A 61,517-nucleotide genomic window follows, 5' to 3' on the forward strand; every position below is an offset into this window, starting at 1 on the left:
AAGGAAAATTCAATCGATAAATAGACCTGGCATGCTGGGTCGGGTCGGGTTGGGCCGAGCCTGTTCATGGACATGGGCCGATCGAGCTAAACTTATTTAATGGGCTCGGCCCGATGGGGTAATAGAGGGTCGGGCCTCGAGCCTCTGAATAGACTTCATGCCGGGCCTGGAATTTCTAGATTTTGTCGAAGGTCAGGCTCCTGCCTCCTACAGACCTAACCCGTGTTTTATGTTGTTGTTTTGAATTTTTAGCAGTTTTAGACTAAAAACTAAAGAGAGTAGGCATTCGGCCCATGGGCCATTTAGGCCGGCTCTTACTGGATCGGGCTTGAAATAAAATTTCTTGACCGTGGCAGGCCCATGACCCACGTAGCGGATAACGGGGCAGACCTTGATATGGCTTGGGCCTAAACGAGCCCAAACCGTGCCTGCCCGGCGCCCCGGCCCACGCCCACCTCTGTCGCTTAATTACTATCAGTCTATCACATAGCCAACTTATTTACGATAATGCTTTCTAGAGGTGGTATAAATTACTGGAATCAGGTCACTTCAATGATCATATTCGAATGATGACCTAACATTCAATTTGCAACAAATTGAACAGGTCATATGCAAGTCTGTTTCTGTCTAGAAATTTTCAAAGATGATTGTAGATTTGAGAGTCTTAAAATTCCAAGAAGGTCTCAAAGTGTTGAGGAAGAGGTTTCCGATAGTCCTAAAAAATGCACTGAAAAATTGGCCCAAGGGTATTTCCGGGAAAGCCCCCCGACGCTCAAGTCAGTTGAGATTGAGGTAGAGAGAAAATGAGTAAATGTAGAGAGAAATTCTCTAGTTTCTGTAGGTGAGAATTGAATACCTTTGACTGATTAGACAGTCCTTATTTATAGAGGATGGGAGCTCCAATAAATGACGGCATTTTAGTCAGCTCCAGCTGGTGAAGGATTGTGTTCCCTAGAGGGAGGGATATTTTAGTAATTTCACCGTAGATGGGTTGGTCCATGAAATGGGTCCAAAAAATTAAATTAGCCCCACTCCAAGTAATCGGAGTGAAAATTGTCATTTTCAGTGCGATTGATTGGCTGACAAAGTCTTTGCACTTTTGCCGATGTTGAGCGGACTCACGGAGTCTCATGCCGAATCGTAGTGGAGTAAATCTTCTGGCGCTAGGATGTCCCACTAATTTCGGAGGAGGTCTCATACCCGCTCCTGCAGCTTGGTTGTCTAGCCAGCACACTCGAGTATGCCAGACCGCAAGCCACAGCCCGCACCCGCATGAAGCTTTGAGTACCCGCAGTTGCCAACCTGCACTCGCAGGGTTTAGCGTGCAACAAGAGTAGCGTTGGGCCGAGTCATTAAGTCCAAGTCGCGGGCTTCGCGTTATGCTTGGCGTTTGATGTTTAATTTTCCTTATCCTATTCGGTTTTCTAATTGTTACCCTAGTACAAATATGTTGTAGCGATTCATTGTTATTTTTGTTGCCAACCATAGATGGTAGAGAGAGAAAAAGTCAAGATGTGAGGTATTTGAGTAAACACGTTATGGGATGATTAGGTTAGATAATTGGGGAGATCTTGGAATCCTTGTATTTCATCGTATCATACACATCATTGCAAAGTTCTAGTGCATTGATTCGTGGTTTTTCTCCCGGTTCTCGTTTAACACGTTAAATCTTCTTGTGTGATCCTTATTGTTGTTTCTTGTTTTATTTCCGCATTATTATTGCTTGTAAATACATAATTGAGTATGCTACCTATCTTAACAAAATTGTTGAAATCCGATCAAGTAATTTCAAGTATGATCCAAATCTAGAGTGAGTAATAATCCAAGTTAGGTTATCAGTTATGAATCATTTTTACAAGGTGATCAATGATTCCTTTCAATCCAATTGCCTTCATGCAAGCACGTAATAATGCCATAAAACAGGAGATCCTAAAGGTATGAAGTCACCCACAAAAAATTGTCCGCACATTTTATATACACACACATAGAAAAAAAAAAAAGTTGGAGTAAAAGCAAAGTCTAATATATTATTGTAAATAAGAGAAAAATAAAGGCAATTATGCCTTAAAGATGAAGATGCAATTGTAAGCTGGGAGCGACATATTGGATTGAGAATCTAAGGATAGTGATTAATTTGTCATTTCACGCTTCCGTCCACCCATTACATACATGACATATACACATAATTGTATTAATTATTAGAGCATATAATAATGTTTTAGATGGCCTAATGGGAGCATTAAGAATCCAAAAGTACTGATGCTGCGAAAAATAGTTTTAAAACATGAACGATATACTGTAAAATGTACGAGTCAACTCAGAATCGATCCATCCAGTTGGCGTTCGCTGAAATATTGTAATGGTATGCAAGAGTATTGATTGATTAATATAGCTTGATTAAAGACAAATTATGTATTTTTCAAAAGTTTTATTTAATAATACTCTGCAATGAAGCATCTATATATGAAGTATGAACTTTGAAGTGTAATTTGATTCGATGATATCATGTACTTCTATATAGTATAATTCATGTAGGAATCAATTCGACCAATTAGCGCAAGTTGACTTAAAGCGCCAATAACAAAATTATGTATAAGAAAATTAGTACAATTTCTTGCTGCTAACGTACATCGACAATATTATCTTACATAACGCATATATGCTAACCCCCTAATATATACTTAAATATGATGCCTTAAAAGGAAAAGAAAATACGCAATTTGAAGAGTAAATTTTTTGCAAAAATACATAATTTCGCTTGTTTTTGAAAATAGTGCATATGCAAGTTCTAGAATAAAACTTTATCTTTATCGATCTTTAAGAAAAATGAAATACATTTTTACAGGAAAAACGATATATAGTAATTGTACAAATACATTGTTTTAATAATTGTTTTATACCCAAAACACTACATCTCTTTTGCTAGTCATTCGGATTTTTCAACTTATTTTCAGCCTTTTGATGTCTATCTGTTTAGGACATTTGGTTTACGGAGGGAAGATAAAGGGTTTAAGAAACAGAAACAAGGGAAATAGAAAGCAAAACCCTTTGATTTAAAAATGTTGTTTTGGTAGAGAATCTATCTTCCTCTCTTAACTGTATGATATTCTCCCTTTCTCTCCGAAGTACTCTCTGCATCACCACACCTCCGCCGCCCCTAACCACCTTCTTCTTCTTTGTTTTCCTTCATTTCCTGAGCACAATGCAATAAAATTCTTTTTTTACTTCTCTCAAGTGTTTGATTTAAGATTCTAAATTCACATTTGTAAATAATATGGGGTATCGACTTGGGCAACAACTAGTTGTAACTTGATACTTAAAGAAAAATTTTGAATATGTAATTATTCTTTTTAGCGTCCACAAATGCAACAACCTACAGAAATAATTTTTCTCTCAGTCCTCTATTATGGGAAGAGTCAAATCAGATGTGTTGTCTGCTTTCAATTTTTAGAAAAGATCAAGTATAGAATGACATAGTATAACAGTACATATAAAAAAGAAATTTCTTTTGTATAGGAGGTAAACATAGAGATCGACCTTCTATAATTAACGACATACTTAAATTAATAAAAGTAAGATGCTCATATTTATTGCTCTTGAAAGAAACATGCATGGTTTTTAATCTGGAAAATTTGATAATAGAGGTCTTAACTTTGGATGATAATTTTTATAAAGACTGAATTATTGATTAACCTGTATATGTCCCAATTTTAGCGGGTCTTAAATTTTAGCGGGTCTTAGTGACTTGAATTTTGCTTAATAGGTCATAATTTGTAAAACTTGAATCACGCCAAAAGGGTTGATTGATGGAGGGAAGTAGGAACTAGGTGAGATTTTTTTAAAAAAAATGTCAGTTTTAAGTCATTAAGACCCCGCTAAAAATTAAAAGCTCCTAAAGTTGAGGCCTACACCTACATAGGTTCATCAATAATTAAATGCTTTAAAAATTATCGTCCAAAATTCAGACTCTATTATCAATTTTTTTTTTTTTTTGGCAACAAGACGTAGCAGATGATTAATTATAAAAAGATCTATAACATTGAGTATTCTCTTCCCTTCTTAAAAAAAAAATATGTTGAAAATTACACATCTAACCTGCACACAACAATTTAAGCAATTACAAGTTTGGTCCCCTACCCCAAAAGTAGCTTGATGGTCCAAAAATCTCAAATTGAATAGTTCCCTAAGATCGATCTCACAGTGACGAACTGATATTTGCGTTCTATTTGTTTTGGTCTATTTCTGAAGATAATTCTCCGTTCTAAATTATTTATAAAATGGATCGTATATTTTCTTTTCAGAACATTGGACCAATTAGGAGTGTTAATGAGCCTGGCTTGTTCGCGAACATTCGGAACTAGTTCGGTCATAGCTTGGCTCATGGTGGCTCAGACTCTGTTCGAGACTTTAACGAGCCGGGCTAGGAAAAGCTCGGCTCAAAAGCTCGTGAACATGCTCTATTATACTTTTATATAGAAAAATAAAATTATATATTTATATATATATAAATATTAACCTAGATATCGCACAATAATAAGTTAATAGTTTCATTATCTTAAAGAAAACTTATAAATCTCAAATATTAAAAAATAAAAAACAAAGAAAACATATAAAAACAAGAGCTATTAAAGAGTCAAACTTGTTAGTGAACCGTTCGACCTCGACTCGTTTAAATTTGGTCAAAGTTCGGCTCGAACAAAGCTCGACTCGTTGAACTCAAACTCGGCTCGAGGTTGAATAAACTTAAACGAACACAAATCGAATAAATTACAGTTCGGACTCGGCTTGATCGATAAGCAGCATGGGGCGAACCGTGCTTCTAGCTAGCGGGATTTATGTTACCGCACAATTATAAGAAAACCAGAGAGATAATAAAAAGGCATGCAGTAATTTACATTAGTCTTCATTCCCGTGATTTATTATAGACACAGAAAATAAACGAAGAGATTTTGCTGCCTCTATGCAATATCTTTCTGTCTCTATTATTCGTAAAATTTGTGAATGCGTGTGAATGTGCTTTCAAATGGAAGTCATCAACATCATTAACTTTTAGTATGAGTGGAGGACATGGGCAAACTATACGTAACATTACCCCACACATATATAACTTTTTTCCACAAAAGGGAGAGAGAAAGGACAATTGTTAGAGTTTGCCAAACAAATATTTAAAATACTTATAGATAAAACAAAAAAGTAGAATGTTAATGGTTGTAGGCACAATTTAGAGAATAAAATGTTTAAACTTAGTTATTAACTAGTAAATTATGTACGCAACGCGTTTTTGATTTTATTTTAAAACATAAATCCTAACTTTTTTTTTTGGACATAAATAAGGGTAAAATTTTGAACATTAAAAATATATATTTGGACTAAATTACGTATGTAGGTTAATCTTCTACCACTTAACCCTACTTTTGTTATATATTTTTTTACTTATTCTTTTTTTAAGGCTTTTAACTTTAAACTTGATGAATGATAAAAGAATGTTAAGTACTGAATTTATTTTCAGTTAAAGTCTTCCACTATGTTATCTTTAGAGGTTAGCAAGTTTGATTTCTAAACTAACTATTTAGCCGTATGTGTATCACTGTGGCGGTAACACCTTTAGATTATCTTGTCTACTTAGAATGATATTCTTTATAGTAAGGAGGAATTTGGGAGTGTTATAAAGTGGTAATCAGAATTGTAGGTTTTATTCCTAATTTTTTTTTATGAATTATGAACATACTCTTTTCTATTAGATAAGTCATTTCACTTTTCTAATTGATCAAATTTTCCGTTTTGATATAGTACTTTATTGTGTTTGTAAATAGATTTATAAGATATTTGATTGATGTAATATTCTTTTTTACTTTATTTAGCATAATTGTACTAAATCTTATATTTAATGTTTCTTTTTTTGGTAGCTTAATTATAACTTAATTGCCTTCAATATTGAAGTTAATTTTTAATACCATTTGAATTTGACTTTGTTTTTTCTTTTTTTGACAGTAGCTTATTGTCTAATGAGTAGCTAAGTAAATTATAGAGGGATATAGTAATATAGCTCCCCCATTACATAATAGAGATTTTAAAAAATATTGCAAACAAATACTAACTACTTGTTGCACGCATACTTTTCTAAGTAGGGTTGACTTGTAGGCTTCTAAAAATTCAAGAAAAATGTCTATGACCATACTTTATAATTATGACGTTTTCTCTTGCAATAATATTATTTTTTTTGGTTAAATTATGTATGATAGGAATTTCACATGATGGCGATTTTACATAATGGTATAGGTTTTGAGCAAGATCGTCTCATTCAATTTAAGGATCCAATAATAAATTAAATCATGAGACTTTAAAGAGTAAAAAAAATAATTGTGCGTTTTTCAAATCTAGAATCATATTTTCTAGTTTTTGGTAACATGACTCGTTAATTTTTAGAACATTTAGAACGCAAATCATAAAATTTGTGCGTGATTAAGAAAAGCAAGAAAAGATAGTTGTCAAATAACCTTCCCTTTCTGTTAATTATATCAACACCATTATAGGACACTCCCAAAACTCCAAAATTGTAAAATCAATTAAACCATTGAAGTTTCACCTAAAAAACCAATAGCACCAACAAATTCATAATTAAAATATATAATCAACAACACTTCTAACTATTCAGCAGGATGACAGTAAAACATATAATCTAACTAACAAAATAAGCTTCATGCCATATAATTAGTACAAACTAGTAAATGTATACCTAGAAATTGAGGAATAAAATTTTAAGAAAGCATGAATTAATCACTATCAAAAGTTGTTGAATTAATAAATGAACATCGAAATTCGATATTTGAACAATTCACACCCTCAAAAATAATAAGAAAATAGTAATAAAATTAACCAAAATTTTAAATTATCAAAATAAAAAACAGCTAAATAACAAAATTTCTGGAATATAGAAATTATTTTCAAGTACTAGCAGAAGCCAAAAACATATAGCATTAGTCAATATCGTAGAGTTGTTACAGATGTGATTATGAGAGTTGATTGAGTAGATGATTGTTCATGGTTGAATACATTGTTGTTAAAATCCCGATCCGAATCTTACGATTCTACGATTTTACGATCCTGGAGGACCTCACCGATCCCGATCCTACGTAGGATCTTAATTTTGTAGGATCTTTCGATCCTGCTCAACCACAAAAAATCACATGGTGGGATCTTAACACGATTCTACGATCCTACGACTCTACGATCCGATCCTACCCTATAAAAATCATAAAGTAATTTCACATATTATATTTCTCCTATTAGATTTTGATCGCATGTTACTTCAATCTTATTGTATTGAAAAACTATCATCATTTGCTAACTAAGAAAATCATTATTAATATGTGTAAATTTTTAACATGAGGTTCTCACCATATTTTAGTATAATTATCTCTATTTCACCGAATTGTAGGATCTTACGATCCTACGATCCGATCCCACCGATTCGATTCTACCAACCCCTACGATCCAAAGTAGGATCCCGATCCTGATAACATTGGTTGAATAATTGAATTACTTCTTATTTATAATCTGAAAATTAAAGAGAAGGTATATGAAACATCAACTAAACTCACAAACGACATTTTTTCCTATTTAGAAATTATGGATTAGGATTTTTTAATTAGAAAGTTGCATATTGGGCTGGTAAATTAAAAAATGAGATTTTGAATTCTTTTAGGTGAAAAAGTAAAGTTTAATAGCCAATTAAACCTAAGTATAGAGTTGTAATGGAGAAGGATTGAAATTTTTTGGAGAATAGGAAGAGACGGAATTTTAAAAGAAATACCATTTAGTTAGACGCATGAAACAATATGATTTAGTTTTTCTTTTTTATACTTTGGGCAGACAACATATCTATTTGGGCTCTATATTTTGGAGGTCCTGTGCAATTACCCACCCTACACGAAGCCTTAGTCGAGGGTGGTTTTGAGATTGGTGTTCCAATAGAGAACTTTTTTTTAGGGGAAATATTTAGATAACTCAATTTTCTTATATTTTGAAAGTCTCACTATAAAAGAGGATAAACCTTTTTTAAAATTACAGACGTTTTTGTCTCAGGTAGATCTTTCACTAATTTATAAACGTGATAAAATTTTATATTTTATAGTCCATGTTTCACTTTCAAAAAAGCAGATTTTTATAATATCAAATAAGTTATTCTAAATCTATCTGAAATAAAAAGAGTTGAAAACAAAAGACTCCATTATCTCAATTGCACTTCATCACATAGTTTCCACGCAGATACAATATGTTAATATTCCTTTTCCCTTGTGGTTAATCTGTTTGTATATAGTAAGTTTTCCTCTTTTTTTGGCTGCATAAGAGTAGTGGTACTACTATTAGCTAAAAAAAAATTAGAATGGCATTTTGCATGGCTTGATTCTCTATGTTAGGTCATGTGTCCATGGTTTTAGGCCGCCCAATCATGTGTTGTCCCTTTGAAAGTGATTCTTTTGCTTCCTTCTTAAGCCATTTTGGACCAATGAGAGTCCCTCTTTTTCCTCTCTTTGTCATATCCGCTAACGAGAGAATTTGTATATAAAGCTATTCAATACGTGTCTACACCTGTTTAACTAGACTAAAAATGCATGTGTGCTCTCTTTCGGTGTATCCATTTATGGAAATTAATATCTTTTCATATTGGTATCATGAGGATAGAAAGTGCAATTTAAGTAAGCTGATTGTGTAGATATTGGATTTAATTTAATTTTTTACTTGCACTAAATAAGGTACGAAAATAAATTATATACTCCATTTGTTCAAAAATAAATGAAACACTTATTATTTTAGATCGTTTTAAAATAAATAAAACTCTGCTCTAATTAATACTTACTAAACTCTAACTCTATTCATCACATGGGTCCTCTCTCTCTCTCTCTCTTTCTATCTCTCTTTTATTTTAAATCCCCGTGCCAAGGTTGCCTTACATTTCGTTTAATACAAAACGAAAAAAGTATACTTCCTCAATTTTTTTATTCCATTATTTCGATTTTGGCACTATTCACCAACCAATTTGGTAATCTATCTCAAATGGGGTCTTGTTAAGTTTGTCTCAATGCAAGCATTTCACATATAAAATTTTTACTTATACGCAATCACAAATATTGACGTTCGAACAAATGTTTTCGGCAAATGTGAAAAATGAAATCGTGCAATTAAAAATACGGTTTTTCGCCACGTGCACCTGGGTTTTCAGAAAATTCACTAGGTACCATCGCTAGGGGTGTGCACGGTCCAGGACCAGACCGGAACCGACTGGACAGGTGGACCAGAATTTTGCCGGTCTGGTCCTGGACTGGATTGTTTTTTTTTCAAAAAAAATCCTATTTATTTTATTTAATATATTTATAAATTATATACATTAGAAATTAATAATTTTAATAACAATAATCCTAAAAGAATAAATAGTAGGTCTTTAAGTTTCTAACTTTCTACCATTTAATTGTACTTTAACATATAAACTTTTTTTTTAATTCAAATAATAGAAATTTCGGTCCAGTCGGTCCGGACCGGAATTTTTCGGGTTTGCACCGGACCGGACCGGTGGACCAGAAGCCTAATATTAGGCGGGTCGGGGACCGGACCGAAATTTCCAGTCCGGTCTGCTCTGGTCCAAATTCCGATACGGTCCTGTCCAAATTTCGGTCTAGACCGATTTGTGCACACCCCTAACCATCGCACTGTTAAAAATTCACCAGGTAACCCTCGAGTCTCATGGTAATACATCAAAATGCCCTTAATGACTAACGACACTTAACTTCATTAAAAAATAATTTTAATTAACCGCCAACTCTACCCCTAACCCATAACCACCAGTCCACCACCTGAACCCTAACCATCAACCCCGCAGCCCCCACCCCTCCCCACCATCATCAGCTCAGGTGTTCATAAATATCCCATCCGGTCGATTCGATCCGTGATCAGGTCGATCTGACCCGATTTTTTGTTTTCGGATATTTGGGGTCGCGTATCCGGAAATTTTCAATTCGGATACGAATCGAAAATTTTCATTTTCGAATAGTCAAAAATATTCGAACCGTTAGCATTTTCTGGATATATTCGGGTATCTGAAATTACTCGAAATAATGAAATTTTTCGAAATCTCCGAAGATATCTGTTTTCAAGATCGGGTATCTGAAATATACGATGATCAGTTCCGATCTGAAACTCATTTTATGAACTTTTCCTTTGAAACTTCAATTTGTTAGTTTTCGGATATTTGATCCAACATTTCAGATACTCGATTTTTCGGATGTCCTTGTATTTTTCCAGATCCAAGATTTCGGGTCGGGTAATCCGAGATGAACACCCGCACCCCCCGCACGCATCTCCCCTCCCCTTTCAAATTTCCACAACCCACCCCCTTGGATTTCCGCAGCCCACGCACATAGGCAACTTAATGTGAAAAACATTATCACCAATTTTACTCCAACTAGACCACTCATCCTCATATGTATATAGAGGAGTCCCCACTGTCAATGAAATGCAAAGCAAATTTGTGGCCACTTCTTTCACATCAACCCATTGATAAAATTAAAGCAATCGAAAGGGGTTAGGGATGCGTGGGTGGGGGAAGGTTGTAGTAGGGGTTGCAGGGGTAGGGGATGTGTGGGGGGTTACATAGATAAGGGAATGTGGTGGTAGGGGGTTTCGGGGGTGTGGGAGGTGGTGGGGGTTATAGGGGTGGGGGCTGCTGCGGTGGGGGGATGTGTAGGGGGATGTGGGGTGGGGGAGGTGGTGGTTAGGGTGGTCGATTGGTGGTTAGTGGTTAGGGTTAGGATTAGGGTTAGTGTTAAGGGTTAGGGTTAATTAGGGTTTAAAATAAAAAAATAAGGTTAATAACTAACGGAGTTAACAATTGTTAGTCGTTAATTAAGGGCATTTTGATATATTACCATGAAACTCGGGGGTACATGGTGAATTTTCTAAAAACTCGGGGGTATTTGATGAAAACTCGAGGGTATTTTAATATATGGGTTTTCCCCGCTAAATGTCCATGAGTGATTTTTTTCCACCAAATACCCCTATTTTTTATAATTCATACTATATACCCCGAGTATTGGAAAGTACTTCCAAAAATATCCTTATGACTAACAAAAGTCTAATTCCATTAGTCATTTAACCTCTAATTTCGTTGATTCTCCTTAATTGACCCTAATTATCCTTGTTTCTTAATATTATTCCATAACATTTTCCCTTATTCTTTCTTTCCCCCTCCCCCTTTCATTTTAGCACCACCACCCTCTTTGAACCACCAAGCTAAGCATTGAAAATGGTATTTTCACCATATACCCCTGACATTTTTTTTTGCATCGTATACCCTTTCAATTTTCCAAATTCACCATATACCCCTCACTTTTCAAAAAATACATCAACTTACCCTTAATGACTAACGGTGTTAGACTTTCATTAGTCATTAGGTCCTAATCCCCCTCTAATCCTAATTAACTAACCTAATCTATCCCTAATTAATCTTAACTAACCTAACCCTAACCCTAATACCTTAACCCTAACCCCCACCCTTACAGTCCACCTCCCCACCCCCACCCCTGCAATCCCCCCCCCCCCCCCCACCCACCACCACCCTTGCAATACCCCTTCCCCCCTTCCGCCATCCCACACCACGCAGCACCCCTCCCCCTTCTATGGATATCTCGCCGAAGCCCCAATCCTTTCTCTCTCACGCACCTGTTCTCCCATGCTTAGGTTCGTTGATTCTGACTGTTGATCCACCGACAAACGCCGACAGGATGCCCCCTTCGAAAAATAGAGACCGGCGATCCTTCCTCCCACATCCCCATCCCCTTCGAAAAACAGAAACCGGCGAGCGAAACAGAGGAGAGCTTCGAAAAATAGAGGTGCGTTTTTCCGGCGAAACAAAGGAGAGAGAGAATCTGGTGGGGTGTGGTGCGAAAATTAGTGGTGGTGGAGTGCGAAAATTAGTGGTGGTGGGGTGGGGTGCGAAAATCTGGTGGTTTGGGGGTGGGGTGGGGAAGGGGGTTGGCGAGGTTGCGACTAGAGGGGTGGGGGTGGTGGGCTAGTGAGGCTGGGGGTGGGTGGTGGGCTGATGGGCTTTTAGGGTTAGTTAGGTTTTTAGGGTTTGTTATTGTTTTCAGGGTTACTCAGGATTCAGGGTTCAGGTTAGTTGATTAGGATTAGAAGAGGATTATGACCTACTGACTAACGGAAGTCCAACACCGTTAGTCAAAAGGGTAATTTGATGTATTTTTAGAAAAGTGATGGATATATGATGAATTTGGAAAGTTGAAAGGGTATACGGTGCAAAAAAAAATTGTCAGGGGTATATGGTGAAAAAATCGCATTGAAATTATGCCACCTCCTTTTGAGGAGACCCAATTTCTCTTTCCGATTTCACTCTCCTCTGATTTCTAAATTAAGTTCACTTCGTTCTTTTCTGGATTTCATCATAATTCCACAATTCTTATCAATGTTTTAGAACTTTTGCATTTGGTACTTAAATTCCTTTGCTTAAACATACATTCTATCTTGATTATTCTCTAAGCATAAGGCTCAAATTCCCCAATCTTCTTTCCAAAATTTTCCAACACTCGAACATGAAATTGATATTCTTCAGATTTCTAGTTGAACTTCGTAATTTGATGGAGGAGGTAGGCCTTTAAGGTGACGTAGCCAAGACCCTGCTAATTACTATCAAAACCTTCTAACAATATAGTAGGGTAAGTAAAATCGAATCTATAAAGAGATGGTCGTTTCAAATCTAGCTTTCAATGTTTGAAAAAACTAAACAATACCAGAGATAATTTGATTTAAAGTTCTAAACTAATCAAACTAAAAAGATCTAGGGCTATTGTTCACCATATTCATGTATATAATCTATTAAAATATCATTAATAGTTCAATTAATCAGATATATATAAAGCACGAGTTAATCTATGATGGGGTCTTAATGCTCTCAAAGCAACATATGCAGTACAGTCGCTAACATAATCAGATTTGCTAATTATAGGTAAATCTCTGAAGAGTACTATCTCTCGATCTATGACTCGTTATTAACAATAATTAATCAGATAATTGATCAGATTGCAAGATTAACAAAATAAACATAATCAATTAAAAATATCAATGAATAACCAAACCATCAACAACATCGATCAAGATTCATAGCATATAATTAAACATGGATTCCCACCAACATTATAAGATAAAACTACTCAATCATGAAATAAACAATAAAGTATAAATATGCAAAGGAAAGGATAATTAAATAAATCAATAAAACAAACTAACTATAAGATAAGTTTAGATAAAATAAAATAAGATAATATAAGATAAATTTAGATAAGATATAATAAAATAAGTTGAATAAAACATACTATGTTAGGCAACATAATAAACTACAATATAAGTTCAGATAAGATAAAATAAATTCAGATTAGATAAGTTTGATAAAACAAAAAAGATCAAATAAGATAAGATTAGATAATTTCATATAAGTCAATATAAGTTTAATCAAAAGGAGCTTTTTTTAAGGATTTTTCTAACCTATGGCACAAGACATAGGTTAAGATTATCAAAAATCCTATATAAGATATCATGATACAAAAAAGTTCTATTTTAAAATCCAACCAAACTAAAAAAAATCTTACATAATTATCTCAATCTCAAGAATATATCCTTATTTATTATCTCGAACAGGGTTGTTTCTGAGTATTATTGGACCCGAGGCAATATATAAAAAGGGCCCTAACACATAAGAGATTTAGCAAAATATACACGTTTATATGATAAAAACTAATTATTTATCAGCAACTCTTTCTTCAAAAAGTTAAAGAGAACTTTTTCATTTTTATATGATTAACAAATTTAATACTTCCTCCGTCCTAAAAATATTTGAACACTTGTTGGCTCCCGTAATTTAAGGTGATAATTTGTAGTGTGGTTATCAAATGTTATTTTTTATTAAAAATATAGATGTGATAGGAGTTGGTGGGCATCTATGTTTTCAGGAAAAGAAAGAAATCGCATAATAATAATGAGATCATGCCAAAAATAAAAGTGTTCAAATTGAAAACAAACAAAAAATCAAAGTTATTTGACAATTATGGGACGGATCAAGGATGGAGTAGTCTGTGATAAACTGACAAACTAATAACTTGACAAATTAGGTAGGAATATCGAATGTAAAATACACTTTGGCACCCACCGCCTAAAATGAATATCAGAAATTTAATAGGTTGTACATGTACATTACTTTTTACAATTTCATGGTATATAAGATATAATAATAAAACCATACTCTTTTTAAGTTAAACAATGAAATAAATATGGCGGTAGATAAAAAGAGAAATGCCGACCATAAGGGAATTTGAACCAGCGAGGTTTAAACTCTCAACATTCCCACTCAAACAAATACCATCTCTGTCCAAACTAAATACTTGCAATGGTGATGTTGAATTACGTAGTAAAGACGTCTCAAATTTATGCGTGGGCCCTGGGTCAGTGCTCCGCCTACCTCGGCCCGGGAACGTCTCTGTCCCCAAATAAAATCTTGTTTTATTATATATGTTTTTAATTGAAATCTTGTAATTCTTATGCCATATGTTAGAAAAATATAAAATAAATGTAAGTTTGCGTAACATTGATCCATAAATAGAAACTAGGAAACTGTTTTAGAGAAAGGTGAACATGTGAATTTGAAACACTAACTCTTAATCTTGTTGAAGCTTTAACCTAATCTAATCCTGATGGAAAGGTTCACAAATTTGATTATAGTAAAAGTTATTAATACCGACCCTCCCTCACCCTAAACCTTTTTTTAAAATAATCTTATAGTGAATGCAATCACGCATCAAGCAAAGTAAAATTCTCCTAAAAATAAGGCAGTAGAAGTAGAACACTAGGCATTACAGAAACAATTTCAATGATACTAGCGTGGACAACGGATAAATGCCAACAAATATCCTACTATGACTATCTAGCTTGGCTTTCATGCCAAGTACGTAGTGATTACAGATTTGAAGCACGTCGTCGGTCCAAAAAAACACTTAAATATAGTGTTTAATAATATAAAGAATGCCACCGCCAAAGTTCGTCGCCTTACGTGATATCTTTGGTTTGTTCTTTTTTTTATTATTATTATGGTTATGTCAGATTTGCAAGCCCATATGATTTAACACCGTAGATTTGGATTTGTTTATGGAGGTGCAGTGTAGGCAAATTACGGATTACGTAAGAACTTTCACGGCCGTGCAGTGGCCAGTAAAAGTTGATTTACAGCCGATAGGAAGGTCCCAAACTCCCAATTCCCACCCACATTCATATATTTACCGCATGTGATTTGGTAGCTGATTATAAATAATAGTAATAAAAATGAATTTGTATGTAAATTTATAAAGAAAATCATTGTTTATTCTCATGATAATACTAATTTATTCTAAAGTATTTATATTTCTTCTTAATTAATTTTTCATTCTCATCAAATATCGCCTTGTAGGTGGTAATGTTATATGTATGACCAACAAGGGAACCGGATATACCGACCACTCCATGGCACAAAAACTACACTTTTCTATTAGTTTAATTTTGTCCTCTATGATCAACGGGTTAACATGAAAAACCAATGAGATACATTGGGGAGAAGAATTCACAAAGATGATCTTCTACGTGAATCAACAAATATTTTTGTGTTTGTTGTTTGTTAAGAACACTTGAGAGAAAAAGTACAAAAGTTTCTCTCAAGAAAGCAAGTTTATATATATTGTGATAAAAACTAATTTCTCAACCCCACATATGAATGGCAAACGTTGTATTTATATTACCTTCTTAGATTAGAGTAGTTATTACCTGAATATCCTTCTAATTCTCTGATCAATTTACCAAACGTCATTAAAAAGAAAAACGTACACAATAATACAACAGATATATATATATATATATATATATATATATATATATATATATAAACCGTTCACACAAAAATTTACGCTCCAAATCAGGAAGTACGTCTCGACCCGCGAAACAGATCAAAAGCCATGACAACACCTAGGTCATGACCCGTGACCACCTTTCTGCTTCGCTTGATTGTTTCACGTGTTTCACGTCTTCTAATCTTATCATTCTAGACCTCCTCTTTCTAGTATAACACCATATAAACTTAAAAATCCATTTCTATGATGAAAAAAAGGTTTAGAAGTGAGATTGCTTACCCATGGAGAAAAAAACGCACAACCTTGGGGGTTGAGATGACAATCCAGTTCGGATGTGACTCTGGTCCCCTCCGATCCGAAGGAAAAAATCTGAGTCGACTCCGACAAAAAATAATCTGAATTCGACTCTGTTTAAAAAGTTCGGCTCGGAGTCGGAAGAGGGTTGGAGTCGCGTCTTATAAAATAATTTGACTCCGACTTTAAGGCGATTAAACTTTTTTTCATATATATATATATGACTCTAACTTTGAGACAATTGTATTTTCCACTGAAGAAATGGTTGTTAAAAATAATTATAATATTTAAATTATTTGTAATATGTAAGATTTTCATATGATTATTTAAAAAATATATAGTGATGTTAGATTATTTGTATTATAGAAGATTTTTCTGTTAAAAAATGGGGAGAAAAAAAAGTCGGAGTCATATGTTAGAATTTTAAGTCAGAGTCGGGTGTCGGACTCGGATTTAACATCCAACTTTTTATAGGTTGGAGTCAGATATTTTTTACAAAAAGTAGATTGGATTTTTTTATTTTAATAATGCAACCTTTTAGCCATTCGCAAAATGAATAAGACAATAAGTTGACATTTTATTTATTCTTTAATATTGCATCCTTTATACCTAAAGTTCTTGGAATAAGCTAAATGACTGTTTACTTGAACAAGTGGTAATTTATTTTCCTTTTTACACTTTTACTAATCCTAACACTTTTGACCACTCACCTAATTAGGGGTATTCATAAAAAATCGAAACCGAAAAATCGTACCGAAATACCGAATAACCGGTCTAAATAGGTGGTTACCATAACGATAAAAAAATTCAACGGTACGGTTATCGAACTGATAAAATTAAAAGTTAAACGGTACGATTACGGTTATGATTTTTGAGTAAACAATTAACCGAAATACCGAAATATTATTTTTCTCTATTTAGTTGTTGTGAAACATTTTCAAACAATGACATTAAAATTCTAATATTTGTTTCTAAGTTACAACAATTAGGGTAAGTATGTAATTACTTGGAAACTCTAACACGATAATTAGGAAATGAAGTGAATTATTAGTTTTAGTTATATTTTTTAATGGATTTATTATTCACTTTATGCATTTTAGATTAGAGTATATATAATGTTGAAATATATGCACAAAAAATTGAAAATAGTACATTAAGTAAAATATAATAGTATAAATTAAATAACGTTTGATGGTTATCGTACCGGAAAAATGATTAATCACTTAAGCAGCAACCGATCTAAACGGTTACGGTCATGGTTCACAAAAAAGAGTGAACTGAAACTTACGGTTACCAAACCGAAATGTTATTTTGGGACGGTTCATCACCCATGAATACCCCTACACCTAACCACCCAAATCCACTCACCCCATCCCTAATAAACTAATGAAACTCGCCCACCCCATCCCTGAAACCACCAAAAACCACCCACCCCATCCCTGAAATCATTGAAACCACCAAAACCCACCCATCCCATCCCTGAAATCACCGAAAATCACCCTCTTAACCCTTAAGTTTCAAAACCTGCCCACCCCTGAATTGAAATCCACCCCAAAAGTTCGTGTGTTTGGTGTGAATGGTACAGTTGTTTGAGTTTTGTGGGGGTGAATCGTGTGTCGTGGTAGGTGCGGTGGTTTGCGTTTCGTGGGGGTGGTTTGGGTTTTGTGGGTTGTGCGTTTGGGTGATGATGATGGGGTGGTTTCGTGGGGGCGGTTCGTGTTTTGTGGGTGGTTCATGGGAACAAGGAGGTGGGTGAGTTTGGTGAAAAAGTGAGAAGAAGGAGGTGATGGTGGTTTGTAAAAGAGGGAGAAGCTAAGAAGGTGGTGATGGTGGTTTGTAAAAGAGGGAGAAGTTAAGAAGACGGTGATGGTGGGGGTTGTGGAGGAGGGTGGAGGTGAGAAGAGGAGAGAGAATCGTGGCAGGAAAGAGGGTTTTTTTTGTCATTTTGAATTTTAATTTAAAAATCAATAATTATTTAACACGTGTCTCTTTTTACCTGTTGAATTCGAATTTTACCTATTTAGAAAACTTCTTGCCAAAAGTTATATTATTTAAAAATAATTTAATATTTAACTTATTCATTACGAATGGCTAAATGATTTCATTATTAAAAACAAAAAATCCAAATGTTTTCTTTAAAAATTTCCGCCTTACGCAATATAGACATAAGAGTTATGTAACTTATGTATCCTCTCACTTGTTAGTTGTAGCCGAAATTGACATACAATTTTTCTAATTTTGGGAGGTCATTGACGTTGTCGTAATATCGTACATATATGGTACGACGATTACTCGATACACCATACGCGCAATGATTGATTTCTAATATTCAAGTCTATTTTTATCTTTTACAGTTAAAAAAAACATATCATCTAATCTTATAGCACAAACTTCAATAAAAGGAACTGAGTGTTAGCAATAATTATACAGTCGAGAGCATAATATCATCCGTGGTTTGAATTTCAATATCTCTCCGTCTTCAAATACTATATGTTTGTACTTTGGTTGACCTTATGTCCTTATGCAACATATTCATTATTCACATATCCAAATTTGCCGATAAGCAACAAGTAATAATCTTATAGTATTGACATTATCTTCAATATCAGAAATCCCGATGTTGAAACTACTTTATTTCTTGCAATAAAAATCCCTAAATTCTCCTCTTGTTACTAGGAATTTTAACTTACTTTTTAAAAAGATTAAAAAAATATATACTTCCTCAATTTTGTTTTGTTCTTTTTGTTTAGAATTAGGAGAAAATCAAGGATCACCATATATGAAAATAAGATGGTATATATGTAAATTCAATGTATACTTTTTGATTTTCGATAAAGCAGGAGAGGGCAAGATGATACTGGGTTTCATTATTAATATTGCATTGAGGGAAAATAGGCGAGGTATTAAGATGTCAAAGAAATGGAGTATTTATGAAACACTCACTATCTTTGATACTTTTTAATTCAGTCAAATCAACTCATAATGTCTATTATTTTTGTTCAGAATTCATTCACAAAAAAATATTATTAAAAATCACTGACAACCTTTGTTAGTCTTTCACATTAATGAATTAATATATCTAAATTTATCTACTACATAAAGAAACTATCCAAGCATCGCACGGATTTCAAAAGCTAATGTCTTATATTTTGAAAAGGAGGGAGTAGATAATAATTAATAACATACTCAACTCCAAAATGGCAACATATGGGGGGGAGATAATATTTTTTGCTTAATACTCCCACTATTTTTTTAATATTCTCACTTTTCGGTGCGCGTCTCCTAATGCATCTTTGTGAATTTAAATATCTTTGTTATATATTAGTAAAAATTAGAACGATTGCATATTAATAAAGTACTTATTGGGACGAATTAAACAAGATCCCACATGACTATATTTTTTTCTTATAAACTAAGAAAAATTGAGAAGATTTTCTCTATGTATGAATAGTGTCAATATTCCAAGTGAGAAAGATAAAAAATAAAACAGAGTTAGTACTTCATAAGGTGATCACCAAATAAGATGGGGTTACATGAACTTTTTTTTCTTATTATTATTAGGAAAGATAATTGGTACGAATACTAACTCCTGCTAGGCTACTAGCCCGCAGGACACACCAGTTGGGATGAGGATTCGAACCTTGGACAACGCCTTGAAATTCAAGGTGGTACTCCACTGAACTATCATCTATCCCTCGATTACAGGAACTATTATCTTCTTCTTCTATTAATATTTGAAGAGTGTGGAGGATAATAACTATCGCTTTAAGTTTTTTTATATTATATAGTAGTATAAATAATATTATAATACAATATTCTCTCTGATTTGAAGCTCTTCGTCGTCATCCTAGCATTAATGAAAACTAATAAATATAATTTGGGAAATTTAGAATGGCACTCCTCTAGTTTTTATCTTTATCACTTGTAATCTCGACACTATTCACATTTAGACAGAATATTCTCAATTTTCGTCAATTTATAAGAAAAATATAGTCATGTGGGGTCTTGTTTGATTCGCATCAATTAGTAAATTATTAATATTCAATCGTTTTAATTTTTACTGATATATGATGAAAGTTATTTAAGTTCAAAGAAGTGTATCGGGAGAAGTGCACAGAATAATGAGAATGATTAAAAAAAAAACAGAGGGTGTATAAGTTAGTCTTTTTTTTTTTTTGCCTTTTGGGTTGGAGAGAGGATGTAATTTAGGCTCTATGAAATTCGTTTATTTTTACTTAACATTAATTATTTATATATGGCTAAAATGGTTTTCACTCATCAAAACCTATTTCACTTATTGTAATAAGTAAGTTTGGTTGATCGCAAATTCATTTTTACTGACTGAAATCGATGTTAGTTAATTTTATAGTATTTTTTTCTTCTACATTTTACTGATTATAACTAAAATTTATTAATTAACATTGGTTGTTAAAAAATTAGTTACTATGTTGATTGAAACTAATTCTTACGTAGTAAAATCGAAGTTTTACTAGATATGAAAAAAGATCTAAAGTTAAAGTGAATAAGGCCTTAAAGACGACATTATTTTTGCATATTCAACCAGTAAGGCAAGATATATAGAAAGCAGAAAATCATTTATCAAATTAGAAATAAACTAAAAGTAGGATAAAAAATTATAAAATGTATGAAAACAATATAGCCGAAATTTAAAGAAATAAAGAATTACATACTTACTAAGTTGTATAATTGTTTTTTTCTTCAATTTTCAGTCTATTTGCAAACCATAAAAATTGTGATTTTCATATAATGAACTCAAAATAGTTATTGTTTTTGGTGTGAAATAGGGACATCAAGGATTGACGACCTTCGAAGGGATGGCAAGACTTAGCGCCTACTGGAGTTGGTGGTCAAATAGTTGTCGAGTGCCTGCACAAGTAACAAAGATAACTGACCTCGGGAGGTTGTGGGGGAAACCTACTTTGATGCCTAAGTTAGACAAGGTCGACAAAGTGCATGCAAGGTAAAGTGGGTAAGTGAGTACCTTGAGAATAGTGCCAGGGGTGTATTTATAACCCCTGTAGGTCGATTTCTTGTTGTACGATCTCATCTGTACACGTATACGATATATGCGTATCTACGTGCCTATGCTGGCGAGGTCTTCTTGTTCGCAACAACTATGACATGCTTAATAGATTGGTCTACATATCTTTCATGATCGTCGACATCTATTATTGAACATGGCGGCCATCATACCAAGGGGTTACGTTGTCGACAGTCATGCCAAGGTAGTGTTGTCATGCTACGACGGCAATCGACATTTATTACTGAACATGTCGGTCGTTATGCCAAAGTGTTGTCGGTCATCATGCCAAGAGGTTGCCAGTTGTCAGGCCAAGGTGTTGTCGTGATACAACTGCCGTCGACATTGTCTATTGCTGAATATGGCAGCCATCATGCCAAGGGGTTGTACATGCATGTCGTATCAAGGACCTAGTATCGCCATGTCAGGACCTTGGCAACCTATCATGTTTTCACCTTTATAGCTTAGCATGTTGGTATATCGACAAGGCGAACCATGTCGAGTGTTTGTTGGTGACTCCTGTACAATCATACTTATTTTAAACATGCTTATTTTAACAATATAAATAAAATACTTTGCTAGTTTGTATTTGTAATTGCCAAAAAATGCGCGCGATTTCCATTGTTTCATATATAGGCTTATGAAAATTTGAAACCAAACAAACAAACGATAATGACCACATATTAAAAATTTAGAGTGATGCCGAACTCAACGGACCCTAAATTTCTGGCATAGTGCCATATGTGATAAGACACGAGAGAAAAGAGAGGGGGAGTTACGAGTTATAACAATGGACTAAAGGAAGCTACGCAGAAATGTGAATAAGGATAATGTTTCCTATCAGTTCCATTACGGTTTCATTTGTATTAATACGTAAGGACAAATGCACTTAGCTGGAGGTCTTAGCTCTTGTCTATGAATTTTCCTTTTGGCAATATTTTTTCCTTTTCTAGAATTTTTACCCTAAGTTGCCATATTGTAAAACTGTAATCTAACCCAGTGACTTTCACTCCTTTCTCTCAAGGGTTTTATAAAAAAATCTAGCCACATAAGGATATTCTAATTTCTAGAAAGTTCCTTTACACCATATAAATATTTAAAAATTTCTGGCGATATGTGAGTATTTTGAAAATATTCCGATAACTATTTTTGGCTTATTTTTTATGAAATACATTTTATTAATTTTTCCTAATTTCCTTTTATATTTTTAATAAGTATAATTTTTCTTTACTTATTATTTATTCGCCTAATGTTAATGATAGGTATCTCAAATAAATTTACGAGTAATATTATTAACATATAAAAGAAGTATTATCTTGACAAGATACAAAAACAATAGATATTCCTTGACACTAAATAAACGTTTATTTTAAATTTGTTTCTTTTTATATTGTATATTTATAAATATTCTTCCAAAAGCAGTGTCCAAGTGATAGTATAATAAAATTTGCAAAAGATTTGCTGAAAATAAATCTCTCGATCAATACTTTACCTTTTTTACTTTTATTCTCTAATACTACTTAGAAAGTGTGAACATCTAATGTTTTCACGTGATGACGTGAACATTATTTATAAAAAGAACATAAAGAGAAAAATGAGTAGGAAAAGGTATGAATTAATAAAAATTAAAAATAATTAGAATGCAATTGTACGATATAAGTGTCTGAAAATGGAGTTGGCCGAAATATATAATAAGGGTTCATAAGATTAATGAAGCTTTATTAAGTACCTTTAAAATACCCAAATGTTAATTGAGTATCTTTCCAAATACTCATGCGTGGCGCTAGAATTTTTTAAAATACTCATATGGTTAATTGAATTTGGCTGTCATATTACAAGGTGGAAGTAGCCAGATTTATTCATTTTTCATTCAGTTTTTTGTCTTTAATTTTCAATTATCTACATGTGATGAGTGTTATTTGAAATTATTTTTGTTGGCTAGCATCTCCTTTAGAGTGCAATTATGTATAATTGAGTATGTAGTTTCTTTATGATTTGATACAAATTGATTCATTGACGGAGATTTATGCGGTAATGAAGCGGATATTAGCTTTTCCTCTACAATCGGTTGGATTATGTTAAATTAATTTCAATATTAGAAAATTTATCTATTACTAATTCTTCAACGACATGGTCCCACCATGAGACCATCTTACTAATAAATAATAATCTTAAAGGAATCACATTACACTATATTTCAGTTTTCCAGTGACCTCTTATAACCCGGTTTAACTCAAATAGTAAGGTAAAACGTCTTTTTATAGACCAATAATAGATTTCTAGACCCCTCGTGAAAAATATATATAATATAATAGTATAATTAGAGGAAGAAAGAATTGTCAAACATATGAAATAATGATCGTAGTTATGCTCAAAGGACATTTTATCTAATCCAATTTAACTGTATTTGTTAGATTTTGATTACGAATCTAGTTGTTGGGGTGTCTTTTAATTAATGAATTAATTTTAGTTTCAAAAAAATTGGAAGGACTAGTGGCTACCCTTCCACAAAATAGAGAACCCAAGTCTTGATTTGAGCACATACACTCACATGAATTATTCTAATAGAATTATGTATATTCAACTATTTATAATCAATTGTATATTGTACAACAATAAGGTAAAACATTGTACTACAATTAGCTGCAAGACAAATATATGATGGTTGATCAATTGAATCAAAAATAAATATTGTCATTTAATATCCTATGACTTGTCTAAATATGGACATAATTTTGATTGGACATTGTTTAGGTCAACATTGAAAGTCTAAAACTGAGTTCCCTGGAGAAGAACAGAATTGGTTGGCTTTTTCTCTCATACAACATGGAACATTGAAGAAATGCCAAGTGAAATGAGCTGGAGGAACTTGACTCACACAGTAATACTGGAATAAACCCATATCATCAACAACATTTCCCTTGTCTAACAAACATTTTCCTTGTCCATTATACCTAATTATAACTTGTAAGTTGACATAAATCTTGCTCAAGTTTCATGCCATACATGGTGCAATTTATCTTCACTTATCTTTCTTAAATTAAGTTATTTTGAGATGAGGAGAGTAGAGCTGTAGAGCTTAGATAGGAATTGCAAATTGTTTTTGGTTAAGTCAATATTGCTTTTTACAAAAAGTTTGTCTTGTAAGAGACCACCTATTTTTAAAGTAAAAGTAGGTAATGATAAGCCCAATAATAAAAAGAGAATTAGTCTAATAGTAACTAGTTTAATTTCTTTCGGTGACGAGTTTAATTCATTTAGTAACTATGTCTACTTTTATATTAAAATTAGACTGTCTCTTTTAATAATTTTTGTTCTACAAATAATTTTAGTAACCACCAAATATTCACACATTAGTCTCCTAAAAAACATGGTTAGATTTTTATTTAGGGGATATTAATTTTTACGTGTTTTCTCCTAACTCTAAACTTCAAATTGAAATCCTCATGGTATATCATCTTTTAAGTAATACTCTTTTGTATTTTTTTCAATTTGCTTGTTTTGACTATGTGCGTTTATCGGTGCACTTTTTCGGTCTTAGATATCTTATTACATACTAGTAAAAAATTATAACGACTAAATACTAATAAAGTTTTCATCTACACGTATCAAACAAGATTCCACATAATTATATTTTCTCTTATATTATGAGAATAATTTAGAAGATTTTCTATAATTGTAAATAGTATCAAGATTTCCGAGTGATCAAACTAAAAAAATACAGATGAAGTACTTTTTAATAAAAATCAAGGAAGAATAATAGGGTGATCATGACCGACCTAATTGTTCCTTAACATCTCTTAATTAGAGGGGGGGTGGAATTAAAATATCATAAGGGTACCTAGTATATCCTTAGATTATTTATCCCCTCACAAGTCACACCCTTCATACCCTTTTAAAAAACAAAACAAAGAATCTAGTCTAGTAATAATCTCAATTTACCTATTTTGTTTAATATACTATTAATAGAATAAAGAAAAAAGGAATTACTCCTACTATGGAATATATATTATTAAATTACAATTAAGGAGCAATTTAAACTAAACAAAATTGGAAAGAGAAAAAGGTAAAGCTTTGGCCTTATGTGGGTCCCAAATTAAACCTTTATATGCACTACAAATACCTCTTCCCCCCTTCCTAATTCTCACTCACTTCACCTCCACAACAATTAAACCAACCACCACCAAATTCAGACTCAAAAATCAGAGCAAAAACAAAAAAAACAAAAAAAAAAACAGAGTAAGAGAGAGAAAAACAGAGATTTCTTGTTGTTTTTGTTACATCATATTGAAGTAAAAGAAAACTATAAGGTAAAAATTTCACTGCCCTATAATTGAAACCCATGTCCAATTATATGTCTAACCACTTGCATGTTTCTCAGAATGCTTTGTAACTTGATGCTATTTTGTAACTTCTTACAGTACAGTTGGCACTCTTAAATGCTTAACAAAACCCAAAAAAAAAATAGATTTTTTTAAAAAAATATTAATGGGTTTTTCATTTTCATATCTCTAATTAAAGAATCTCTCTTTTTTATTTTTTTGCAGGAAAATTCAGAAAATTTATTTATTTGGGTTATTCTATCTCTCTCTATTTCTCTGCATCTGAAGTAGTTGCAGAAGAGGAAGAGGAGGGAGAAAATGTCAGCAGAGTGGCTTAACAACAACAGCTGCCTTTATAAAATGAATGAAGATGATTTACCCAAAAACCCAGTTCAAAAACAGGGCATAGTTTCAATACTTAGCTCTGATTTTAACTCCTCCAAAAAAATTATAGCACCCCATAATTGTAGTGTTTCTATTAGAAGAACACTTTCAGCTGATATGTCCTCCCCAAAATGGCTTCAAACAAATGGTTTCCCTCATTCCTCTATTAAAAGGGTTCAATCTTCTGAACAATTGTTAGCTTTAGGTGAACAAGATAATAATGTCAATGATCATGATCATGATCATGATGATAAGACTAAAGGGCCTGCATTTGAAGATATTTGGAGTACAATCCAAGCTGATAAGAGGAGTTGGGGAGCAATTCTTTCTCCTCCTAAGAACAATGATGGTTGTTCAGGGTCTGAGTCGGGTCTGGGTCTGGTTCCTGCACCGTACGTTCACCCTTTGGCGAAACGTACGGCGAGCTCTTTGAGTGAAAAGAGCCTTGAGATTTGTACCGAGAGTCTCGGGTCGGAGACTGGGTCAGATGTGTTCTCGTACCCAGCCTCCGAGTCCGAGGACTCGGATAAGGAACTAGAAGTGCAAGAGCAAGGGCAAGGGCAAGAGCAAGAGCAAGAGCAACAACAAGATCAAGTAGAAGTGAAAGATTATAATATGGAAGTGGGTAATTTTAAGTACAACAATTACTATAGGGGTCCCACTAGTAAGAGGTCAATGATGGTCCCTCCTACAAGGCCTTCATTCCCTCCTCCACTTCCTTCATTGGCTCACCGAGATGATGGCTCTAACCTCCACATAAGGTCCCACCGCCAAGACGGCCGCCTTGTCGTCGAAGCGGTCTCCGTACCTTCCCCCAATTGCTTCCGCGCTCAACGCCAAGACGGCCGCCTTCTCCTCACTCTCACTAGTGATGAAGAGCAAGAACAAGAGCATGAGGATGCTATAGATGATGATGATGAGGAGGAGGATGTTGTAAAAGGAGGAGAAATAGAAGGTTTGATCAAGGAACAAGTTAAAGAGAAGTTAGCAATACCAACAAGGGGAGTGATCAATGTGCCAAAATCATGCACATCTCTTACAATGAGCAAGCTTATGGAGTTAACAAGCACTCGAAACAAGTCTACATGGCCTCGCAACTACAACACTACAACAATCAAAACACTCGACGAAAATAACCATGAAATAGAAGAAGAAGACACCGAGTTGGCAATGACGACGACAACAACAACAACAACAACGACACAATCATTGCCGCCTCGGCCTAAGGTGAGCACAGCTACCGCCGCTGCAGTTGCGCTTAACGCGTACGAGTACTACTGGCGACGGAGCGACAGTCCGGCAGCAGCAGCGGTAGCTATGCTGAAACCACTTGCGGGGAAGCAGCAACAGAATAATAAAAAATGTGCCCCGCAAGTGGAAAAAGATACTAAAAAGAATATAAACAAGTCACTTTTTGCCGCCCATAACAAAAAGGGTGTAGCATTAGCACAAGAAGAAGTGGTACTAGTGAAAGCTGCAAGAAGAGAAGGAGGAGTAAGCAACAACGGTGAAAAGGGAGAGTATCTAGTTCCCTTGATGCTAAGAGGCTGTAAAGAACACAAGAGGTCACTCTTGTTTTGGGAGCCTTATTGCATTGCTACCTCCTAAAAAATTTTAACATTTTCACCATCACTAAATTAATCACTTCTTATTCCATCATAATTAAGTTCATTACTACATAATCTTAGTTTAATTTATTGCATATTTGCATGGTCTCCTTTCATTTAGTTGTAAGTTTCACTTGAATGTGACTTGCCAAAAATTAGGATTTTTAGGGTATCTATCTTATCTAGTTGATGAATAAATGCAAAAATTGTGTAAAGGAGGAGAATTTGGATTTACATATTACTACTACGTATCTTCTTATGTACTATTAGTCTATAATAGTAGTATGTATTCATTCTCTTATTCTATGATTTGATGAGATTATTTGAGGCTTGGACAAATATAAAAAGTGAGATGATATTTTCTTTCTTTTTCTTGCACTATGTTTCTGTTTGTTTCATGATCCAACAATATCTTTGACTCTTTGTGGCTCGATCTTGGGAAGGTTTTATTTGTCCCCTAACTTTTAAGTTTATTAAGAAAAATAAAGAAAAAAAATTAGACTTTTCCGTTCATAAAGATGAACTTTCTCCATAACTTTTTATTCTTTACACTTATTTTTGCGTGGTATTTAATGTACATATTTAACTATTAATATTTTTATATACATGTTATCATGAAATTTTAAAATTCTAATCTTAAAAAATCAATATACGTTCATATGAATCTTACATGATTGTCTTATATACTCTTTCAAAGATAATATTGAATCTTTCATCTCAAGATTTTATCAGTGAATACGAAAAGAGTTAATTAAGCTAATTAAGGTTGGTAATTAAATTTCATACATGTGTGGACCACTTGATGCTATTTAAGGAGCATCAAGATCCACCGTCTTCGATTTGGTGCTTGGTCTTGTTCCACTTAAGGTTGTGACTATGATGGATTTTTCTTTGCTTTTAATCCAATCAAAATTTATCTACGTATTGGCGTACTATTATTCTGAAATTGTGGATAGAAGGTTCTTCATGTAGTTTTAATATTCATGCAAACCATCATTACATAATTCCTAATACTTTTGGAATTTGTTTTGTAAGAGATCACCTATTTTTAAATTAAAATTACGCAATGATAAGTTCAATATTAAAAACAAAATTAGCCTGACTAAGTTAATTTCTTTCGTTGACTAGTTTAATTCATTTAATGATTAGGTTTAATTTTATATTAAAATTAGACCGTCTCTTTTAATATTTTTTTATACTTTTATTACAATGAGTTGCTTAATATTTCCACAAGTTTGGAGGTTTAAATGGATCAAAATTTTACAAGGTTTATTATGGATCTTTTGCATGGAATCTTGAGTCAACATCCAACAGTAATTAAGGAGGTTACTCCACAACTCAATTGCTGTATAATCTTAAAAGCTTTTAGTTTATCTTAGCTAGCTTTAATTTGCATCAAGAAAAAAAGAAGTCTACATCCAGCATATATACTTCAGCCTTATTATGATGTAATCATGCCAAATTGCCAATCATTAGCAGCGATTTAGCTATCGAAGTTAATTAATAAATATAATCAATATCATATTCTTATATGATGTCATTTTGTTTTTCTTATGTAATGCTGAAGCGCCACTGATGGTAAGGAAAGTTACCAATTGAGTATATATATATATATATATATTGAAATTTAATGAGGGTCAAGTTTTTATTTACTCTTTTCCGCAAGATGGTTTAGCCTTGCAAATATAGATACTACTCAATAATATGTTTCACCGTTTTCCTTCAAAAAAAAAAGGGCAAGCCACTAGCCCGCTAGTGTGTTATTTTCACCTAATTTTCATTTATCTCTAAACTATATTAACTTACTTAAACTAGTTGAACATTATTTTAGCCTTAATTTAAACTTATTGCCTATAATCAAAACTTGAGCTCTTATCAAGCAATATCTAAATTTATTGCCCTAATATGAACTAGACCTTGGACCCAACTTATTAGACTTTTTCGAGCCTATATAATTTGCATATTTATAGTGTAAGGAAAGTTGAACATAAATAAGTGGCTAATTAACAAACATTCATCACAGCCTCACAGGTTTGCTTTTTATATATATATAAAAAGGTTAAACATGCATGCAACTATTAGACATATCTGTTGAAGATTAATCTAGAAAATTCTAGGTGAGTGATGTAAATTCTAAGAAAATATCTAATGTATTCTAGAAAAATCTTGTTAAAATTCTAAGTTAGATTAAGATGGAAGAATGATGTGGAAAAGTCTAGAGATATCAAATTGTAGAAATATCTAGAGATGTTTGTAGGTGAAGTATCTAGCATTAGATTCTTATAGAAAATTCTAGAGTTAAGTATGTAACTAGTATAAATATGTAATAGTTGTATGAGATGAAAGATGAGCTCAAATGAGAGTGAGCAAGATGAGCTCAAATGAGGGGGAGCCAAACAAATGAGCTCCACACAAAATATTAGGAAAGGTAGAAACAAAGGGTTCTACCAAGGTTAATGAGAGACATGAGCTCTCACAAACACACTTGTATCATTAATTATCAATGAAAATGCAATTTTTATGATACTATTCGGGTTCATCAAAACTTCCGTGTGCGCCACAAATTCTATCAATATCATGATATTTATATGTCTTTTACACAACAAGAATCCGCCTATTTAGCGTCTGAAATTAGCGTCCGTCCGAAAAAGCAGACGGTATATGTCGACATACCGTCCGTCTTTTACGCAGACGATAACTAGCGTCCGTCTTCAAGACAGACGTAATTTACCGTCCGTTTTCAGAAATTAGCGTCCGCCAAACGGACGCTAAAAATTTAGTGTCCGCCTGACGGACGCTAAGTTAGATAGGCGGACGCTAATTTCACGGATATAGCAACAACATTCTCGACCCTTCCTAGAACATTTCGACCACTCTCACCAAATTTCATCACTTAAAACCCTAACCTCCCCAATTTCGCCGACGAACCGCCGCCCTCCTTCTCGTCGGACTCGCGCGCCACTCCCGCGGGACTCGCGCCGCCCACCGCCGTTAGTCCTCCTTCACGTGGCGTTCTAAAGACGCCAACTCGCGCCACCCACCGAGTTCCGGAGCATCGTCGGCGCCCTGCCGCTGTGCGCGCCGCCCCTTCCTCTCTCTCTTCTACAATTGTTAAAGGTATGAATTTATACCTTAGTTTTGTTGATTTTTGGCTTGAATTCCTTGTTGTTAATTGGGGTTTTTGGTATTTTTGATTTTTGGCGAGACTCAACCGGCACGTGTGTGAGTGCACAAGTCCTCAAAATATAAGGGTCCTAATTATAAAGTCTTGCTAGCAAACGTCCCTTGGCTTTAGAGTAAGTACATATTTCCTGAAATGGAATAAATCTTGGGATACATACCAAAATCACGCATCAATCAGTGTAATTAATGCTTAGATTCATTTAATATTTTCATTTTTAGTTATCAGTAATTGTTTACACGTAAATTGGTTATAGTTTTTGATATTATTAGTTATAGTTATGGTTCTGGACAAATGGCAATATTTGTAAGGTTAATAGTTATATTTTTAGTTATTAGTAAAATGCATTATAATCTGGTTTATATGATATAACTAATATATACTTCAACGTTTAACCAATATATTCAACGCTTAACTAATATATTAACGCTTAACTATAATATAATTTAATGCTTAACTATTATACTTCACCACTTTACTAATTCATCCATAAGTAATTTAAGGTTAGCATAACTACTAATATGTCCAAGCGCTTAACTGATTCCGCTACTGGTTTAATGCACGCGCATATGTCACACGTCAACACTAATGTGAGACTGTATCTACAAAAACGAACTTTTATTAGAAAGGGGCGCAATTATTAAGTTTTGGATTTTTATAATTATCGGTGTTTCCCCCACTCTCCTCCGATCCTCTCATTTTTTTCTCATCAATTTCCATCATAGCTATTAATACTTCACCTTTTATATTCTCTCATTAATAATCTAGTAGAGGCAAATTAATTAAATAGTCTTTTTTGAAATTTAAGGGCTTGTTTCAAGAATATACATATATAAGCCCCAACATTCTAGCTCCGGCCTTAAGATCCTTCAAATAATAAATCGGTTAGGTAACTATAAGATGAAAGTACAAATCATTGAAAGTCATCCTTATTGTTTTGTGGCTTATTTAAAGATACATTGATACAAATAGTTTAATTCATTAAGGTCAAAGGATCTTATGTTTTCATTCTCTCTTTCGTCCCTACATCATTCGCTTGTGCCTTGTATCATGAACCTGTAAACTGGAGTAGATGTCAACTGTCTCACTTTAAATTTACTCCAAAGACAATATAATAACACCAATGAAATAATTGACAATTTGTCCCAACCCATTATATTTAAGATCAAATGCAATTTCACCAAAATCTCTATGAAAAAGGCGTGTGTCCTCCCCACGTGTACTCTCTAACTCAGATATTTGTCTTATGAATACTCCCTCCGTCTCATAATATAGTGCTTGTTTCTTTTTTACACGGTCTTCAAGACGTAACTTTGACATTTAATATCTTCAATTCCGTATTAATAAAAAATATAAAAAGTTGATATTATTAAACTACACATTGAGACGAATCTAACAAGATCCCACATGAATATGTTTTTTTATATATACAAATGAGAATATTTGGTCAAAGATTTTAAAGTTTGACCCATATAAAATGAAATAGGCACTATATTATGGGACGGAGGGAGTATTACACAGAACAGGCAAAATATTACCCAGCCCGCGAAACCGATCCGAACTCATTAATAATGGGTTGGATCGAAATTTTGAACCCGTTGGATCGACGTGATCCAATCCGTTTAATTAAATAGGTTGGATCAAGTTTAAAATTTTGAGCTTATTTTAACCCATTTAATCCATTTATATGAAAACAACCCAAAAATCCTAACTCATTTCACAGTTAAAAAAATTGGGCTTGCCATATAAAAAGTTAAAAAAACAGTAAAAATTCTAACTCATTACAGTTAATGTTTAACAATTGATTATGAAATTGTAATGATGTTGATTTTGAACAATAGTTGGATTGAATTTTTTTATTGATTTTGAACAACTTTGTCAATTTCGAATAATATGTAGCATATGGTTATGTAATGGCTTAATCTTAAGTTGCTGCCTACCGTTGCTTTGTAACATACTCTTTGTTGTTTTATTTATTTTCACGAAAAAAAATAAACGGGTCGACCTAAAAGTTGACCCGTTTATCATAAGGTTGAGCTGGCTTGTAATTTTCGACCCGTTTAAATTAACAGGTCAGGTTGGGTCAAGGGATTTTCAACCCATTAACCCGCTAACCCAACCTGATCTTGACCCAACACGACCCATTGCCAACCCTAATATTATAAGAACTATAATGATTGTTTATGATTTTTTTTATGACAAACTTTTTCACAACAGTAAAATGACACTTCATTCAACTTTCTTAATTCTTAATTGTTATGTGAAATTATGTTGGATTTATCTAATTGTAAAATATTTTAATTATTAAAAATTTATAATTTTACTAATGTATAAAATTGATCTTAATGGTGAATAATATGAAGTTGGAGATCATGGATAAGCAAATATTATAGCTAATAAAAATTAGATGAAGCATATTTTCTTGTTAGTCCTAAAGTATTTTAGAAGTAAATCTCAATATATATTTTGTATGGTTCATATCGTTTTATCTATTACATGTGCCATGTACTATTATTTTTTTCTTATGATAAAGGAAATCAAGTTCTTCTATGCTTAGGAATTATATTGATGTGAACTTATGCAACTAATGAAAAGAACTTAGGTTCTTCTTACTACTTCACCTGATTTTTCACTGATTAAAGCTGTTTTTGGATTCAAACTGATTTTCACTTACTGATTAATAAAACCGATTTTTTCTAACTAAAACTTTTTTTTTTTTATCAAAAATGACTTTTCTTATTCACTTATGTATTTCTCATATACTACAATTTACTGATTAGAAATAATTTTTATCTATTAAATTGGGTCTTTACTTATCAAAACTAACTTTTAACATAAATTGACTTCAACAACATACTACTTCCGGACTTTATTAGTTCACCCGTATACATTTTTGGGACGTTTCTCATTAGTTTATCTACTTCTTTTATTTTTGCTTTTGGAATGAGACCAGTAACTTTCCATCACACATACATTCAACTTTAATATAAAATAATAGTTTTTCTTTCGGATAAAATAATAAAAACCGGAAGAAGTACCGAGTACACTGTAAAGTAATTTTGTACAAAATTCGGACTACAACCAAACAAAAAAAAAACCTAAAAGAAAGGTATGGAAAATTATATTATACTACGCGGAGAGCTTTTAGATTCCTTTTGATAAAGACATGCTAATTGCTAATTGTAGAAATAATAAAACTTGCGTGATTCACTTAACCATTTACCCGTGATAGAAAAAAAAAGGCTTTATGGCTCAAAATAAATTATGAAGCATCTCAATATTTTTTGGCTTCCCCCTATCACTTTCAATATCATGATATGGATCATTTTTTTTAAAATTTCGACAAGGAAATGGATAGAAACGGACCTTTGTTTAATCAATTTAAGGCAAATAAGGAGTCGTATGTGTAAATTATGGAACTACTTGATGCTTTCATCTTTTGTGTAGACAAAGCTAGCCACTACTAATTGCTTACCTTAGTATTGCCTCTTGATGTAGTCATGTACAAATAAATATAAAATATGAGGTCTCAAATAGAAATTAATAACATGCACCAAGGATCTCAATTATTAAATGGAGTAGAAAATATAATTGGTGGCTAAATTTCAGCCAATTAAAAAGGAATGGTTTTTTATTCTTATACTTTTACATCTAAAACATGCATGGTTGCTTAGTAATGGCAAAAGGAAAATCTATTTATGCTAAAAGAGTTTTTTTTTTTCTTTTTAGAAAGAAGGAAGTAGCAATACTTCTTCATTTAGTTGTGTAAATCTTGCCTCTTTAGACCAAAGATTTTTGAAAAGTTGATTTTGCCTTTATGTGAATTGTAATGGCCACATATTACCTTACGCATGTTGTCTGGTTGTAATACATGACTTTAGGCTAGCATGTTTGGATGTTGGGGTTATTTCTATCTATTTGGCTAACATAGATATAATTTGAGCTCATATATATGTACTACAGGTGATTAAGGTGAGTCCAAATCGAAAATGGGTGGGTTTTGGGTACACCTACTTTTTGGTCCACGGTCGGGCCCGACTCGACCCAATCTTTTGGGCACAAATTTCGAACTACGAAAAACCTAATTGGGAAAATAGGCTAAATTTCGGTGGTCCGAAAATAACCCGAAAAGCCCGCTAGGTCAGGCCCGAAATAACTGGCTTTGGCGCGGATTTTTTGGCCCGCACCTTGACCTAGCCCGGCCCGCAACTTTGGCCCAAAACGGGTCACCTTTTTTGGCCTAAGCCCGGTCCAACTGGACTCATGATCACCTCTAATATGTATTGTTCATGTGGGGGGTCAGTAAGTAGCTATTATTTATTATTGCTGATTTACTTAACTGATTGACCAGCTATTTGTATTGATTTGTTTTGTTAGTTGTTTGACTATTGATTTGTATAGATGTATTTGGCTAAACTAGTTTTGAGTTAGTTCTTTAATGCGAAATGAAAGAAATATCCAAAAGACACAGCAAAATCAGTATTCTATAGTTAACTGAAAAACTAGTTTTTACCGTTAGTTGTTTGGAAGGTCAGTTGTCAAACATTTATTTTTTACTGATTGACTACAAGAAAAGGCCAAAATCTAATGAAAAAGTCACCCAAAAAACCATTCACCAAATATTTCATAATATGTTACATTGGTTCTACAATTGACTGATTAACATGGTCCAAGTCCAACCGGTTGAATTCAATAAGAAAAATGTATTTAAAGATGTTGACTATCTTTCTAAGTAAGGTCATGGACTCATGGTAATTATTAAAAGTAATTAAGATTTGATATTGAATTATGTGCATATCATTACTTTTTCTAGTTCATATAGGGAAAATAATTTTAAAAAATAAAGGCTACTTTCAAAATTTTCAACCTTTTATCTTATTTTTTGGAACATTAGAAAGTGTTGCCGCATATATTAAAATAAAATGTTGGCAAACACAATAGAAAAGGCAATAAGTAAAACGTACAGATTTTTCACCAGTTACCTTTGAGGTTTTACGAAATGCGTGAAGTATTCTTGCGGTTTCAAAAATTCATCGATACGCCTTAAATTTGCATACAATGTACATACACCCTCAATAACTTATTAGTGTTGATTTTATTAACTTAATTGAATTATCTGAAATCGCTCAAATCTCAACCTAATTCGCCTATTAACTCACACTATGCCGAAAATGTCCAATTATAGTGGTATAAAAAGACTTTTTCATGCAATCAAAGTAGTTTTAATAGTGGTCCAAATACCTCATAGGCAATTTTGTCCGCTTTTAAAATACTTTGTTAGACATAATATAAAATATTAGGGAAATTATGATATGGGTCACCTAATTTTGGGGGGTCATTTATGTTAACAAATTCAACACTAATAAGTTATTGAGGATATCTGATACATTAAATCCAAACCTAAGGGGTACATGATAAATTTTTGAAACTGAAAGGTATTTCATGCACTTTGCAAAATTTCAGTGGTACCTGGTGAGAAATCCATAAAATACATGTAAAACCTAACCAACTTTACATTCTAAAACATAGGTCATGCAGAGGCTGTATTTTAAAATGAGAAAGCATGACATAAATTAAAACACGAAAAGACAAGACCAAATTACGATTTTATAAAAACGCCACCACCCGACACAACGGACCCGTATATCATGGCCTAAGTTTTTGTTCTGATCAACCAAAGATGATACATGCACGCACCAGACTACCATGTCGTGCCAGGCCAAGCCTCTTGCACGACCTAGTGTCATCTTGATCTTAAACCAACAAAGAAAAAAAAAAAGCATCAAATGGGCCTTTAATAAACGATGGGGCAATGAAGATACCATATTATATGGCATGTCAAATTGCACATTGGACCTAAAAAATGAAGATTGAAAGTTCTCATGCTAACTTTTAAATTTGGATCATGTTACATATCTTATAGCCCAGCTATTCCCAAATCGGATCCTTTGCAGCCCATTTTCAACCCATCAGAAGGTTTGTTTGTTGTTCGTTGTATTGATCAAGCAAAGGTTAGAGAGAGAAAAGAGGAAAGAGAAAGAACAAGAAGAAGAAGAAGATGGGAGAAACAGCAGATGATGATGCTCTTCTCAAAGAATTTTTTGCTGAAGTTGGTGAAGTTGAAAGAGATAATGAAGTTATTAGGTACTTTCTTTATTATTATTATTAATAATTATAATATTACCCCATTTTTGTTTTTGTTTTTTTTTTGTTGAATTCCTTTGTTTTCTTTCTTATCGAAGCTTCCATTTTATTTAATTCATGGGCAATACATAAATTTCGATGCTTTGTTCTATGTTTATTGCTTTTATTTATGTGATGAAACTTTGATATTTGATGGTTATATCTTATATTTGTCGAATCTCAGAAAGTTGTGGCAAATAAATCATATTTATTAGATTGTTACTTTGTTAGCTTGATAGCATAATTCGTTGAACTAGTTAGATATATGGAAACTGGGATGAATTAATTGCGGGAATTTTTATTTTTTTGGGGGGGAGGGGTTTGAATTGAGAGGATTAGTGATATTATGGAGTATGATTAATTAGGGTTTTTCACCCTTGTGTGTGGAAAGGGAAATCATATTGAAGAATCCTGTGTTGATACTTGATAATTGATATTATGGGGTATGATTGTTTAATGCCAAAGGTGTCTGAAGAGATGTTAAGGTATTTATAAGGGAGGGATTATCAATATGAAGTAGGTAAGGCACGATTGTCGATAACTTGATGAAGTTACGATCAGCGATTCTTACTCCCGATCCCACCCTCTAACCCCGGAACTACAATCCCCACTTACCTAACGCCTTGTAAAATAACTCCATGCAGGGAGTTGCTTTAGTTGATTGAAGAAGTTTGGTTAAAGCAGAATGTCTCATTTGTAGTAGGAGCATTTCTTTGTGTGTGGTTGTTGTTTCAGTAAGATACTAAGATGGAAGATTGGAGTGAACGATGTGATATTAGTTCGTGGAAAAACATTATTTTCGTTCAGTTCAAGGGAATGAATCTGATTTTTAGTTTATCATTTAAACGATCCTTTCTCCCTTTCTGAAAAGCGCAAAGGTGGATCTGCTGGTAACCTGGGGCAGGGCAACTACAATTTTTTGTTCTTGTTGCATATAAAGTCACCCTCCCTGTTAGACCATACCTCCTGTACCTCTCTACTAGTTTCTAGCTCTTTAGTATCTTTTCTTGGATGCTTTGCTCTTGAAAAAGTTACTTAGATTTTGGAATGCGGAGGTTTGTCATTCATGTGTCATCAAGTTGGGCAAAGAGGAGAAAAATGGGAAGTCTTGAAAAAGCTTGACTATGTGGAAATGTGTGTCATTCACAGAGGCTTTGCAAATACAAATGGAGGTTTCATTAGGTACAGAAAGTAAAGTGATTGATTTGTGATTTGAAAGAAGTAAAAGATAGTATGTGTTCAGCGTTGTATGAAGACTTTAGAGATATATGTCAAATATGTGTCAAGTGACATAAGCTTGATAGCTGGAAGCCTTGGAGTATAAAAAGTACTTCTCTATCAACATATTTTCTCTTTACTTACATGATTAAACTACAGGATCCTCTCGTGTTTCAAGTTGAACCCTTTTGAGCATCTTAATCTACCATTTGATTCATCAATTGACGAGGTGAAAAGGCAATATAGAAAGGTAAATTTCACTTACATACATTAGGTTTTTGGCAATTTCTGTTCCATACAGTTTTTGTACCATTTTGTGCTTTTCATAATTAGATGCTCATTTATGGTGTGACGTGTGTAGTTATCATTGATGGTTCATCCTGACAAATGCAAGCATCCACAGGCAAAGGAGGCATTTGGAGGTATGTTTCATTTTAAATGTTACTGAAAAAAGTTTAATGTTTTTGTGCTGGTAATCATCTGGGAAGGAAATGGCCACTTGTACCTGTCAAAAGTAAACCATCAGAATTTTACTGGCTAGTTGTGCATTTGATACCTCTTATACTCTGTATCTTACCAATTACCACCTCCACCCCACCCCCAAATAAGGAGGTTGGGAGGAAAGAGAATGCTTTCACATTTCTTCTTTGTTATATCCATGTCTTGGTTCCCACGAATTCATGCTATATATATCATGGACTTTTTTATATTAGTCCATTCCTGTACCCTTTTCCTTCAATTTATCTCTTTCTGTTTTGGCCTTTTGCTACATTAATTCTTGACTGTGAAAACTTTTCTTGGTGTATTTCTTTCTCATATGCTAATATGCTTCTGACTTGTGCAGCATTAGCAAAAGCCCAACAGCAACTTCTTGATTCGCAAGAAAGAGAGTATGTCCTTAGCCAAGTTAAAGCAGCAAAAGGTCAGCTTCCAGCTAATTTATGACATCTACATATTGCTTTTACTACTGCTGTAAGCCTGTAACTATTGTCCAAACCTATGTTTCTAGTGTTTTTCTATAGCTCATATTTGCTTCATTTTGTCAAGAAGTTGTCTCTAAATACCTTGTTTTTATTTTTATTTTTGCTCATTTTCTCTAGCACATTCTTTGCATCCTTGTCTCTTTGGAGATATAGATTTAGTTCAAACTGCTTAATTGGTCTATTGGATTGCAGAGGAACTTATGTCTGTGAGGAAGAAGCAACTACGGAAGGACACTGCTTCAAAAATAAAATCTTTGGTTGATGATGTATGTACACTTGCCATTTTCTTTTAGGATTTGTTGTTTTTTTTACCACTTTTTCTTTTACTCAATTTGTGCATTACTCACCATATTAAATTCATTCTGAGGCCAACTTACCGGAGTTCTTGTTCCTCCCCCCCTCCACTTTCTCACTCCACGATCTTTTTTTAGAACCTACACTCTCAACTCACTTGTAAGTTAAATATCATCTCATCTCAATTCTCAAATTAAGTTAGGGTTCAAACTTCTTAGCCCACCTTTATCTTATCCAAACAACTATAAAGTACTCCCTCCGTTTCCTAAAGATCTTCCTTGTTACCGTTCCTACAGATACCAAGGAGGATCCATGTATGTGGGGTGTGGGGTGGGTAAAGTAGGAGAGAGAAAGGGGTTAAGATAAATAAACAAATAAAAAGGGGTTAAAGTAGGAGAGAGAAAGGGAGTAAAATTGAATTAATAATGTAATGGTGGACCATATGATTAGGGACATGTGAGGGTAAAAAGGGGGAAAAAATTTCCAAATAAGGAATAAAGTAAAAGAGGGAAGATCTTTTGGAAACGCACTTAAACGGAAAGAGGGAAGATCTTTAGGAAACGGAGGGAGTATGTCTTTAAGCTCAATGTGAAGTCAAAACACATGAAATAGTTAGAAACTTGTGTGCATCACCCAACTCGAAAAGCCCCAAATTTGCATGTATATGAGGGTGGATAAGTGTCAATAGATGAAAGCAAAAGTGGAAAGAAATGTCAACTATAGCAGTTAAAGAGTTAAGGAAAATAGTACTTGTTGCAATTTATCCCTAATTTAGCAATTTAAACAGGTACAAAAGGACCTCCATATTAAACCAAGAACCCTAACCTAGAAACTTTTGATTGCAATCCATAAGTCTAGCACTTTCAAAAACCCGCAATTCTCCTCTATTAGGGTCGATTATGGCTAAGAATTGGAAACCCTAAATTAATTTGGGTTTGGATGAAAGAATTTTCAGTTGAGGTTTTTTTAAAAGAGAAATTTCATTATTTGAAAGCCAAACGGCACCATCTACAATAAGTATTAAAGAAAAATGAGATATAATCAGACAAGATCAAATCAAATTTGTTTTCGAACAAACTATAATGAACCAGATCGAGCAATACAATGCAACCCTATGTGGATGGGCGAAGCGTGAGCCGTCAAGAATATTGCCTTCTAATTGTCAAAGATAGAAAATTCACCAGCATATTGTGCTTTAAGCTATGGTGAGGTAGAGATATTGATTTTGAAGCAATGGCTTTACGAGGTTATGTAAGTCGAAGTTTCAACCATCAAATTGTCCATTGTGCTTATCTCATGTTTCAGATTAATCTACATTTGGAGTTGCTTGTAGAGTAGTGTCATTTAATGTTTACTAGGAGCAGGGAGCTCAAGAAGTTGATCACGGAAGCCGCAAGTAAATTGAGAACAATGAAACTATCGTGTTCTATATTCTATACCAATTGGGTCATAGCTGCCATAGTAGACATCATTCTGATTGGTTAGCAGAAACCAGAGCACTAAAGGTGCATCATATACACCTTAAAAACAAATTTAAGGTTGAATTAAATCCAATTAAGTCTGAATATAAGTTCCAATAAGTTTATATAAGGTTCATTTTACCTTAACATAATAGTACGAAGTAGCTTTTTACGTAGTAGAACTTGATTAAATTTAAGTGATTCTAGATGAATAATAAAAAGCTGGTATGACATTGCCAAATTCTCATCAACGACTCAATCTTTAGTAGAAAACGAAAACCAGAATACAAAGTCCCCAAACTCTTGAATAAAATCCAATTAAGTCTGAAAATAAGTTCCAATAAGTTTATATAAGGTTCATATTACCTTAACATAATAGTACGAAGTAGCTTTTTATGCAGTAGAACTTGATTAAATTTAAGTGATTCTAAATGAATAATGAAAAGCTGGTATAACATTGCACAAATTCTCACCAACGAATCAATCTTTAGTAGAAAACAAATATCAGATTACAAAGTCTCCAAACTCTTACAAGGAGAAATAAAATCTAACATATGGGTGAATATAATCCAATGTATGGGTAATAGAACTTTATTTGAGAGGAATAGTATGAACTACTTAGTTTAATAAGGGAGCTAGAAAATTCTTAGTTAACCATGTTGACCGCATCCAATTTTCCAATATCTTTATGTTGGTGGTCTTGAACTTAAACCAATAGGAATAATTTCTCATACAATTTTTTGAACTTCCACGTGGGAAGAGAAAAAAACCAAACTCCAAACTCCCATGAAAGGAGAGAAAGAACCCAAAAATTGGGTAGAAAACTCTAGAAAAGAGAGAATGGGGGATTATTAATTACAAAAGCAATAAAAACTAGAAGAAAAGAGAAGAATTGGGGGCTTACACCATCGAAAGGATGATGGCAGCCCCGAACTAGAAGAAAAGGATTAGGGTTTTTAAGGAGGAAGAGGAGAGAGGGGAGAGGAGGAGGCTAGGGTTTTTTCCCCTTCTATAACAAGGTTCTAAACTCCAGTTTTGAGGTTAATTTAGCATAAGAAGGGATGAAGTATGATATACAGAAAGTAATAGGAATGAAAAGGGTTGAAAAGGAAGGGAAATGAAAAATTCCGTCATGTGGACCAACTTTGGCCGGAAACCTAAACTGAGACAGAGTCAAGGTGGTTTTATTTTAGCTAGTTGGGTTTGGTAAAATTGAAAGAAAAAACAAAAGGTCGTAATGCACAATTCAAGGGAAAGAAAAGGTGGTTAAAAACAAAAAATCATTTATTTTATTTTTCAGTCATTTTTTGTTCATCTTTCCCTGATGAATTTTTCGGCTTATATGTTCCCAATACCTTGTCTTTGACGTAGTCTTCCCCACTATGGGAAGATGGAAACCCAGCATTTCTGTTCAACCCTGATAGTACCCCTCGTATTGTAGTTCTGATAATGATGTAGAGGTACTGCTGGTATGCATGTATCACATTAGCAGCTATAGGTTGCATTACCATCTAGGGTCCACCCTCCTCGTAGAAATAAAAGAACTGCAAAGAAAAAGAAAAGGATAGTAATTCGGTTTTAGTGTCTTAAAGCTGTTAACGGAACCTTAAACTAGCAACTGCTTTAGTTGAAGATATCAATTTAATTTAAATTTGTCATGGAATTAGTTAATTGTGATGTCTCTGCCTCTCTGGTGTTTGTTGCCTGGTGCTGTAAGATAAAGTCTGCTTGTGCAGTCAGATTAATGGAACAAGTGGGAATTGTATTTCGAAAATTCATAACATAAAAGATCGATAAGGGATTCAGGTAGAAACCATTAAAGTTTTGTGACTGGAGATTCTAATAAGTCTCTCTTCTTTCTTAACTCTCAGATCCCCAATAACCAGCTAGGTATAGTATGCCACATGATTGTCTTTTTGTTCACGGGAACATATGTGTTAAATTATAACAGACCAATGTTTCTTTGACTTGTCACTTTGGTAGGATATCTTACCTCGGCTACTCTCTCCTAGCAAAGGAAGGAAAAATCTGTTATACTGGAAGCTTCTAAGAATTTACTCATGTTAGTTAAAACTGACATGGAAACAAGAATGAATAAGATACAAATGCAAAATAGGTGATTAAATAATACTTCCCTTGTTTCTTTTTAGTTGACACGTTACGATTTGGCGCATAAATTAATAAGAGGAGAGGAAAGGCAAAAGCAAGTATAAAATGTGAGTGGTTTGTTAATTTATATTTTAAAAAAAGAAAAATGGTTGCAAAGGAGAATAAAGTTACCAAATAAAGAATTTGTGTCAACTAAAACCAAATGAAGTGTGTGTTATTTTGCATCTCTGTGCATAGGAGACTTGTCGATATCCAAGTTTTAGATACAGGATACTCCATAAAATTCCCATGCTACCTAACTTTTAAACAGCACTATTTCTAGCACTTTCTTCTTGTGTTTTGTTCATTCTCGAAGAATTTAAGTGTTTGACCAACTTTAATATATTCGTTAATTCATTGACAGAAATTTGACCAGAAGCATGAGCAATCACAGGAATTCCAGCAGCAGCTAAAATTGAAAGTACGAGAAATACTAACTGAACAAGAATGGAGGAGGAGAAAAATGGCTATGAGGGTAATTTTTCAAACACTTAATTTTCTTATTCTTGAAGTTCCTCTCTTTGGTTTTATGCTTTCCTCAAGCCCGTATGCTGTTACTAGATATCTGAGGAGGAAGGCAGGCTAAAGAAGGATGAAGAGGAACAAAAAGAGGTTTGGAAAAGGAAACGCGAGCACGAGGAGCAGTGGGAAGGAACAAGAGAAAAAAGGGTCAGTCTATCCCCGCTTTCTCCTTTGTGTATATCTTTCTGGTCATTTGCAGTGATTGCTGAAACCTGTGTTCTTCGTGTCAGTAATATATTTCACATCTAATTCACAGGATGGAGCTGTTAAAATCTAATGAACTGCTTTGTTCCCCTTTGCAGGTTTCTAGTTGGAGAGATTTCATGAAGAGTGGAAAGAAGGTAAGAATTGCCATGATTTTTATTTTTTGCACTGTTAATAGTTTCATTTCAAGATGTTTCGCATGTGCAAGATGTTTATATTACATTGCTGGCTATGCAGGGAAAAAAAGGTGAGATTCGACCACCAAAGCTTAAAACAGAAGATCCGAACAAATCTTATGTTCAAAGGCCAGTGAAGCGAGGTTAATGTATCGCCTAAGGACAAACGCTTAAAACAGAAGCTAGGACTAGAGGCTGTAATTTTGTATTCACCCACTCAAAACAGTGATAAAGCTTTGTAGAGTTTCCATTGTTCTGGGTATGACAATCCTCCACTGTGGTCTATGCCATTCTTTCCTGAGTGGCAAAAATGATTGTAAGATATAGTATAAAGTTAAATTCTTTTTATTCCCTTTCACAAGCAGTGGATGATGATTGTTCTGGTGATTTCTCGCTGAGACTGCTGGACTTCAGGAAAAACAAAATTTGCAAAATTTCTAATTTTGTCTTAAGCAGATTTAAATTTTCCATCTGTTTTGTTTTAAGCAGATTTATTGGTTTCCACATTTTGGTTTACTCTTTATACCCTTTTTGACTCCTTGTATTCTCTGTCTTACATACTCCTTTCACTTTTACTCTTTTTGTATATGTAAACTCGAATTCTTTACTTTTTTAGTTTCAATTGTCAAAGAAACGATTTCTTATAACTATTCAAGTTAGTTTAACCCCAATCATTTTGGAAAAACATTTTCCATGTTTTTTTGCAATTTTCTCCATTGGTCAAATTTGATGTCCGTATTAGCCAACGTCGGAAAAAAAATAGATGTATGGTCTAAATTTTGGGACTTCACAGAGTTTTTTGAACTTGTGAAGCCGGTTAAAATGATGACGTCGCATAAAAAATGAAATAATTGTTTGCTATTGTTTGCAAAATGAGGCCGAGGGGTACAGAAGGGGGGAAATGAACTGCAGTTTTTCATTCTTTGTTAGGCAAAAAGACTTTCATACCTCTGAAGAGAAATAAGTTACATAGAAAAATTACACAAACATCACCTCTATTATACAAAGACATCTCTCACCATGGATTTTGATAAAATGTTACCTCACCACCAATAGCATACACCCAACTTGTGACAAATACACCCTAATTAAGGATCAAAAACGCCCAAAAAAAAATTTAAGAAAAGAACTAATCAGAAGAATACCCAAAACTATCGACCTGACTAAAGAAAAAACCCAGACTTTGGACTTTCCACCAGCATATTTGATCAAATGTACAAGGGCTAACTCCCTAGGATACCCATGCTGGCAGCTCTTATACCACATTCTAAGAGATTGAACTGCCAATCGTGCTGAGATCCATACAACACGCATCTTCAATTGAAGACATCCGAATGTGTGCTTTACTCCAAGAGGATGGTCTTCAAAATTGTCATGGCCTAAGTGTTGATGAGTTCAGGACATTCTATATACAGCATCCTGCTATACCAAATGCCAAAACCCCCGAGCGGAAGCATGATCCAAATGAATGATCAACCAAATATATTCTATTAGATCCAAGCAAGAGAACCTCGGTCATTTGCAACTTGAGGTCGACCTCTAGTCGGTGTTGGTGGTCGGTTTGCATTGAGCTCCTGCAGCCATGCAAGAAATGAATTCCAAAGAAAAGAAACTAGCATCACGGGTTTAATTCATACGATTGTTTGGATAAGAGGGGGTTCAAGAGGAGGGAAAGGGAGGGTTTTATTTTCCCTTTGTTTGGATATAGCATGGAAGAGAAGAAGAGAAGAGAGGGAATCAAAAGGATTTAATTTCCTTGCCCTCTATATATACCAAATCCTTCCAATGTTGGAAGATTTGGAAGAACAAGGCAATCTCACCTTCCGTCTCCTTCCTTCCCTTCCCTCTCCCAACCCTTCCATTATTGCTATCGAAACAAAGTGTAAGAGAATAGAATAAAATCATCAAACCTGCATCCAAGTATCTTCAATATGACGCTCTGGTGAAGTCTCCGGTGATGAAATCGCTGGAGGCAGAGGATGAATAAGTTTTGGAACCACCACCAGATCCCTCCCTAATACCAGGATAGCTCCTGCATTATTTGCAGTACCTGGGAAGAGAAAAGATTAAGCTTCTAAGAGATAGTTTAATGTCAGAACAATAAGCTTAGCACAGTTAGAGACTGAAAGAAATTCGGCTTTAAACATACCGCAGTAGTTGGTAGCTGAAAACAAAGTAATTAGATGCCCTTGAGCAAACCGCTCAAAACCATCCATGACACATTCATGTGCACGTACAATCAACTGAAGGTCGTTGTTGTTGCAGAACTCCATGACACGATCAGGCTGCAAAATCAGAACACACCCAAACTCAAGCATTGTACAGATCTGATGAACAGCACTGTTCATCCAAACATTTTGCACCATGAGAAATGATGAAATGATCTCAAGCTTTGAAGATCAGAAAGTAGTAATTAGCGGAAGAACAAGGACGAAACTAATTAGCAATAACAGTCTCATTGGAGTCCTACAAGGTAACATCCATGGACGAAACAAATTAACAATAACAGTCCCATTAAAGTCCTACAAGGTAAGATCGCCTTTGTCAGATACAAAATCATAATTATCATTCACAGACATGTTAAACATGACGCTTCAAATGACTGCAAACATATAAATTATATTTAAAATAAATGACAAGGAAGAGAAAATTTCAATTCATCTTTAAAATTCCCAAAAATAGTACTATATCTCAGTTGAAAAAAAAAAGGGGGGGGGGGAAGGGAGGAAAGAAACACCAAATCCAACAAAACAAGCTTAATACACAAAGTTGACTGCTTGAGTAATAGAAGTACATTTTAAAATCCATACCAAACATCACGAGAACTTAAGATACAATATATTACTTTGTATCTAGCATTCAAAAGCTAAATGAACTTTGTTTAAGTCAGCACTATAAGTATGCATGTTCCTAACATGTTAAAAGTTACTACATACAATAGATAAACTATGAGTGAACCCACTTGTGAAACTGATATGGGGATTGTCGATGGTGACTAGCAACAACTAAACAATGACGAATATGCAGCAGGTGGCTCTGCTTATAGTAACAGAAAGAAGATAGCACATTTCCGTGAGCGCCTGATCATAGCAGTCTATCATATAGAATAGCACACTCATATAAGCACAACCATCCTAAGCCACACCCATATATATACAAAGAGAGAGGAAACCAGGACAGTATAAATCAAAGGAGAAATATTTAAAAAATATATAGAAGCCTTCAGATTAAGCAGCCACATTTGCTTGCCTCTGCTAAATATCTACTCGTACAACTTACAAAAAAACATAACTCACCCCGAATGTGACCAAACCAGGACCTCTGGCATTTGGACGCAATCCTTCCACGCTGTCATTTTCTGTTGGATCCGACCTACAAAGATTATTTTCATCATTAGCTACCCTGGATGAACATAGACCAAGGATAAAAATAATTGGTACATAAATTTGTGCGTCTAACCATAACAAATCCATAAGAACAATTGAGCCAGCTTCCATTGTAATAGGGCGCTGAATGTTCTCAATCTGTTCCACATGATTAATTGAGCGTCCAATACCACCATGCATACAAATAATTTTCTTCTCGATAAGAGCTGCCAAAGGAAGCCAATTGAATAATCTATTGAACCGATGCCACGCCCAGATACCATCTCTTTCACCCTATTCGATATAAGAGCATATTAAAACCTTTGCTTACAAAAAAATAATCATATTAACTTTGATGTTTCACATGGACTAATGGCATACCATGCGCTCAATGCACTCAATCCTGAAGCCAAAAAGGGCATTGATATCGGCAGCTTCATGATTTCCTCGAATCAAATGTACATTAAGAGGATACTCAACCTGATAATTAGAACAATAGAAGACAGCACATTAAATAAAATACTCAACCTACTACTCCAATTTCCCCAATAGAAGAAACCACATCAAATACAATACTAAACCTGCTACTCTAATTCCCCCACCCCCACCCCCACCCTGAACCCGAAACATAAAAAAAGGGGAATAAAAAGAAAAGAAACAATACCTTCAATGCTAGCAGAAGCGTAATGGTTTCCAAGCTATGTTGTCCTCGGTCTACGTAGTCTCCTAAGAAGAGATAATCGATGTATCTGACGATAATTAAGGAACATATGAGTTTGACTTGCATAGTTGCATATACGCAGAAGTTACCACAATTAAAAATCTAAAGATTACAAAAACAACTTTATGGCCTGTTCAGACTTCCCATATAGTCGTTTCATTTTAAATGATAGATATGGCCAAATTTAGCTGTTTGGAAATGCAAAGCATTTGGATATGGATTTGGCCTGATTCCACACGTGCTAAAAATAGCCCATAATGAGAACTTGATATTCTACTGAAATACATGTCATTTCAAATTCCAGCTATGATACTCTTCCCCTGCTTCCTTAATTTCCCCAACTACTATTTCCTTCAACTGCTCACCTTCTCGCAAATTCTCTCTCCTCATTGGCTCATTCAATCTACTCCTATTGTAAAAACTCCGGCAAACATCAATAGCCGGAAACACCGATAAAGCAGAGAATCAAGAAGAAACCCTATCTTTTAACATTTCAGAAAGGGCGGAGTAGGTGAAGATAGCAGACATGTCAAGACCCAAATTCAGTGGTTCCTGGTAACATATGTTTCCTTGTTTCATGAGAGAGCAAATGTGAGAGAGAAGAAGAGAGAATGGATATGGCAAATGAGATGCTAAAGATAATTAATTAAGAAAGGTAATTGGTGGTATTCTGATTTTCCACTTCCCAAACAGCATAATGAATTTTAAATGATGGATTTCAGATTCTTGTTGCCCCCAAACAAATGATTTGCAATTGAATGTCAGATTTTGAAATTAAAGAATCGAAATGAATCATTTGAAATTAAATCCTATTTTCCAAAGACTACCTAAAGTATCTTCCTTCCATCTAGAGCAAACAGTCAAGTTTCAACCAATACTAAAACACATAATGCATCCATCAACCATTCCCAAGAATCTAATTTCAAATGAGTCTTAAAGCTTTATTGAATCGGAAGTTGGTTATTAGAAAGCAAGGAAAAGAAAATGTTTCGAACAAAATCTTTTGCATCAACTGTAGAACCTGACTAACCCCAACAAAGAGAGAGAGAGAGAACATAACACCCCATAAGAAAAGGAGGAAAATGAGAAATGGATTTGCTGCTACAAAAACAGCAGTGGTTTCCATGTCCTCAACAAAATGCTACATCACCAATTGCATTCAGACACTCATATTGTTGATTCAGACTGCTAAATATCCAAACATGAAAAAAAGCAAGGTACAGATGATTTAGTTGAACTACATTTAAGCCACAGAATTAACACTTACGCTATGTCCCCAGCCGTTGATGGAGAACCATATTCATCAAAAAGTCGCATAAGATCCCCGAACTGTCCATGCAAATCACCAAAGATTTTAATAGGAGCTCTGAGTTGAAGGACACTTGGTTCACTTGCAAAAATTCGTTCAGCACTGTCACATAGATCTGCTATGTCGTTGCAGTCCAAGAAAAACTGTCGGCGAACGGGAGGTTTCCAACCTCGAGGTTTCAGAAGATGTGCTACAACCTAAAAAGGAAAGAAAAAGATATCATTCTGCAAACTTCTAGGTGAGACATGCTCATAATGGCAAGATTTAAAACGATTCGATGTTCTAAATTTCGTTGACATATAGACTAATATGAACATACAGCAACCTATATAAGAAGTTAAGATGAATACTCTACACAACGCTCGCATACTTAATGTGGTTTTGTGGTATAATAAACTGGCTTATTAAAGCTTTAAAGCTCGATTCACATTTTTGGTTTCCATACCCCCCCCCCCTCCATACACACACACAATCAAACAAAGATACAAGACATTATCTACATATAATGAGCTTATCTGTCTTGTGTAGCCGAAGCCAACAGCAATGCAAGGTTAAAAGCTTAGCCCTTAGGCTGAACCTATCAGAGAGCAATAGATATTTGTTTTATGTAAAAACTGTTACAGATATTTTGATGACCTAGTACTACTATCTAATCTCTAAAGGGACTTGTATTACAAAAATACATTGTTAAGAGCATAGAATAGATCTATGTGAAAGGAAATAAGTAATACTCCCTCCGATTTTTATTAGTTTACCCACTTTTTTGGGCACAGAGTTTTAGGAGAAATGGTGTGTGGGGAACAAAAGGAAAGATGAAGTATTAATTCATAGTATTAAAATTGATGTGTGTTGATCATGGAAAGACAAATAGAAAAACTTTAGTTCAAAGATAATAATAAACAATTGTTGGGACAATTTTTTTGAAAAAAATTAGAGGGTAAACTAACAAGGGACAACCCAAAAAGGAAAGTGAATAAACTAAAAACAGAGTTTTAGGAGAAATAATGTGTTGCCTGCAGGGGATAGAGAATTATGAAATAACAAGGGGTTTGATAAAGTTCAAGGTCCAAAAGGCTTTACATGATCCACAATCCTAAGCCTTGGCATAAAACCAATCTTGTTTGTAGCAATTGTCTCTCTTGAGAATGCCTTGGATACTTTCTCGAACGCAATAAGCACCCTTCTATCAAATAAATATATGTGGACTAATACGGACTAGATAAATGCATGTAGCTAAATACACAAAACTTGGGGCCTCAGGCACGTATGAACACATTTAGGAAATAAGAATTACAGCACAATAATCTCATGGACTTTATTGCTCCCACTCACTAACTTTTGTCATACAAATTGAGATCTCTGTAAGACATTTTATAACCGACTCTCTAGTTCCTAGGGAGAGGTTGCATATCTTGAACTCACAAGACCACTGCCTTTGACGGAATCCACACCAGGTGTTGCCAATTTTATGTGCATTGGTGACATTAGAACAGCAGGGAAAGATCATATACCTTTTTTGGGATACTATTGATGGACATTTGCCGATCAAGTAGTTTCCTTGCGGCAGTAGCATTCTCTGGGGTTCCATAACTAACGCGCCTGCCTTCATTCTCAAACTGATCAATAGAAAGCTGTCTAACCATGCCACCCAAAGCTCCACCAGTTTCTGCAGCTACAACCACCTGTAAAACCCAAAAAGAGTTTTATCCAACAATGACTCGTGTACATTACTTGAGAACAACGAGCTTGAGCTCAAAATTCAAGCAACCCTTCTTGTTAAAGCAAAAACTGATACAAGTCCTTCCATCCAGAATTAATCGTCATAACTATTTTAGGATGTATGGGAAGAAATTGTAACCTATCCTAATACAATGATGGATTGTAAATAAATTTCCCAATATTCCTCTAGTTATATTAAGGGATGAGGAGAGGACACAAAAGGAACGAGCTATTATAGAGGGTATTTCTGTAAAAGCATGTTAAATCCTGAATGATGAGGATTGGAGTAATGTGGCAAGTTGAAAGCTAAACAAAGTGAACACACTTTAGTCGATTATAAAACTCAGAACCTTAAAATCAACAACAGTTCTTTAGCCTCGATGAAAAGATCATGAGCATGACAAGTGCTGTGGCTTTGGTGCTTAGTGCCTAAAGAGAGATTGAAATTGATACTCACAGCTCGGTGATGGAGCCTAACCCCTGGCGGAGGGGTAATATTTGATGAAGAGTCGGGTTTGATCATAGTTGGAATCAGCTTCCCACTAGGTGTCGCTTCAGCACCACGATCGCCCCTATCTGGAAGTTCTACTTCACCATTAACTTGCCGTGCTTTGGCAGCAGCTAATGTAGCACTGATAGCCTCTGCTTCTGCTGCTGAGGCTTCAACCAAATACTCGACTCCTTTGCTAAGCCTCCTGCAAATGATCTTGTCAGAAAATCTATCCAATTTACGGAGACATCTACCATCCAACAGTGTAAAGTGAAGCCACTTTCTAAAAAATTGACATTAGCTCACCGGCTTCCTTGCAGCATCGCATTTTCATGACTTATATCTGTGTACATGTCACCATTTACAGGGGGAGCGACAGGGTTCCCCAGCACAACTGAACCATCAGGAGTTGATTCAGGATCATTCTCCCGTATTCTGTCATCAGCAAAACCATACCTTCCAGTCAATCTTCCTGGCGGGGAATTGGAAGCAGCAGCGGCAGCTGCAGCATGTGAGGCCGCAGTTGTGGTCTCAGCAGCAGCAAGATCTTCAGCGACAAGTAAATCATCAAGTAGCACACCTAAAACAATATTGAAACTCCATCATTCAACCTATAAAGATAAAGAAAAAAAAAAGGCTCTTTATAGGGACTGCGCAGGAGGCAAAGGCATATACAAGATTTGACACAGAAACAACAAAGCCTTTATTCCAAACGATTTTGGGTCGGGTAACAAGAACTGTCATAAGGAACCATCCGTGAAAAGTGAAACAAGACAAGTGTAAGAATAAGTTGGAGAGAGTAAACAAATAAAAATTAGGAAGTGAAAGTGATGGAAGTAAGATGAGATAAACATAAGGAACAAGAAAACAGGCCAATTGTGGATTGGAAACCAAAAAATGAGGATATAAAAATATTAAGAGATGTTAAAAAAGATGGAAGAAAACAAATGCAAAGGTTTGAGAAAACCTTAAGAAAGAAAATAAATATATATAAACCTTAACAAAGAGAATACAATATACTTCCTTCGTTTCTAGAAAAAATGAAACACTTGCCATTTTAGGCCGTTTCAAAATAAATGAAACGTTACTTTATTTGGTATTTACATCTCTCACTCTATCTCTCTCCTCATCACATGGGTCCCTCTTTTTCTTTCTCTCTATCTCTCTCCTCTCCTAAATCCCCGTAACAATCCCCTATGTTTCATTTAAACATAATGGAGGAAGTACAAGATTTGACACCAAACAAAGAAGGAAAAAAAAAGGGAGCACAGGAACACATATTAGCAGCGAAAGAAAGAGACAGAGACCCACATACTATTAACTAGATATACCATCAAAACAAACACCGAGAAGGGGGAAAAGAAACAAGCTCAATTTAATAACCAAAAGTGTGAACAAGATTACCAAAGATTTAAACATTCTAAATAGGAAGCATTAGTGCAAAACCGATCGGGAAGGAGGCTACCTCCAGTTACTTACATCAAATTGAACCAATAGACAAAGCACCATAATTGCATCATTGGAATTATTTAACGTGTCACTTTCATGCTCATTGCAGCAAGAGCTCGGGTTGTCTCAGATGGTATGACCAAACTGCTTAACTATTTCCTTTCTGCTTATCCTTTAAGTATTTTATTGTTACTATAACTTCTACAGAAAAATGAATACATATTTAACTCTTTAGCTTATTACCAACTTTTTTCAAATCTTATTACTTCTTTTAGTAATTGACAGTCTAGCTGGCGAACCGTCACTCTAAATCATTTGACTTTAAGTAAACAACAAAGATATAAACCATCATCGTAACTAAGATGTCTTACCACCACGTAAACCACCGTATATAAAAATTAGGTCACCAACTGCAGCAGCTGCATGCCTACACCGCCTTGTTAACTCAACAGAGGCATCTCCACCAGCAGCATCAGCACTGTAACGACCAGTCCTTGGACTAGTAACTACTGACTTTGTATCACACCAAACACCTGCAGCTGTATCCAACACTGCAACAAGGGGGAAAATGCAATGTTTGTGAAAGAGAATGGAGCAGCAATAACAGTATACAGGAAAGGAGACAAATCCACCTGCCGCATAAATGGCAGAAAAACTACAAAGATTTAAAAAGGACCAGGAATGTCAAGGAGAAAGCTGGTAATACTTTTTGTAGAAAATTCCAATATATGATTTTTACAAAAATCAAAATGTTCCATTATGAAATATAGATCAAGCTCACAGCTTCATCAGCGTAAAAATAATACTACCTTCTTCCCATAATTATCTTCCTATATGCCCAAAAGTTAAAATTAGAAACTTTGACTGCATTTGGTAAATCACACTCTATTTTATAAAAGCCCGTATCCAATTTCCTATTTACAAAAAAAAAAGAAAAGGACCCACTTTTAAATTCTCTCTCCTCCTTGCTTTAGTATTTGAAACTACAATAATTTAGACGAACTTGGAAGAAGGGAGGAAGCAATTAACATGTAGGATCTTTATAAATTTGTCTTTTATGTGTAATTTCAGAATATCAACTTTCTACAAATTGTATTAGAGATATAAATGGTCATAATTGCACATAATAGATCGTGAACATTCTCTTCTAAAAGAAAGTTGTTAGACAAAGGGAGCATTCAACAATATGATACTCTTCGGATAGCAGATGGGAATACCCTGTCAAAAGAGCATATCAACTTGTGTTGCCTAAATGGCTAAATAGATACATCATACATATTACATGGCACTAGACTATGATGCAGAATATAAGAAGTCCCGTCTAACTGTAAAAAGAGAATTCAAGAGTTGTATAGCAATGAAAAACATGTACCTGCGACACTGGATGAATCTTCCACCATACGCCCACCACCAAGTGCACCTCCAGAAACATGCAGTCGTGCATTGACAAAAACCTATGAAGTATCATTTTTAGTTGCTGTTTGACAAAATTAAAAGTACAAGTTTCTGAAATGAGAAATGAAACACACTGCAGCATGCTGATATCTAGGAGATGGCGAAACACCAGGAGCAATTGCCCATTCCCACCGACCATCTCTATGCTTAGCAAGTCCATAAGCACTTGCCAATGGCTGCACAAAAAAAAAAAAAACAAGACAACGATGCAGGATAAGCAATAAAAAAATTTACAAATAATAAATTTAACAAAAAAGAAAAGACAAAGGAACCATTGTTCATTCAGAGGCAGTGCATGTTCCCTAACAAGTAATAGCACAAACATGATGTAAAGCCTCTAAAAAGTGAAAACACATAATCATCTGTATATTTCAAGCAAACTTGATTTACCCAAAGCCACAACTAAAATTAACATAATCTGCACAAGATCCCTCAATGGTAATACAGCTAAATTGACACGGTAAAATGTTTACGGAAGGCATAAAATGATAGCAATCAAATACAAGAACACCCAAGTAGACCTTTGTGATGAAATGGAGTAAATCTTATATTGAAGCAAAAATTAACAAAACTGCCATGTCTTACTATTTGACGGACCATCTATGCCTCTATGAATAATAGTTCCATGAATAGAGTTGTCTAAATGACGAAGCGCGTCCAGAATATTTACAGCTAGCATATTCTAAGAGACATGAAACAGTGATCGCAAAAGATATGAGGTAATAAGCAACAAGCACATTTGCACAATTGATTTTACTTCAATTCACGGATACTCTCTCCGTCCTACCGATATTGTTAACTAACCTATCATAGTTTGTCCCATTTTATTGTCCTCTCGGGTCAATATTACATGCTAAGTTGGCAAACCAGTACTTCAGGTGTTTCCCCAGAACCACCCTGAAATATTGAATATTCCCAAAATAACCCCAACATGCCAAAATATTCCAAACTCACCTTATTTGTCACAAAGTGGTATTTTAGTTGATGAAAAATATTAAGAAAATCATAGTACTCCATACATATGAAATTCATGAGAAATGACATCGAAATCATGTAGTACTCCATCGAAAATTAAAATTTTGCGACATATAAGTTTAGTTTGGGAGAGATTTCAGCAATACAGGGTCATTTAGGGAATCTCCAATAATTTATGATCATTTAGGGAATTTCCAAAAATGTAGAGTTATTTATGGAAAACACTCAAAGTACAGTGTTACCTTCATATATTGTACAATTTCCCAAAAATGATTATTTAGCCAATCCACTTTCTCCATTCCCACACGCCACTACGCTCTTAGCTATCGGTTAGTTTACTACTTCCTACATTTTTCTTTTCCTTGCAACATTGAAGCATGTAGTACAACGATAGGAGATATAAAAGAACCCCATGTGCTAAGAGAGATATTATATTGCCAAAAATGTCGACGTTGCAAGTAATATGCAAAAATGGAAAATGTTTAATATAAAATAATACCGGAGGAAGTATTCATTAGTTACATTTCTTACAATTCGTGAAAAGTCAAGATGAAAGCTATGTGAATTGTGAAACCACAAGTTTGAAGAGCATTTTTCATGCAAAGCCCATGCTTTACTCTCTAAATCACCCAAGATGATGGAATTGAGAAGAATCATTTACACATTCGACAACTTTGACAATTCAACTTACCACACTGTTGGCATCCCTCCCTCCACAGAGTAGAAGAAGACCATCAGAACGTGCACTTGCTGTTGCATACCTAACCAATATTAAAGAAGATGAGACTCAACCAAGAAACCCAACAAAAGTACTAATGGCGAAACTGAATAGCAATATCTAACAACATGCAAGATAGAAGATATGAAGTATAAATATATCAAAAAAAGGACTACACTTACATATACATGCATTTTCTAGAAAAAAAAAAAAAAGGTCCTTTCTCATGTAAGAAAATCAATAAGCAACGATATCTTGCATGTCACAAAACAGTCCTCTTTGTCGATATCTAACGCTCCACCTTCCATGGCATCAATTCTTCATCACTGCTGCCCTAGAGCAATGGAAACGCTAGGACTACAGCAAACACAATCTTAGTCTTTCTCTCACATTTCGGGAATCTCTATCTGCACTCCTTACCATTCTTGCCACTGCTCACCCCCCCCCCAAAAAAAAAAAATATCCACAAAATCTCTTCAACAGAAACGCATGCTTAGCTGCATGTGACATGCATGCCTCAATCATCTCGGCCTTGAAGAGCATATCTCTTGCCTGGGCTCAAGTAATATTTTGCTTCTCGGAGCATCTTGCACAATTTACAAAACTGCCACTAACAGGAGCAGGTGTTGTCTTAGAGTCATAGACCAACATATCTTTCATTGATACATCACCAACCATAGAAAATAATCTGTGACATAAAATATAGGCTCCTATCAACTATATATGCATCTGTAACTCTGTTCATCCTTAACCTATATTTTAAATGTATTACATTGTATTTTTAGACTATTCTCATAACCTACTATGAACATATCATTTTATTAATATGTATGAACAAATACTACAATATAAAAATTTATTTGATTTGTTTTAATATATAATTTCAAAATATCAAATATTTATAATTTTTACTTAGAGACAAATCAAGCTATTGATGGTCAAAGTAGTGCATTGGCAAATATTAAGAGTTAATTCAACTTGAAATAGTTTAATTAAGCCACCATTATTCGACGACTGTTAACCAAAAATAAAGAAAGGCTGTATCATCTTTTTAGTGCATAAGGTTGTATTGTACATGGCTAGTGTCCTGATTGCAGACCTGTATGCTGGTAACATCCCCTCAAGCCTTCAGCATCATCCTCCAAATTATTGCTTTGAAGCAGAAAATCTCAATCCCTCATCTAACTCACAGATTTCTTTCCTCATTATTATTCATCATCCTAGGTCAGCTCTGGTTGCTTGATTGGTATACACCACTATAAAAGCATCGCATCTTGCTTACTCATTTCATTGACAAACAGCCCTAAAGCACTTTCTTTGCCTAAAAACAAAGATACAGGACAATACAGCATCTTCTTCATCTAGTCAACAACGTACCCCTTTATACCCTCATATGCAAAAATGTCTCAAATGACAAGCCATGACCATTAATCAATTCCCAGAACTCCATAAGTCTAGCTATTCCAGCTCCAACACAATTGCAAACAACTTCTGCTATCCCAAAAAACTTCGCCTGATTTTTTGTTTTATTTTTTAGGTTGGATGCCTCTATGATCATCAATACAGTGAGCGGATGGTTACACTAATAGGAACATGATGCATCAAACTTATGTTACTTAATAAGTAACACATGATTCTAGTTCGGACTTTCCAAGCCAGCTTATGTACACAGCTGAAGTATCCCATTGCCCCATTATAAGAAACAGAAACGCACAAGCAAGTTACCCTACTTACGTAAGAGGTTAGTAGTTTCTCCCTAACAAGCATATTCTCACCCCACCCTCTCAGATACGAAAAAGAAAGGGAAGAAAGTCATCTTGCAAGCAACACTGTGCATATAACAGAGCCCACTCACGAGGAATCATCCAATGTTTAAGATAGAGATCAGTTCCTGTTGACAGTTATCACCCGTGTCCCTCTCAAAAGAACCTTACTAAATTTCGTGAAAAATTGTAAGGGACAAGATAAAAAAAGAGGGTCTTACATGCATGGAGGCGGACCTTCACCTTCAGGTTCTAGTTTCCTCCATTCATAAGGTTTTGCCGCAGTATCTAATGCCCAAACATCTGCCAATGGCCGCTTTCCTACAGGCAGTCAGCAAGTTGTGATGCATGAGTGCCAATTAGGATATCAGAGACCATAGAATACATTCTACGAATTAAGTATACGGAGAAAAGACATCCAAAAAAAATTATACTCACCATCATTCCCACCAATGCACATAAGATACCTTTGTCCCACAAGAGCCATTACATGCCCGTAACGTGGCCCAGGTCCGGGGCCTTGAACAACCACCCTAGTCAAAACTTCTATGTTAGGCATATAAGTTAGAGTAAAAAAGATCAGCAAACTATCAAATAAAACAAAGTCATCATTCTTAGTCATCAAACCTATGCCAACGTGGCTTTTGTTGCGTAAGGTCAAGAACATGTAGATCCTCAGCAGACAAACCAGCTGGACCAATACCGCCCTGACGAGAAATTAACAGCAGTCAAATAATCTTACATGCACAGAATAAATGAGTAACAGAGAGAATGTTGCAATCCTACTCCTAGGTGAATGATATAAATGATTACCAACCTGTATAACCACCATAGTGCCAACAGCAGTGGCTACATGAGCTGCCCTTGGCGTGGGAGGCTCTCCAATTGGAGCTATCCTGGAAGTTTAAGCACCCATAACATGAAATTATATGTTCATATATTGGTCTCCTCATATTTTTTCTACCACTTGACCACAACTAACCCACAATATACATAGACTACAAATGTGAAAAGAAAAGCCAAGAGAACATCCTCTTACCTAGACCACTTATTGGTTAACACGTCATAACAATGAATATCTGCTGTGGCGCCCGCTAGTCCTGCCGTGTAAAGAAGGCACAGTTTCAATCAACACAGACTCACAAGAACACAACCTTTATAAAAAGATAACAATAAAGAAAAACCTTCATAAGCAGTGCTATTCTTATCGTTCACTCTAACCTTTTCATACCAAGTGTGAAGCCAAAACATTTAGGGTCTGTTTGGTTTGATGAAAAATGGCTTTTTATGGAAACTACTTTCCGGTGGAAAATGCAATGAATATAAGTTTTCCTTTGTTTGATTTGATGGAAAACTATTAAGCTAAGTAGGGAGAAATGGAGATGTTGGGAATGAGAGAGTTGAGGAAGATGGTTTTCCTTCAAAATTTTAGAGGTAAATGTTTACAAAGGGACGGAAAACTCTTTCCACCTTAATTTTCCTTTCTAAATCCCTTGTCCAACCAAACAACGGAAAATAGTTTTCGTGAAAATCATACTCTCAGTTTGTAACTATATGGGAAGCATTGCTCCATCAGGCAAAAACAGTAAGTACTAGCTATACAGACTGCTCAACAGCAAGCAATTACTACAGTGAGTGATTACTAAATTAATAACTAAGTCATCAACATCTCATATTCCAGGTCCCATGAAACCAAAGTATCTATCACAATTCACAACTACTTTATAAACACGATAATTAGGAGCACTGATGGAAACACCAAGTATCATTCACTAACCACCTACCCTTTCTTTTCTTCTTCTTCCATTTTTCTTTCCTTATAAGAGGCAATTCATATATAATCAATCAATCCACAGCTATACAAAAGAAAACTCTAAAGTAACAGGCAGCAACCCTAAGTTCAATTAAAGACTAATAAATAAATCAAATCTAAACAATAGAAAAAATAACAAAAACAAGAATAAGAAAGAAGTAGAAGCATACTGATGCCAGCACTTCCAGCGGAAGACGGAGTTCCGGCGGCAGCAGAATTTCCTTCAAGAGCAGTAGCACCACCAAAAAGGATCAACCTAGGCCCAATATAACCTGGACTACCTTCTTCCCCGACCGCCGGAACCGCTGTCAAAGTATGGCCACACCTCGGCCCAGCTCCATCCTCTTTCTTATCTATTATCGCATTTACCACCGAATAACTTGGCGCACACCGAGGTCCAACTATCTGTCCTTGCTGCTGCTGCTGTTGTTGTCGTTGCTGCTGTTGCTGTTGTTGTTGCTCTCCATCTTTCTCCATCGGAGAAGAAGAAGACGACAACGACGTCGTTTGAGAAGATGAAGATTGCGAAGATGAAGCAGGTGAAGAAGATGAAGATATAACGTTGTTGTTGTTGTTGCTCTGTGTTGATAATGAAGGATCTTGATCGTTCTCCATTGACGAAGACGAATCTACCTCCATCTTTCTCCACAAAATTTTTCAAACTTAATAACAAAATTAAAATTTTACCTAAACCTAATTCTTGAGATCGCAAATTCAACTCCGGAAATAATTAATTATACATCTTCAAATCACTAATTTCAAAAAACCAAATCCAAAAAAAAATTCAGAAACCCTAGCTATTTCTCAGATCGATTTTTCCCTCTTTCGATTCAAATTATTATGAAGAGAGAGAAAATGGTGTTTTCATTTCACTCTCTCTTTCTCTCTATGTCTCTCTGAAAGCCACGAAAGTCGAAAGTGAATACAAATCTTTCTCTCTCCTCTTTTCGCTGGATTTTCCTTTTCTTTTTTTTACCGGTGTTTCTCTATTTTCATTTTTTCTCTTAAAAAAAAAACAAAATTAAAAAGTTAAGTTTTTAATAATGAAAAAGAATTTATGTCCAATGAGAGAAGAGAGAGAAAGAGCGTAAAAATGACGGCCGATGAAGGTGTATAGTCAGGAGGAGAGAGAAACGGCGTCAGGTGAGAGAGTGAAAGTGACGGCGTTTTAAGATGAAAGTGGTGATATACTGGAAATGTTTAACGGTGAAAATTAACATTTGAACATTTTTTTTGGTGCGCGTGAATTATACGTTTGTTTTATGACTGCATGAAAGATGGAAGAGTGATTATGTTGATTGTTGAATGACTTCATCACTTGATTGAGGTCTTTTTTTGGTGTTATATATTTTTCTAACTGTTTTTTTGGGTTCTTTAATTGCATAGGATGCTTTAGTATTATTACACGAGAGAGAGATTCAGATTTCATGTGTCTCACTCTCAGTCGATGTTTATAGACTTTTGGAGTGTACAATGGGAACTAATAGTACTAACTTCTATTCAGATTTCGGACCGTTAAATATGGATAATAGTATATATGGTAATAATCGTTGGGTAAAATTGAAAATGAAGATTAGCATGTCGAGTTGGTTGTAAGGGGTGATAATGAATATACGGTATTTCGTATCATTGATTAACAATAAATAACATGCACTTAATTAAAATGATTTGGCTTCATGACTTTAAGGTTATAGGATCAAATTCTACTTAAGGTTTCTTGGGGTTGAGATTTCCCTTACCATCCCCCTCTCTCCAAGGAGTCTGATTTGCAAATTTGGTTAGTTGTAT

At 34.6% G+C, this 61,517-nt stretch overlaps 3 protein-coding genes across 3 annotated transcripts; 2 read left to right on the forward strand and 1 right to left on the reverse strand.

Annotated features, from left to right (window-relative positions):
• Positions 1-25,275: 25,275 nt before the first annotated feature.
• LOC104899859 (protein FAF-like, chloroplastic) lies at positions 25,276-27,950 on the forward strand. The gene is made up of 2 exons (XM_010687144.3): positions 25,276-25,580; positions 25,818-27,950. Exon 2 carries the CDS (start codon positions 25,911-25,913, stop codon positions 27,582-27,584), a length of 1,674 nt encoding a protein of 557 aa, XP_010685446.1. The 5' UTR covers positions 25,276-25,580; positions 25,818-25,910; the 3' UTR covers positions 27,585-27,950.
• Positions 27,951-36,713: 8,763 nt separating this feature from the next.
• On the forward strand, positions 36,714-44,456 carry LOC104899860 (J domain-containing protein spf31). The gene is made up of 9 exons (XM_010687145.4): positions 36,714-36,908; positions 38,325-38,415; positions 38,527-38,587; positions 39,010-39,087; positions 39,341-39,414; positions 43,415-43,525; positions 43,612-43,719; positions 43,875-43,913; positions 44,014-44,456. The coding sequence occupies exons 1-9, from the start codon at positions 36,823-36,825 to the stop codon at positions 44,098-44,100; spliced, it is 735 nt and encodes a 244-aa protein (XP_010685447.1). The 5' UTR covers positions 36,714-36,822; the 3' UTR covers positions 44,101-44,456.
• Positions 44,457-44,850: 394 nt separating this feature from the next.
• LOC104899861 (serine/threonine-protein phosphatase BSL3) lies at positions 44,851-60,714 on the reverse strand. The gene is made up of 21 exons (XM_010687146.4): positions 59,900-60,714; positions 58,956-59,016; positions 58,734-58,812; positions 58,544-58,623; positions 58,355-58,449; positions 58,138-58,237; positions 56,127-56,196; positions 54,535-54,636; positions 54,378-54,459; positions 53,377-53,556; positions 51,863-52,136; positions 51,524-51,761; positions 50,859-51,029; positions 49,306-49,544; positions 47,982-48,066; positions 47,699-47,797; positions 47,412-47,611; positions 47,249-47,324; positions 46,102-46,237; positions 45,863-46,002; positions 44,851-45,526 (listed from the first exon to the last, which is right to left on the reverse strand). The coding sequence occupies exons 1-21, from the start codon at positions 60,366-60,368 to the stop codon at positions 45,443-45,445; spliced, it is 3,060 nt and encodes a 1,019-aa protein (XP_010685448.1). The 5' UTR covers positions 60,369-60,714; the 3' UTR covers positions 44,851-45,442.
• Positions 60,715-61,517: the final 803 nt, after the last annotated feature.

This window comes from Beta vulgaris, chromosome 7, assembly GCF_026745355.1.
Source record: "Beta vulgaris subsp. vulgaris cultivar EL10 chromosome 7, EL10.2, whole genome shotgun sequence".
In the NCBI taxonomy this organism is placed as follows: Eukaryota; Viridiplantae; Streptophyta; class Magnoliopsida; order Caryophyllales; family Amaranthaceae; genus Beta; species Beta vulgaris.

What these genes read in the sequence shown, in the direction of transcription:
- LOC104899861 (XM_010687146.4), bottom strand. Translation starts at nt 60,368, where the DNA reads ATGGAGGTAGATTCGTCTTCGTCAATGGAGAACGATCAAGATCCTTCA. An exon ending in GCACTATGGTGGTTATACAG is followed by an intron (nt 58,624 to 58,733) that starts GTTGGTAATCAT and finishes ATTTCTCGTCAG; the next exon opens with GGCGGTATTGGTCCAGCTGG. An exon ending in AGATTCATCCAGTGTCGCAG is followed by an intron (nt 53,557 to 54,377) that starts GTACATGTTTTT and finishes CCCTTGTTGCAG; the next exon opens with TGTTGGATACAGCTGCAGGT.
- LOC104899859 (XM_010687144.3), top strand. Translation starts at nt 25,911, where the DNA reads ATGTCAGCAGAGTGGCTTAACAACAACAGCTGCCTTTATAAAATGAAT.
- LOC104899860 (XM_010687145.4), top strand. Translation starts at nt 36,823, where the DNA reads ATGGGAGAAACAGCAGATGATGATGCTCTTCTCAAAGAATTTTTTGCT. An exon ending in GGCAAAGGAGGCATTTGGAG is followed by an intron (nt 38,588 to 39,009) that starts GTATGTTTCATT and finishes TGACTTGTGCAG; the next exon opens with CATTAGCAAAAGCCCAACAG. An exon ending in CCAAGTTAAAGCAGCAAAAG is followed by an intron (nt 39,088 to 39,340) that starts GTCAGCTTCCAG and finishes ATTGGATTGCAG; the next exon opens with AGGAACTTATGTCTGTGAGG.